The sequence below is a fragment of the Paramormyrops kingsleyae genome, chromosome 3, assembly GCF_048594095.1.
Source record: "Paramormyrops kingsleyae isolate MSU_618 chromosome 3, PKINGS_0.4, whole genome shotgun sequence".
NCBI lineage: Eukaryota > Metazoa > Chordata > Actinopteri > Osteoglossiformes > Mormyridae > Paramormyrops > Paramormyrops kingsleyae.
Window position 1 is genome coordinate 7,436,543 of NC_132799.1, and position 60,948 is coordinate 7,497,490.

The 60,948-nt window shown below is 46.3% G+C and overlaps 6 protein-coding genes across 16 annotated transcripts in view; 3 read left to right on the forward strand and 3 right to left on the reverse strand.

Moving 5' to 3' along the window:
• Window positions 1–3,670, forward strand: part of LOC111859274 (sprouty-related, EVH1 domain-containing protein 2-like) — a 24,706-nt gene extending 21,036 nt beyond the window's left edge. The window contains exons 5-6 of the mRNA XM_023841806.2: window positions 541–696; window positions 846–3,670. Coding sequence (XP_023697574.1) covers window positions 541–696; window positions 846–1,490 — 801 coding nt within the window. The 3' untranslated portion in view covers window positions 1,491–3,670. The remainder of the gene's footprint in view (window positions 1–540; window positions 697–845) is intronic.
• Window positions 3,671–9,753: 6,083 nt separating this feature from the next.
• On the reverse strand, window positions 9,754–21,611 carry LOC111859516 (actin-related protein 2-B). 2 transcript variants are annotated; one of them, XM_072709512.1, is made up of 10 exons: window positions 21,473–21,611; window positions 19,331–19,441; window positions 18,139–18,153; window positions 15,602–15,817; window positions 14,887–14,959; window positions 13,900–14,036; window positions 13,635–13,784; window positions 12,399–12,544; window positions 12,157–12,289; window positions 9,754–11,401 (listed from the first exon to the last, which is right to left on the reverse strand). In XM_072709512.1, the coding sequence occupies exons 1-10, from the start codon at window positions 21,518–21,520 to the stop codon at window positions 11,231–11,233; spliced, it is 1,200 nt and encodes a 399-aa protein (XP_072565613.1). In that variant the 5' UTR covers window positions 21,521–21,611; the 3' UTR covers window positions 9,754–11,230. The 2 variants fall into 2 exon arrangements, with proteins under 2 accessions (XP_072565613.1, XP_072565614.1); XM_072709513.1 differs by lacking the exon at window positions 18,139–18,153.
• Window positions 19,489–28,109, forward strand: LOC111858552 (N(4)-(Beta-N-acetylglucosaminyl)-L-asparaginase). Of its 4 annotated transcripts, XM_072709517.1 has the most exons (10): window positions 19,489–20,954; window positions 22,485–22,598; window positions 22,762–22,900; window positions 23,218–23,374; window positions 23,903–23,948; window positions 24,779–24,817; window positions 24,909–24,990; window positions 26,125–26,215; window positions 26,492–26,596; window positions 27,271–28,109. In XM_072709517.1, exons 1-10 carry the CDS (start codon window positions 20,840–20,842, stop codon window positions 27,397–27,399), a joined length of 1,017 nt encoding a protein of 338 aa, XP_072565618.1. In that variant the 5' UTR covers window positions 19,489–20,839; the 3' UTR covers window positions 27,400–28,109. The 4 variants fall into 4 exon arrangements, with proteins under 4 accessions (XP_072565618.1, XP_072565615.1, XP_072565617.1 ...); XM_072709514.1 differs by lacking the exon at window positions 26,125–26,215 and having other exon boundaries at window positions 20,501–20,954; window positions 24,909–24,997; XM_072709516.1 differs by lacking the exons at window positions 19,489–20,954; window positions 26,125–26,215 and adding an exon at window positions 21,527–21,613 and having other exon boundaries at window positions 22,488–22,598; window positions 24,909–24,997.
• A 2,028-nt stretch (window positions 28,110–30,137) lies between these two features.
• Window positions 30,138–40,489, forward strand: LOC111858539 (ras-related protein Rab-1A). The gene is made up of 6 exons (XM_023840405.2): window positions 30,138–30,344; window positions 37,544–37,616; window positions 38,080–38,175; window positions 38,566–38,661; window positions 38,790–38,921; window positions 39,287–40,489. The coding sequence occupies exons 1-6, from the start codon at window positions 30,322–30,324 to the stop codon at window positions 39,482–39,484; spliced, it is 618 nt and encodes a 205-aa protein (XP_023696173.1). The 5' UTR covers window positions 30,138–30,321; the 3' UTR covers window positions 39,485–40,489.
• A 471-nt stretch (window positions 40,490–40,960) lies between these two features.
• On the reverse strand, window positions 40,961–50,111 carry cep68 (centrosomal protein 68). Of its 5 annotated transcripts, none has more exons than XM_023840350.2 (8): window positions 49,439–49,570; window positions 48,480–48,570; window positions 45,862–46,251; window positions 44,353–45,780; window positions 43,970–44,092; window positions 43,743–43,839; window positions 42,663–42,804; window positions 40,961–42,208 (listed from the first exon to the last, which is right to left on the reverse strand). In XM_023840350.2, the coding sequence occupies exons 3-8, from the start codon at window positions 46,201–46,203 to the stop codon at window positions 42,196–42,198; spliced, it is 2,145 nt and encodes a 714-aa protein (XP_023696118.1). In that variant the 5' UTR covers window positions 46,204–46,251; window positions 48,480–48,570; window positions 49,439–49,570; the 3' UTR covers window positions 40,961–42,195. The 5 variants fall into 5 exon arrangements, with proteins under 5 accessions (XP_023696118.1, XP_023696107.1, XP_072565619.1 ...); XM_023840339.2 differs by having other exon boundaries at window positions 49,305–49,442; XM_072709518.1 differs by lacking the exons at window positions 48,480–48,570; window positions 49,439–49,570 and adding an exon at window positions 49,977–50,111.
• Window positions 50,112–51,517: 1,406 nt separating this feature from the next.
• On the reverse strand, window positions 51,518–60,440 carry slc1a4 (solute carrier family 1 member 4). 3 transcript variants are annotated; one of them, XM_023840376.2, is made up of 8 exons: window positions 59,774–60,440; window positions 58,435–58,477; window positions 56,589–56,654; window positions 55,194–55,360; window positions 54,531–54,764; window positions 53,573–53,767; window positions 52,591–52,725; window positions 51,518–52,079 (listed from the first exon to the last, which is right to left on the reverse strand). In XM_023840376.2, exons 1-8 carry the CDS (start codon window positions 60,289–60,291, stop codon window positions 51,812–51,814), a joined length of 1,626 nt encoding a protein of 541 aa, XP_023696144.1. In that variant the 5' UTR covers window positions 60,292–60,440; the 3' UTR covers window positions 51,518–51,811. The 3 variants fall into 3 exon arrangements, with proteins under 3 accessions (XP_023696144.1, XP_023696150.1, XP_023696158.1); XM_023840382.2 differs by lacking the exon at window positions 59,774–60,440 and adding an exon at window positions 58,682–58,724; XM_023840390.2 differs by lacking the exon at window positions 59,774–60,440 and adding an exon at window positions 58,578–58,602.
• Window positions 60,441–60,948: the final 508 nt, after the last annotated feature.

Here is a 60,948-nt window from a genome sequence, read left to right on the forward strand (position 1 = left end):
CCGGGGTACTCTGGGAGGTTGCCGGGGTACTCTGGGAGGTTGCCGGGGTACTCTGGGAGGTTGCCGGGGTACTCTGGGAGGTGTGAGGTTACCCAGCACACCTTCAGGGCCCCCTCCTTCCACGCAGTCCGCATCCTCATCGCCATGGATACACAGCAGGGAAACTTTTCTGATGATGTCATTGGGCTATTTTTTTTTTTTTTTTGGGGGGGGGGGGGTGGTGGTGTGTGATGTTGGAATGATTGTCCCTGTTGTGTATATATACGGCGGAGGGGTTGCGAATAGTTTGTTTCATTATTCTTTTTAGGAGTCTTTGACTTCTGTGAGTATGCAGCTTACCTCCAAAATATCATTCCATCATCCATCTACATTTTTGGAATCGTCCTAACAGTCCCCCCCCCCTTATGGTGGCCCCCTCACTGCACCAGTCTGCCCACTCCAGACTTTTCTGTACCAGTTAGTGTGCAGGTCACCTGGCAGTGCTGACGCGTGCCCTGTTCTCGCTCGCTCTCCTCATCCCCGCATCGCTGTGTCCGGCAGAACGCCACAGACAGCTCGTCCAACTCCTCCCAGCGCAAGGAGAGCTACACGCAGCCGCTGACGTCGTCCTACAGCTGCGAGCCGGGCCGGCACCGCTGCCTCCTGGGCCACCTGCACGAGCAGCACCGTCCCTCGGATCAGTACTTCCCCGATCAGGTGCGTACGGGGGGGGGAGGCAGATCAGTCTTTGGCCCCGAACTAAGCTGTTTGTAGCCGATTCCAGTGTTTTTCAAATGTCGTCGGAATGTGGGAATATTAGAGGTCTGGAAAAATATATATTTTTCCCTCTCTCTGCCCCCCATCAGCCCCTCCCGAGGTTCCCCCGGCGCGTCTGGATCCGGGACGACGACGACGAGGAAATCGTTCGCATCAACCCGCGGGAACGGCGCTGGCTGGCAACGGGCTACGAGGATTACCGGCACACGGCCCTCCCGCGGGACCGGCTCGGGCGAGCCGACGGCGGCGGCGGCGACGCCTATGTGCACTTCGACAAGGCCGACGGCCACAAGCACGACTACAGCTACCCCTATGCCCCCGGACCAGGCCGCAAGGGCGACGGGCACGCTGTGGTGGTGGGCACCCAGCCGTGCGCCAAGGCCGACGGCGAGCTGCTGCGCTGCGTGTACTGCCGCGAGGCCTTCGAGCGCGGGGAGAACCGGCGCGGACACTGCCCAGACGCCCCGGACCCCGTGCGGGCCTGCATCCGCCGGGCCAGCTGCCTATGGTGCGCTGACAGCCTCCTGTACCACTGCCTGTCAGACCCTGAGGGTGACTATTCGGACCCGTGCTCCTGCGAGCCCGGCGACGAGCGCTTCTGCCTGCGCTGGATGGCGCTGGCCGGCCTCTCGCTGCTGGTGCCCTGCATGTGCTGCTACGTGCCGCTGCGGGCGTGTCATCGAGCCGCCGTCGCATGCCACTGCTGCGGTGGAAAGCACAAGGCCGTCAGGTGAGCCGGCCACGGCGGGGGGGCAGCCCTCTGACTTTGACAGACCGACTTCCAGTGGGGGTCGAGTGGCTTGAAATTTATTCTTATTATTCTTATTATTTTATTATTATTATTATTATTATTATTATTGTTTATTATTATATATTTTTTACACTTTGGTCCCGCACGGCCTCTCCAGCCTCGTGTGCCTGCAGTCACGCTTTACACGGGTGTATCTGGTAGCTGTCCACATGCAGGGTCTGGGAATCCCCGCGGTTCTTGCCGGCGTCCCGGTTTTCAACCCGGTTCCTGTTTCCGAGGCCCCCCCCACCCCACGGCTTTGCCAAAGGAAGATTAAGCTGGATCCGTCTTGCCAGCAGAGGCACTTAAGTCAACTGGCAAATTCTCCTCTGCTCTTTAAACAAAAAAAAAATAAATAAATTTAAAATTCCACCCAAGACTCTCAACCTGCTAGGGTGTATATGTGTGTGTTGGACGTGTCCCCACGTGTGTGTGTGCGTGTGTGCACATGCGCGTGTGCACCAGCCCATGCATATGTCACCGTGGCCTGCACAAGGTGTGGAAAAGAGACGGCAACAACACGGTGGTGTTACCACGGTACCAACACTAAGTAACCGCGGCCATGGCTGCATGAGCTCGTAAAAGACAGATTTTATTTTTTTTGTGGTGAGGTTTGTGTTTTGATGTTTCGTATCCAAAGATTACTTTTTATTTATTTTCCAACTCTGTTGAATCACCGGCCAAAGGGATGTGGGGTTGTAAGAGGGGGGTGGGGGGGGGGGGGGGAATTGATAAAAAAGCACAGCCCTGGATCTCATTTGTGATCGGGATATAGGGGGGGGTCTTTGCTTTGCCCGCTCCAAAGTTTAAGGTGCTTTGTGTTTTTACCACGTATTTGTTTGAGTCGTGGACGGTGGGTGAGAATGCTGTAAAATTCTGTTTCATCCTTACAAACAGAACTTCTGTGTGAGATAATTATACAAACAAGTATTGAAAGAAAGAAAGAAAAAAAAAAGACGGATTATGGGAATTACGAAAATAGTATTGGGTCTTCAGCAGACAACCAGTTTGCCAAATGACTCGTCCGTTTCAATCCTCATTTTCAGTCCTTTGTTAAAAAAAAATAGGAAGCTGTGATTGGCAGCCATAAGCCTTACCGAGTGTCCTTTGCGGAATGCGCTTAGGGAATGGCTCCTTCAGTGGCCCCTAGGGGACACTGCGGTCCGAGCTCGGAATATAGGAGAGATTATGTATTTTTATAATGTACCAGTGTAACCGTTGGCTTGGTAATAACTTTCAACCCAGAAGCGGGAGAACACAAAAAACAAAAGCAATTACACTTAAAAGCATCGCACAATCGTTTGGGGCGGCATAGACAGCGCTCCCATTAGGGTTCAGGGCCTTTGTCTCCTAGCTGTTTGCTAAGCCCCGCCCACAGAATGCTGCAGCAGTTTGGCTCACGCCGTTTGTACGACGTCACCGGCCGTTAGGCGACAAGTACGTGCAAGGGATTGGCCAGCGTCGGCCAAGGTGGTCCAGTCGGAGCGCAGAGCCGGCTTGCGGTGCCGCAGACCGGCCGCGACGTCTGTGTCGTCCAGGTAATCTTATCGGTGAGATGGACCAACCAGAAACACGGTGGGACTGAAACTCGTGCTGTAAGAAGGGTCCCGTGCACCTGGCCGGGTTTGGCAGCACTCGCTGACACACGTGCGGGCCACACCAAGCTAGCTTCGCCCGTTGTTTCGTCATAAACCGAAGTTTTATTTTTCTATCTGTGGTAAGGAGCATCCAGCCAGAAGCCTTCCGTCCGTTTTGTACAGTTCAGCTACCGCATACGCGTAACTATCAAAGTGCCTGAGCACGAAAACCCCCAACAAAATAAATCCTGTTTTTTAATTAGTTTTGTTTTTTACAATCAGCATTTTTACCTCTGTAAAAAAGGCAAAAAATGATATATTACAAGTGTATGATGTACATTTTAGTTATTTTTTTTATTGTTTCTAATATGTATGAATAATGTAGCTCTTGCTTGGACAGATAAAAGGACTGTGTAAATAATACCGATATGTTGTTATTGTAAATGGGGGGGGGGGGCGTGTCCTTCCCCAGGAAGAGTTGCTTCACCTTTTCATGTTCTTCATGTTCCAGCAGCAAACAGGCTCCAATTAAAAAAGAGAAATCCACTGTGCACGTCTCCTGCTTGCCCCCCCCCCCCCCCCCCACAATGAGTAAAAAACAATGCCTGTTAGCTAGCTCAGTCTACCGCACCCCCCGTTCAATGACAGAAATCATCAACCGTTTGATTCACTGTCACACGCTCTCTGGCTTACTCAAATGTCTCCCCCCAGCTCCCGGCGACCTGACCGGGGCATGTGGAGGCCCCCCGCAGGCCTGTTTCGGTCCTAACCGTTGCAGGGAAACGTGCGGAAGATTGTCTGATTCGAAAAAATGAAGGTTCCCCTAAGCATTCGCAAGCTGTGCGGCTCGGTGGCTGCAAATAGTATCAAACTGCACATGTGCAAACATTTAAGGCGGTTTTAATGAGGTAACCACCCCCCCCCCCCCCCCACCGCCACCACCACCTTTGAAGGAGAGGAAACCAGCTAATGCCAGACAGCCCACACGTTTCCAGAATAGTCTGAGACTCTCCCCCTTGCTCTGGCCCGTTGCGGCACAAGACATACGCTCCACCGGAGATTAACTTTTCCCCATCAGTACGACCTGTGAAATCTGTGCTAAACAAATTATTTAGGACATTTTGACTGCAGTTTTACGACGAACAGAGGGGGAAAAAAGCCATTTCTCAAGATGCACGGTTGGCGAAGTTCTGTCAGGTTTCTGCCAGCGCTGTCATTTAGTATGGGGGGGGGGGGGGGGGTGTACCTGCTCCTCTCCCTCTCGAAACGACACAATTTAACACGCAGGACCCAGCGTTTCCAGTTCACCGGACGCTTCTGCTCCGCTCCACGGTAACATTTCACCTGGGGCCCGCAGGGAGATCCGTGTCGCTGGGAGCGGCATTGGCAGACAGGAAGATGGCGGCCGGCGTTTTAAATGTCATACTGGTGTTTTCAGCACGTCGATATTAGCGGCTGTATAAAATTACTGGAGTATAAAACCGGATGTGGGGGTGGGGGGGCCTTCAGCCACATCGGGGGCCCCCTCACCCCATCAGAGGTACCCGCTTGGCCAGCCACCGGCACCACCTCTGACCTTGCCGTGGGCGAAGGGCATCTGGCAGTGTCTGCTGTGTGCGGGCATCTGCCTGTCGCCGTGGCAGCGCCATCTGCCCGTCGCCATGGCAGCGCCAGGGGTGGCCCAAATACCAGCTTCCCTCAAAGATAGCAACCATCTCGAAAAAGGAAAAGGGGAAAAAAAAAGTCTGCACGTGACCTTAAAGTGCCGAAATGTCTCCTCCTCAGCTTTCATGCGTTTCCCAGGTTTGACTGGGTGTGGTTAGGAGTCATTAACTGCATTAAGAGACTCGGCCCCGGTGAAGAACCACTCTGCGTGTGTGTTGCACTGTGGGGACCAAATGTCCCCACAACGTGGTTAAAACCTGTTTGACGTCGTGGGACCATTTTTTTCGGCCCTCACAAGGGGAAACTCAATTTAATAAAAATCTGTGACTGCAAACAAATAAACTAAAAATGTCAAAAGTATTTCGTTTGGTTACTTACAGTTAGGGTTACTGCTGAGTAGGGGTTACGATTTTGGGATTGGGGTTTTTCCCCATAGAAATGAATGGACGGCCCTCACATAGATACGAAGACGAGTGTGTATGTGAGGCCTCGCTAACGCGCTCGCTGTTCTCGCATCACAGCAGCAGCGTTCCTAGACTCCGGACCTGGAAACACAAAGCCGGCACGTTCAGCTCGCATCCTTACGCGCGTTACGGGGAAGTGAGAACTGCCACCGTCATTCGGGATGCGTGTCAGAGGCAGTGAGTCTAATAAGAAGGTGGTCGGTTCAAATCCCTTCGGGCCCAAGCTAGGCATTTACCCCCGAATTTACCACCCTGCCTACTCATTTGTACGTCATTTTCGATAAAAGTGTCTGCTAAGGGAATATACTGTACTGTAATTAGTACACAAACACTAAATAATTATTCAGAGCATTCGATTAGGGCTTGATGTGATTGGTTGTTTGACTGTCAGGGCTGCCACTCATTGGACGACAGAGTCTCTTTCACACCCCTCCTCCAATCCCATGGGGAAAGCAAAGGTAACTGAGCCCATTTTTTCACGGTCTCCCTTTCTCGTTAATTGCTCTCTCCCTCTCTCAGTACTGCCGCTCTTGAAAACATAATGATCTGCTGTTGGCCAGACTGTCGCACGCCAACATGAGATGGCCTCTTTTTTTTTTTTTTTCTTTCCCACCCACCTCTAACCCTTCTGGGTTTTTTTAATTTTAATCTCCACGCCTGGCAGTTATATTTTATCAGCCCGGTCCCTCGACGGCCAGACGGCACTGTAAATGGGCGTCTGGTCTCTCTTTCGGGCCTTGGCAGGTAGCGAGGTTAGGGTTATGGTTAGGGGTTAGGGTTAGGGGTTAGGGGTTAACCCTAACCCTTCCAAAGTCTTCCTTTCACACATCCTGAGTCAGGTGACGGCTGCAGCACGGCGACTATTTTCAGTTCTGGGTCACATCAGATAAGATTCCTTCCTGAAGCAGATCCAGTGTTTCCACAATCTCTTCTTTTCCTCACTCTAGAACCATCTGCAGGAGTTTTTTTGTTTTCCACCTTCCCTCCCTCACTCACCCCCCCCCCCCCCCCGGTCTTCCCTGAGGCCGGCTGTTTATACTTCAAAATGACTTCCTTCCTTCCTTTACAACCAGACCCCCTAAGGTCGGCAGTGGGGGGAGGGGTGTGCGCTTAAAAGTCTCCTATGTAATTGCAGTCCTCCTCCAGGACTGTGTCTATGGTGGCTTCCTGGGTGGGGTAGTACCCACTGCGCCCCCCCCACCACACACACACACACACATGCAAGAAAACACAGAAAGACGTTTGTGTTTTTATCTGTAAGGACTTCCCAGTTTAACGTAATTAATGATCCTCAACCCTCATTCCTCTTCAAAATAAAGTTCAACGTTCATAAGAACAAAGTTTACAGCATTAAAGTGGTAAAAATGAAAAAAATCGTTTGTTCTGTGGCATTTTTTATTTATTTTTTTCGCTATTGTTGCTGGAGCATTCCCCTAAAACTTGTCCTTGTGAAGCTGGGCACGCACACACAGACCTGTACTCATATCTTTGTGGGGACTCTCCATTCATTTCTATGGGGAAAGCTCTAATCCCAACATGATGCCCTTAACCCCTACCCAGCCCTAACCTTAACTATAAGTAACCAAACTAAATATGAGACCTCTGGCATTTTTAGTTTTTTTTGATTGCAGTCACAGATTTTTATAAAATTGAGTTTCCCCTTTTGGGGACTGAAAAAATAGTCCCCCACAACATCACAATAGCAGGTTTTTTTTATCACATACCCCCCCCCCCACACACACACACACAACTCCCACACTGATAGTGATATTGGGGAAGTGGCCACGGTCCGACAGACCAGGCTGCTAAAAACACAGCCCCCATCGGGCCAAGAGCAACAGCAGCCTGGAAGCCGCAGGCTGCCTTGCGGACGGCTATTTTTAATCCACAGACATTCTCCGACGATACTTGGATGCGAGAGTCTCTGAGCTTTCCTCAGCTGTGGTTACTGTTTGACTAAGCCATGACGTCCAGCCCAAGGCCTGGCCCGTGCCCGATGTCTGCCCGGTGTCTCCCCGGCCCGTTATCCGGCCTGGTATGGGTCACCTCACCCACGTCTATACCAGACAGAAAAAGCATCGTGCTCGGCCCTGGATTAATGCAGTGAGAGCGGCGTTAACGCTGGAATTGGGGCCTCTCATGGAATCTCCCAGCACCCCATGGGCACGGGACATAGCCCAAGAACAACTGGAACGCAAGGCTGGTTTAGTGATAATGAGTGTGTCCAAGTGTGTCCGTTCTCTAAGCATTTTATGTGGTCCCAGTGGGGTTCAAAGATGCCCCCCCTCCCACTCCATCCCCACTCTGTCAACCACAACCTATACATCTGGACCAGGGTCACCCCTCTGCTTTCTGTCCCACCCAACTGATCACATGTCCTCCTTCCTCATAGGCTAAGGCAGGGGTGGCCGATCTTATCCAGAAAGGGCTGCTGTGTATGCGGGTTTTCACTGCAACTCCCTAATTAGATTACTCATTAGAGGACTGATTGGCTGAGGAGTCCTCACGCCTGGTTTTGTACAGCTGACTTACAGGTTATCCCAAAAACCTGCATACACGCCGGCCCTTTGTGGATAAGACTGGCCGCACGTGGCTCCACAAATTAGCAGCCGAACCTGTGGGCCGGTTTCCACCCAGGTGCATCAGCTCAGGAAGGGAAAGGCATCGCATCGACGTATATGTTCGACAATGTTTAAAAAAAAAAAAAAATTAAGACAGGCAGCTCAGGTGGGCAGCCTCAAGGGTCCTCGCAAGCAATGATTCCACTTGTGCTGTTGCTATGGAGACAGGGAGCAAGTCACAAAGGAATTTTCTTTTTTTTTTGGGCTCCACAGTGAAGGCCATGTTCAAGACACTGTTAGCATTGTGTCACTCAAGACTCCAAATCGCTCCTATAGACATCTCGCCTCGGCTTTCACAATCTACATTTTCACATTCTTACGCTGCCTTGCCTCATGCCACTTTGATGTAACACATGGGCATCATTATTTTCTTGTATTCCGTTAGCAGATTTTAATAATTTAAAGGTACATAGTATTAAGCTGTACCCATTTATATACCTGGATATTTTTATTAATGCAATTCAGGTCAAGGACCTTTCTCAAGGTCACATCAGCAGTCGGAGAGGGTGGTTCCTGAGCAGACCGCTGCGTGACGGCTTCCCTGCTCAGGCACCATTTACTGTGAGTTGCTGATAGCTGGCGCCTGACTATTGTGAGCTTTTGTTCAATACAATCAGAGCTGACCTTTTTTAGCCTGCATATACAAGTTTACGCAGCCTGAATACATTTTATCGGAGGACAGACGAGGTAAACAACTGACATTGCTTGTTGAGGCCAGTTTACTTTTAAAAACGATGTCTACGGTATTAAAACCTCTATTAAATACTACTTCAGTCATAATGACACATGGAAATTGATGTATCAATATTTCAAGTGTGGCACAATTTGTGCATTATCTTTGGCTCTGAGACAGACCTGAATGCAGTGCTTCCTTTAGCAAATAGATACGCATTAGCACCTGCGGATAAACTCAGAGGCTGGCCGAAACGGGCCTCCTGCTTCCTTCTACCACACGTTAAAGGTGCTTCTAGTACAATCCATCTTAAACGAGGACACCTGCATCTGAATGTTCTATCCACCACTTATCACCGTCTGACGGACTAGCGTGGCGACGATCCGGGGCTTATTTCAGGCAAAGACGATGTCAGTCCGCCACACACACTAAAGAACATGCCTTTGGATGGTGGGAGGGGGGGGGGGGGAGCCAGTGTAAGCAAGGAAAAACCAACAGAACCAGAGCTGGAGCCATTTTGAAAAAGCGATACATTACCAGCACTTCTATAGTAAACAAGTGAACTAACTTTGTTACTATGCTATATTCTAATTGCATTTTCTCTGTAGAATTATTATTAGTTGAGAGCATCTGGCAGGATACACATAAAAACAGCCTTTCACCCCCCCAGCATACAGGAATAAGGACCCAAAATCTGTGAAAAAGAAAAACATCCCTTTTCTCCATTTGGAATGGCCAATAATCCCACGCGAATTTGAAAGGGATGAAGTCCACTCCGCTTACGTACTGTCACACACCACGCTGGGAAGACAGTCTGTTCAGTTCCACGTGTGGTCCTGTAGGTGTCGCTGTACCACACTGAGGGGAGGGCATCTTACCCATACAACAGAAGGCTAGGCAAGTCAGCAGTCTGTGGACCACGTCGCCAGCGTTGCAGCGGTGGATCGATCCCAGATCCTCTCTGCAGGACACACCTGCTTTGACTGGTACATAACTACAAGGGCTATTGCAACTCTCAAGGTAAAAAAAATAAATAAAAATGTTTATATCACGTGGGACCATCAACGTTTGGAAAAGTTTCGCCCACTGTGGCTTGTGCTCACACTCGATATACAACCACGAGGAGATTCTACCTGTTCTCACCTGTAATCTCACGTGTAACACGAATCACAGCAAGGCCCAACCCACTCAATAATCAGACACAGCGTTATAAATCACTTTGCTTTATTTAAATCAGCGGTAGGGCAGTTATGGTATGACAGGGAAGAGGGGGGAAAATAAAAAGTCCAGTCAAAACAACTGCCCTTGGCACTGGATGAACATTTATGTTTAGGGGGGGGGGTAAGAGGAAAAAAAAAAAGATTATATATACCACACATGTGGGGCTCCTTAAGTATCAGAGCCACACAGTAAACTTAAATACCAGCTTACACAACCTCTCCATGTCCAATGGCCCTAAGCTCATTACACCCCCAAGGCCCTATGACTAACCTCCGAGGGGGCGGAGAATAAAGGCACAGTGCCCAGCCCCCTCCCCCCCTTTTTTTTCCCAAATCCTCGTTATTCTCATTTTGAAACGGTAGGGCGAACCTCCACGTGGAAATGGTGGTGACAGCACAATACAGACACGTCCTAGAGATCTACTCCAGATTATTCAAAATAATAACGATAAAAACTAGACCAAAAGAAAAAATCAACCCCCCACACCACCCATTAAAAAATAAACTATTCATGAAAAATGAACTGTCCTCACAGCAATTGATCAACATTTTTTTTTTTTAAACCTGAGTGGGAATTGGGATTTAAGAAAAAAAAAAACAGAAAGTTCCAGTTGATTCCAACGAGTGTTGACCTTAACCCTGACCAGAACCATCCAAACACAATCTACCTGATCCCCAGATCCCAACTGCCAAGTAAACCCAATCCCCAGCGAAGCCTTGCCCACCCACTCACTGATGACCATGTGGAGTGTGCTCACCTCCTGGCGTAGGAAGCAGGGGGGGGCAGGAGCGCATGTGTACCCCTACCATCATTTAAGTTGGCTTCATGCGTCCACACAAAAAAAAGGGACTTTTGGGTTTAAATTATTAAGTTGTGCCCCCCCCCCCATAACAAGCCCCCTCATACACTCTCAGCTGCCACAAACTCAGTGGGAAACTGATGACGACGATAAGAACAGCTAAAGAGAGCAGTGTGACAATCAAAATCTTAACTGGGACTTAAACACACGCGTGTGCGCACGCGCACACACACACACACACACACACACACACACACACACACACACACACACACACACACACACACACACAGCAGGGCGGGGCTGAATGATGAGCGTGCCCAGTTCAGACCAGGCCAGGCCAGGAATAATGATGGTGAAATGTTTGGCGGTCGAATTCAGAGATGGCTACGCAGCAGAAAATAGAAACTTTCCCAGGAAAACCTTCAGAAGGACTCCGCCCCTCCACCCCCACAGAACCAAACTCATCCAACCCCCCCCCCCCAGGCTTCGCTACCTCAAACTGACAGACGAGTGATTCTATAGGGGATAAAAAAAAAAAAAAGCAGTTTAAAAAAAAAAATAAAAAAATCACAGACACAGACAGACAGGTACACACCACTGGTGTTGTTCTGTGTGTGCATGTGTGTCTGTGTGGGGGGGGTGTGAAGGAGCAGGTCAGGGCTTATCTGACCGTGACCCCCAGCTTCTCCAGCACCCGCACGCCCTTCTCCTGGTACTCCTCACGCGTGAGCCAAAAGTTGTCCTTGTCCTTCATGATGTCAGCCAGCACTGCCCCGCCCAGGAACACCATGTGCTTGCGGCGAGGGGGGTCCTCGATTCGGATCTTGAATTTCTGTAAAGGGGGGGTGGGCACGCAAATACACAAGCGCACACGTGCCGAGTGCAGGGGTGGGGGGGGGGGGTTGGAGGTGCGGGGGTGGCATGAACACAAAGGGAAGAGATTTATCCATGTCCCACGATAACACCAGAGGAAAACGGCGATTAAAAGACAGTGTATTATTCTGTCAACAAAGGGGAGAATTCTGCAATTTTACAGTGTCTGATCTCAGAGAAGCTTTAAATACCCCTTAAGTTTGCCCAAATAAAAAGTCTGAAACAACTGGCCAAAAGGTTGGATTATCCAGTGCAAATATAGCGGACAGCCATGTCTGAAAAAGGCCTTTCAGCTCGACGCCCACAAGGCTTCTACTGGCTTAACCAAGGCTCCGATTAGCCACTTAGCTTTCAAGTTCCTCCACATTAATATGCGTTAATTTCCCATTAATACATCAGCTTGTAACAACTCACAGGACCCAGAGACCAAGGCTAATGTGAGGTCCCTCTGGCCAGATTTTGGGTGCATGGGACTGTCCTCCCCCCAGTCTCACAACACGTGTGTCCCAGCCCGCTTTAAATTCATGCCAGATCCAGATCCCTGAAAGCCTGCGGGGCACTTGTGTGTAAAGCAACAGGGCCATTGTTTTCTCTATACCAGGCTGCTGTTGAGTGAAGGGGCCAAAACTGGGATTCGTCTCCATCTGCTGGCCAGAGGTCCACACTGCAGCTTGCCGACACACTAAACGACACGAACCCAGAAGTCATACTCACCGACAGCTTGTCCACGTCACCCTTCAGCACACGCTCCAAGTAGAGCTGCTTCAGCTCACGCTCCAGCCGTGAAGGAAGTCCAGGATACATGGTGGACCCGCCTGACAGCACGATGTGTTTGTAGAACTCCGCCCTGCAAGTGGGAGAGGAGGTGTGAGGCTAGGTCACCCTCTTACATGTGATGTCGCTGATCATATGACCAGATCCACCCTATGGCAAGCGCTTGGAGGGGGTGAAATCACCTGGTGTCGATGTCTGCCGCCTGGATGGTGTTGAAGAGCAACTCGGCCACACCCACGCCCTCCACGTTGATCAGGTGGGGCTGGAAGAGGGCCTCGGGCGCCTCGAACCTCTCGCCGCCGACCTTGATGACCCTTCCGTCAGGGAGCTAGAGGGCAGCAGAGCAAGCGGAGGGGCTCACATGAAGGGTGCAGTGAGGTCAGTGTTGAGGTGCTCGTTATGCAACATGAATTCAACAACCGGGCTTACATGGCAGGGCCTCAGGGAACGGAAGTCATAGGCTCATTCCTCAACGAAACTGACCAACACAAGATAAACCCGCTGCACTGTCCTTATGTGCCCAGTTGGTGGCATAGTAATTAAGGGCCCAAATTTAGGTCCAAGCTAAAAAAAATATCAAATCCTACAAAAGACTACTGTTGCATTCTTTAGAGAGTTTATTAATCTGTATTCTTTCACCAATAACTCACTGTATGAACAGATAAACTGTGTAAGCCTTATAATCCCAACTTTGTAGCGTGAAACCACTGGGTCTTTTGGCCAGGAACGACGTTAATGACTGAACGCACACTGAAGAAAGTGCCGGAAACATGGCGTGGGAGGGCATAAAGAGCCCATTGACGGCTGGACGTCTGAAGTCCGGGGTAGGAAAGTGAAGTCGGGTCAGGGCGTGCGGGACTGCGACCATGCGGGAAATGATGCGACGTGCCGCTTAGCCTGCCTGCCTGCTATAGTGCTGCTCTTGTTGGACCTTTTTTTCCCCACCTTGGAAAGAAAAGCACACCGAGGAGGAGTCACGGGGGTCGCCGGCTGTCAAAGGTCAAGCCACACCCAATGGGAGGCGGGGATTCCGAGAGGGCGGGCATGAGAACTATTCTCATTGGTCAGCCAACTCACAGCCGTCCCTACAAACTGCGCACCACTGTGTCCCGATGATGCCTTGGGAAACCCTTTCTGAATCCACCCCACTCTCCAGTGTATTTTGATACAGGCTATAAACAAAAGAACAAGGGTCCCCTCCCCTCTCAACTTGCCATTAAATGTCAACTAACACGGTCATTTGCAGAATGCAGAAGCCACCCCTGAGCCCATGGATGCCTGCATAATCAGTTTAGAACTTTTTGGGGCAGATCATCAGAACTGTACACTACGCACAAGCTTAAGAAGGTTATGAAACTGATAATTTATTTAAAAGTTTGTCTGCATGCTGTTGGTGATGGAGGTTGTTCCAGACCAACCGTGTAGGACTCCACCAGCACTGTGGTCTCCAGGGCCAGCTTCTGCTCCTGCTCGATGTTGTAGCCCACGTAGCAGAGCTTCTCCTTCATCATGCGCACCGTCTCGAAGTCGGCCGAGTGGTTGAAGGCGTAGCCCCTCAGCAACAACAGCTATGAAGGAGAGAGGGGCAGCCTTCACACGACCGCTCTGGAGAGATTCCGCGCCGGACAAGAAGGCTGGCGGACAGGACGGACGAGTACAGGGGGAGGAGGAGAGAACGGGCACCTTGATCAAGTACCGGGTTATGTCCCTTCCAGCGATGTCCAGCCGCCGGGTCAGGTGAGGCAGGGAGAAGCCCTCGTAAACGGGGCAGATGTGAGTTACGCCATCGCCAGAGTCCACAACCACACCGGTCAGCAGACCTGGAAGTGGGACGACGGCACACTGAAGCACCGCAGGGCAGCCCCCGCTAGCCAGGCCTCCCCGCCAGCGCCCCCTGCTCCTCGACCATTACTGACCACATGGCAGGTCAGCATGGTCTCAAACACAGCTCACTTAGCCATCTGCACCAAATTATCAGCTTTTTGTGCTCGACAGATGAGCCAAAACCATGACAACAACACAGGGCATCTCAACCACCGCGTGTGTATGGAAGTGATGCTTCGGCCATGATGCATCTCGGTGACGCCGAGTGAGCTGAACCAAACCTGCCATGTTTGTGAACTACAATGAACCTGTCAGGGTTTGTCAAATGCAACCGTCCACACAAAAAGTACATTTGGCTACGTAGATAGATTTTGTGCTAGGTGAGCTTCACCTGCTCCTACGCTGACAAAACGTGCTGCAGTGACTTGTAAACACTGCAGTGCACTGCACTGCAGAAAACATAACACAAAATGAGAAATAATTAGAGCATTAACCTAACAGCACCTTTAAACTTATATAAAACATGAAATGCTGTAAGTGGGACGACGGCACACTGAAGCACCGCAGGGCAGCCCCCGCTAGCCAGGCCTCCCCGCCAGCGCCCCCTGCTCCTCGACCATTACTGACCACATGGCAGGTCAGCATGGTCTCAAACACAGCTCACATAACACAAAATGAGAAATAATTAGAGCATTAACCTAACAGCACCTTTAAACTTATATAAAACATGAAATGCTGTAAGTGAAATAAAATTTTATGAAATCACCGCAAGGAAAAAGTTTGTCAGCAGGAAATCAACAAGGTTGGCGAGGGTGGCGTATGGGGGGGGGGGGTCAGGTTACTTACCTTGCGCATAGAGTGTCAGCACTGCCTGGATTGCAATGTAAACCCCTGAGAACTGATAGGTCTCAAACATGACCTGGAGAAAAGTGGGGGGGGGGGGGGGTTAGACAGCTAAGCAAATGGCACATGAAAATGTGGAAAAAAATGTGCATGCAGAGTATCCTCTGTCTGTACTGTTCTTGTCAGACAGGGCCAGCAAAGCGTTAGGAGCAGTTTACTTCCATTTCCCATGATGCAATTTGGTCTCCGAGTTGCCCCTAACAAAGATGGCCGAGAAGGACACACCAGGAGTGCAAAGAGAGCCGCGCCCTTGTGGCTGCCCCCCACCCTCCCAAAACCATGGCTGTGTTTATCATTCATAAGTGCGTGTGGGGCATCAGTGAAAGACTGGCTTATCACGATTGATGGTGTGGTTTAGATGCAGAAACCCAACCAGGAGATAAATGAAAGGAAATTATGCCTCCCCATCAGACATGGCTGGAGTAAGGGAACGCAAAGACCAGGAGCAGCACATGGATGCAAATATTAGAATCCCCTGGCAGTCTTTCAACACTACTTACATACATCAACAAGCCAACTATTATTTAAAACTGACAACACATGGAAACATCGTAGCTCTCATTGCCTTTAACCATGTCGACCTCCAAGGTATTCAGCTGAACTCTGAGGATTCGTTTTGTAGCTCCGTAACAGCATTTTTCCTTCAGGTAGGACTCACCTCGATGATCTTCTCCCTGTTCTTGGTGGGGTTCATGGGTGGCTCTGTGAGGAGGATCTTGCAGTTGCGCGACTCGATGTTGAGCTTCTCGGGTCCGAAGGTGTAGTCCCACAGGTGCTTCATGTCGTCCCAGTTCCGCACGATGCCGTTCTCCATGGGGTAGTTCACCTCCAGCATGGACCGCAGCTCACTCGCCTCATCCCCCACCATCAAGTCCTGGGGGGCGTCACAGGTCAGATGTCACCTTGAGCAATCCACTTCACCCCAACTGCTCCAAGAGCACCAGACAAACGGTCTCAATATGCCACAGAAGAGCAAGATGGGAAATGCGAAGACTGAAATTTCATTGGACTTGCTCCTTGTAAAATGACAAAGACATTCTTGATCTCTGTTAAACGGCCATTTCACATGTTCACCCATCGTCATTAAAGAGCAAACGCCGGTCACTGTTTTCCTGTAACAGCCACAGCTTGGCTACTCTGGACGAGCTGTCAGGACTGTTAGAGGATGACAATGGAGGGGTGGAGTCATGCTTTCATTCGTAAGAACGGTTACCTTGTTGCCATGTTGTAGGCGACACTGGTGAGAAGTAAAGTGTCCAACCAGGAATGTTTGGATACTACAAATGGAGACGTGAGCAGTACGGCTACCATAGTATGCAGAAACTGTTGTTTTTCTCCTCTGAGGTCACGGCAGACACATATAGTCCACCCACATCAAATCTGGCAAACTTTTGCTCGACAGAGATGTAAACAGCGTAGCAGTCCACACTGCCAGTGGGCATCACTGTGCCAGATTGCCTGGTAATAGGACTGGCTGGCAGGACAGGTACTTCCCTGTGCCCAGTTACCCTCTTTGCCTTGCTCTCTGCTGAGGTGACAACAGGGCCATCCCAGGCCCCTGACGAGCGAACAAGAGCAGATCACACAGCCCAGCATGCGGCCCATGCACTGTTAGTAGTAGTTTCCAAAACGTCGTCACTCCTTTGCAGTTTTGGGATGCAGTTAATTCCCTCCCACACACCCACCCAGTTGCACCTCACTTACACATTTCACATCCAATCGTACCTTAAAAAGCACTCTGCGACCCCCCCCCCCCCTCGTGTCTGAAATGTATGACTAACTGTGTACACCTCATCAAGTGGTTCAGTAGTTCTCAAAGCCCTCAGCCCCCCCCCCAAAAGATATTCCACATTTTTGCTCTGTCCAAACATTTACACACTTGATCTGACTTGCTGACTGATTGCCAAGCTATTCCATGCTCAGGAATGCAGGGAATGGACTCAAACAAAAATGCAGACTGGCTGAGGACGGGGACTGAGGACAGGGACTGAGGACAGGGACTGAGGACAGGGACTGAGGACAGGGACTGAGGACAGGGACTGAGGACAGGGACTGAGGACCACTCATCTACTAAACTCCTGATGGTTACTTTCAAAGCTGAAGCTCTGCACCCTGAGCTGCATAGTGACTATGATACGGGAAATCCACACCTGGATGTCCATTTTCCAAGTTATAAATGTTTAACATCAGCAACTACTAACACAGAGTTAAAATAATCATCTTTTCACAATGAACATACTTCAAATTCCCGTTTCAGTGTGATAAAGATGAAAGGTAAAAATATCCATGTACTTTATCAAATTTAGCCTGGACTTAAGTTCCTATCTAGGCAAGGACACCAGATTATATTAACCAGATTGATTCAACTTGTTTAAAATGCAGTCAGTCATTGATAAAAAGAAATTAGAGGACATCGAACCAGCCTTACACTGGTTTCTGTCCAATTAACATTTCAGATTATTGCGTTATTGGTTTTTACTGCCCAGAGCACTAGTTCATCAGTTACCGAAGACATTTTATTTTTGAGTCCCCTTAAATTTAACTACTTCATTTTCCCTCAACTTACCAACCCTGTATTACTAACTCATTCACATCCAAAGAACATCTTTGTGTTTTTAATCAACCATGTGCCGCCGTTTCTGTTTTCCATTTGCTATAATGCCTCTGCAGCATCTGAAACTTTACAATCCCCTAAAATGCTACATAATTAACAATACCCTTAATAATCCATGCGTCTGCCGCAGTACTAGACACGAGGCAGATCTGCCACCGCTATTATTATTTGCATACCTTCCCTCGATCATCAACTTCCACACTCGTCTCGGCTTCCACAAAGCCAAATTAAGGCACCGAATAAGGGATCGTGTAACTCTGACATGTCTCTTCTCCCTGGATACAAGGCCTACGCCACTGCTGGCTGTGCCCCCCCACCCCCCCCAACAGAGTGTCAATCCTCCCACAAGTCCAGGGTTAAGTAAAGTTCAGCCAGGCCCAAAAAAATAACACTGCAAAACCCAAAATACAGTTTGACAGTTAGGGACAGATGGCATTCTCTAGTCAAGACAAATTTTGCACACAGTAAAATAAAGGCATCATTTTAATAAAAGGAAAACAGAAGAAGAGTCTTATTAAAGCCAGGCAGACAGGGGAGAGGGTGGAGGCCACACACACATTCACAGAACAATTCACACTTACCATCTTTTTGCTATTCTACCTCAAACAGAGACAGAGACAGAGACAGAGAAGGCAAACAGATGTCACGGACGAGGCAGGGAGTGGGAAACGAAGCAGTGACGTGACCCAGCACAGCCTGGGTTGGAATCCCACAACAGAAACTTCTGCTGTATCATTTAATATCAGTCACACAGCTGTACATATGGGTCTTTTTAAAAGCCGTGTAAGCAGTTTTGAGATAAAAGTGATTGGAACACAAATAGCACAAGTATGGGAATTCTGTATTCCTCTCCACTTAGCATTAAGGGCGAAACGGCATCACTGGAATTGCCTTGGAACTGCCCACATCTGGCGCAATGGGAGTATATTATTCCCCGAAGCACCATACTTGTCTGCCCAAGTCTCGTTACAATTGGAAGTACGACACCAAAAAAAAACAAGGGACGTTTAATAATCCAGAATGTTTCAGAAAGGCCAACCTGAGTCAGGGAAGCTATTAAGATGAAGAGCAGCAGACAGAATACGAGCACTACAATGATCTGAAATCACTAGGCAGGCGCCTCCCAATGCTGAACCTTACGGTTTGTTTGGTTTTGAGCGATTCCCTTTTTCCCTGGAGCCTGTCTGCTTGGTAACTGTTGCTGAGATGAGGAAGCGAAAGGAAGCTGAGCTCCTTGGCTTATTGGGCAGCCGGCTCTGTTTGAAGTGGAGACCTGGCAGTTACCTGATAATGTTGCTACACTACATGCTTTTTTCTGTTTGTTAACCCATTTCCTTCTCATTCTTCTTCCCACACACAGGTCAGCTTTGATATAATGAAGCTGGGTGTGAAAACCTGCCTGATCCAGTCAATTACCCATTTGTACACTATGGAGTTGCATACACACCTTCTGAATGACCTGCTTAGATTAGAGCCCTTCTTATAGGCTGCAGTCTTGGCTAACAAAGTGCAGATTCTCTGCTTTCATTTCTTAAACCCTACAGCCAAAAATGTACGGCACAGTAGTTATTTACAGTTGCATGAACGTGTCATTCACAGTCAAGGCACCAAAGTGAAGCTCTAATAATATCTGATGGCAATACTTGAGTTCTGGAGGAACATTCTGGAAGTCATGGATTTGCCACATCAAAGGGGAAAAAAAAACAAGAATACCAAAAAAAAATTAAGTAGCCAAGACAAGTAGCAGGCGACTACACGTAGGGGGCGCTGTACCTTGATCTCGATGTTGCCCACTTTGGCTGTAGAGCGGATGATGGGTCGTCCCACCAGGGCTGGGAAGATGTGCTCGGGGAAGTTGGAGCCAGCATAGCCACACTTCACAAACTGGGGGGGGGGGGGGGGGGCAGACGGGGGTGGGGGTGGGGAGCGATGGGCATTGGTGTTAACAGGAAATATTATAAACACCTGGACATGCATCTGGGAGGCCTTGGCATTAAGGATAACCACAGAAGAACGAACATAAGCCTCAGGAAAGGCCATAAACATATCACCTTTACGGACATCACTGTAACCTGTTTTAGCCTAAACACAGAAACATTTAAACTATGATAATGACCAGAAAGGTCTTACCTAGCTGCTGAAAGTTAAGGTTAAAGATAGTGATTCATCTCAGACATGACAAACAAGAACTCTACTGTCAGGCTGGATCAGTGTAGACGGCCAACACGGCAGCACCCCCATCCATTCATGCTGACACTTCAGTATATTCTAACAAGATTTTTTTAAAAAGTCAATAAGAAGCTCAGCTCCCACCCCAAGTAAGAAATCAGATACCCAACGTAGGACTGACCCCGGCATCAAGGAAAACTAGAAATATGTCTGTGTTAATACACTTCTCCTTGTTCTGAGTCAAAGACATAGAGTAAGAAGTTTTCAGTGGACTTGTCAAGAAACTCCTTTTACTGGAAGTACCTAGTTATTGTCTTACTGTCCCATTAGAGAGCCACTGATGCCAAAAATTCCAGGAATTGAGCTGATTATCCAAATCAATAACCAATGATAAGTAAAGTTTGAAGTAGCAACCGTTTTATATTATGGGCCAAAAAGGAAATGTTTTCATTTACCTTAATTTACAGTAGGAGAAATGCATCAACTGGAATCAGATCAGGACTAGGACCAATTTTTGTGGTAATTAGATAATTAATTATGAGCTTGTCTGGATTGAGAAACAGCATGCCTAGTGTCCCAGAATGGGGTTTGGGGATAGTCTTCAGCATCCCACCTCAACAAGGTAAGAAAGTCTCCAACCAAATTGCTCAGGTTCTTTTATACGGAAAGGCAAACTTTCATAGTCAATAACCAGGACAAGCACTTGGGGACCTGCGGGCGGAAGCTACCAGTATATTCAGCGGAAGGGGTAAAAAAAAAAAAAAGAAAAGTAGTGACTCCATGATTTTAAAAATTAAACAATAATCATCACATTTTAAACATAAGTGTTGATTGTTTTCTAGCAACGTTTTAACGTGTGCATTTAGTTAAAGGGTAGTCTCGGGTCTAACCATGTGACATTCTTACTTATGTCAATGCCGGAAGCAGTCGGTAAAATAGTATATGCACTTTAATGCAATACCGTAATACGGTCCACCGGTACGATCACTATATCTTTAAATATTAAAACCATTTTAAACATCGGAAGATAATAATAGACTATAGCAGCAAAAAGAAAATAACCCACTGGCCAGCCAGTGTCGTAGCAAGATTTTAAACTGAGCGCCTGCACAGATGCTGACGGCAGCGGAGGGACGTCCTGTCGAGTTCAAGCAGGACGCAGCAAGCATAGCAGCTGGGCGGATCCTTACTACCATCCGATGCACTGTCCTGATCGACAAGCTATTTGGTAGGTATTACTTCTTTCCCCCATTCAGCCGAGTAAAGTTTTTCAGTTGTAGAATATGTCTAGTAATGAAAGAAGCACGCTAGGTGTTGCAAGGATACTGATCATTCTGAGGCACTAAAATTTCTTTTGTTTCCTTTTACCTGCTAACATGGAGCTCTGTGAGAAGCTGTTGGCTGAGCAGAGCTTTGCAAGCAATGACTACACTAGAAGAGAATGCAGAGTGCGAGAGCGAACTAGTGCTGCAAGAAGGCAGTGGATTCACTGCATTGCCGCGCGATGGAAATTATATTATGGGTTTCCTAAATATCATACATTGTGTGCTCCCATCTAGAGCCACGTAATGTACTTAATGGCTTTGGAGAATATGACAAGCTGACAGAGACACATTCCTTTGCCTACCCACCCATTTAGGCACTTTCTACTTCCTGTTTCAGGCTAATCTATCCTCGCAATATATATTATTTACAACTCCGATAAACAAAACTTTACGACAAAATGCAATTTGGCCTTAGACATACCCCGGTTCCATTGTCACAAACCACCACTTTCCTTCCTTTATTGTCCATTTTTCAGAACCCAGAACCAGCAGACCACTCCTGCTTAACTTTCTTCTGCAAGCCGGAAATCGCCGCTCCAGCACCCGCAAAGGGTTTCTTCCGGTATATCTGACACGTGATCTCACCTCCCACCTATACGGCGGCGCACGGAAGTAATGCATCCCCCAATTAGACGCCACGCACACAGGTCACGTTTATAGCGGCGCCTTCCATTTGACACGCGATTTGAATGACAGCCAGAATAATCCAATCATAACGTGGGCCTCATGTTATCCTACGTGCTTCTTTGAATGAGCAAAAAAAAAATATATATAGGTAGGTGTCTGGTCGGGGAAGCTTGGGTTGTGCTAGATATTATTTGGGCTTTTAAAGAATTACGTTGTCTGTTTTGCCCCACTTGTTCTTTAAACGGTGCTGCTTATTGCAGTTTGACGTGATTTACAGTATTCGTTTTCAGTCTTGGTGCAAATTGTAAATTATGATTTTCGTCCAGGTCAGGCCAGGACATAATTTACAATTATGCTTCATCGAATAGCTGCTTTAAATGTGAATCAGTTATCCACAACAGCTTAAAAACAATTTAAGTGCATTAGTCGAGGTGCTTCAATACCAAGATTATTCACAAAGCATTATAAATACTCCCTGACTGACTCATTTGTGTTATTTCATACACGTTATATATAGGCCCTGCAGATAAGGCTGTTTCAGTCAGCTAGCAATATGCAATGTCTTCAACACACGTGACGCCCCCAAGTTTAGAAATGCACGTATATATTTATTTGGAAATTTGCTTTGAAATCAGATTTTATAAATATGAACTGTACACATTTAATTAAAATTTAAAAGTCCAAATGAGTTTAATGTATTTTAAAGTAATTGCCTTGCCATAGCCAAACATGATTCTTTAACTTAAACCCATACCGTTGCATAAATATTTCTGCACAGTAGTTAATGGACTTTTAACGATATACAGAAGGGATGGCAGCGATAGGTACGTGGCCTTTCTCTCAGTCTGCGGTGGAGAAGATGCAGCGGATGATATCGGCCGGAGAGCATGCCACCGACGCTGTAGAAGAGGCTATGGCAGGTGGGTCGAAGCCCTCCCTTCGTAGGGGTAAAGCTACGTTTCTGGGGTTTCGTATCGCAAACTTTTAAGCCTGGGAACGGGCGGGACCCTGACCACGTCAGCAACCACATGGGTAAAGTAATATAGCAAATAGTCTTGATATAGCAAAAACGCTTTCGGCCAGAGGTGGAGGATAACCTGGAGACCGGGCGCTTCGTCGTGGGACGAGGCGGTTTCCCGAACAGTGCCGGTGTGTTGGAGTGCGACGCAGCAATCATGGAGGGCCAGCCTGGGCGTTTTGGTGCAGTCGCGGCTTTGCGAGGGTAAAACACCATGCATATGCATTATGTCTAGACTCATTAACATTCTTATATTTCTTGTTAATTGCTTCACACTATAGTAGAAAAGATTTTTGTCAGATGATTATTATGAAAACTGATTGAGCTATTATATGTAATGTTCATGTATGTCAATGAATTAAATAGTTCACGAGTTAACACCTGGCCCATTTATGCAGCTAGCAGTTTTTAAAAGCAAATTATGTTAAATACTTTGCCAAAGGGTTCTTTAGCAGTAATCTCCAGGGATGTGAACGGGCGTCTGCAATTGGTGACGATCGTGTGGTGTGTGCGCGCGCCAGAGTGGGGACCCCCATCCGCGTGGCACGCCGGGTGTTGGATGGCAGCCCACACAGCATGCTGGTCGGGGAGGGAGCCTCAGCATTCGCCCAGGACCAAGGATTTTCCCTGGACCCCGACAGTCGCATGCTGAGCGCGCCCACAGCCGCCGCCTACCTGGTGCGTTAGTGTTTGCACTTAAGTGCAGACCAAGTTTTACACACCATCCTAACATAATTAATAATGACACAAAAGCAACAGCAAGACGTCTCCTGATAACAGCACGCATGAACCCACTTGCATTCAAGTGTTCTTCAAACACATTCAATGGGGTGACGCTAATTTGTATAAAATTTCTCAGGTTGAACGATGCCGTGTATCTGATGCAGTAAAATTCCCTGCGTGCTTTTGTTTGTAACCTGGTGTTTTGCTCGTTTCCACATGAGGAAATAAAGGATAAAAATAGGTTATGAGACGGTGGAATATTTTGGGACATCATTAAATGTGCTTTTAATAGGCACTAATAGAGAAATTAGTTTTCACACAGCAGCATTTAATAAAGTATTTTCTTCCGAATACAGTTTATGCGGTGAGAGAAAGGTAATAAACACTCGGACAGAGGGTTGTCAGTTTGCAGAGAATAAAGAAGTATATCTTGTATAGTTGTATGAAACAGAGCCTCTGATCCATTATTTTTATTGCTTCTAGGAATTTCTTCAAAAGCAGAAAAGCGTCCCTGGACATGACACTCTGGGTGAGAACGTAATCAGTATAATTGCATCTGTTCCTTCTTGTCCTGGAGGTGCTTGTCGCAGTTTTTCCACAGCTGGACTTAACTGAATAAGAGCTCACGTGCGGTAAAGCCTGTTTTTCACACGAGGGCGCTGCATGCATTTCTGACGCAGAAAAGCCGTCTTCTGCTTGCTCGCCTTCGTTGTAGTGATGTGTGAATCACAGGCCGGCGGCGCCGTAAGGCGGGGAAAAGTTAGAACGATTCCGAGCCCCCCTGGGTGATAGGGGGCCTAGAAAATTTAGAAAATAACTGGATTGGTCTGGACTGTGGAGCCCAATATGTCTAGCAACGCTCCTGATCACAGGTACATTAACATCCGGATTCTTATTGAGATGCTTTAGTTTCCCAAGGCTAATTAAGGCTTTTATAAGTGCAATAGTATTAATTAAATTAGTTAATTAATTAGTTAAATGACCTGGCAGCTTTTCTGCAAGAGTTTCATATTTGATCCTCTTTTCACAGGTTTTTTTTGTTTTGTTTTGTTTTTTTCTGAACCACAGGAAACAGAATTTTAGAACGTACTGTGGTTTCTAACCTCCTGGCTAAGTCATAGCTATAGTTCATTTCAGTAGTTCCTTTTGGAGTTTCGGTCAGTGCATTTGTCCTGAACCTCACTACAGTAAAGCTCTCGGGACTGTTCTCTTCCAGTCAGGGTATGTGCCGGAATGTTCCATGCGGTTCTGTCAGACGGTATTCACTGTCCTGCACAGGACCCTTGTTTTGGTTCATTTGATGAAAGTGCTTTTTTAACACCTCCCCCTCCCCCCCCCCCTTTATTGCATCCTTGCTAGGGCTCATTGCACTAGATCTGAAGGGAAACATCACTGTGGGTGAGTTAGCCCCCCCCCCCCCCCCTAAGCTACCTGTCATTTCTTTTTGACACATCCCCCTTGATCTCACATCCCTCATCTTGCTCTACAGGTGTGTCCAGTTCCGGGATCCCCTTCAAGGCCCCTGGGAGGGTGGGCGACTCTCCACTGCCAGGCTGTGGTCTATATGCAGACCAAAGGGCAAGTGAACACACACCCCCAAATTATCCCCCCATTTCTTTTTTTTCTTCTTAACCTTCCATGAACTGTGAAGATAACTTCATAGGATGACAGTATGTGATTAAAATACACATATGTACGATAAACATGATAAATAATTTATGCTGTTGTGTATTTACCATGATACTTGCATGCATGGTGTAAAAATAGCATCTGAGGGGTAATTGGTTTCTACTCTTAAATACATAATGAGAGATAAGTGTGAAAAGCTGCAGAGAGACAGAACAAATGCATATGAAGACTGATAAGACCTGAATTAGCACCGTACTGGCAAAACAACCCATTTCAGCTTTTCAGATCCATTCACATGTAATTGCTTACAAAATTTTTAAAAAAGTGCAGTCTTAGTGGAGCTGTTCCTGTAACCTAGAAACAATCCACAGCTGATTTGAATTCACAGCCTCGTAACTTGGAAGCAAATTAAAAATGCAAGGAAGAAAAAGACAGCCCCTTCTCCCCCCAACACAAATGGTATGTCTATCTCCCACCCCTACCCCCCTGCCAACAAAGAAAAGCACTATTCAGCCCTGTCATTTTTATTAAGACATTTGGAACAATACAAATGTAAACCTAATTTTACTAATTGCACTGATACTGTACAGAGTTAGAGGTGCGCTGTTTAATTAATTCCTCCCGCTCCCCCTACCTCGGGATTCCAATGGGGCGACCCGAGGTCAATCTAACCCCGCCCCCCTGCCTATATCATACTTCTGAGTGGTTAACAGCCTAGCTCAGGAACTAGAGGCAGGGGGGTCACTGCCATAAGGTTCATTGACCCACACGGTGACATCATACCATTGACGTGACGTGCAAATGAGAGAAAACGATTGCGTAAATGTCACCATTTTTATTTTATTATTTTTTTTTTTAAATGCGCCCACTCCATGCAGCCGCTGGAAAGGTGGCGTCCTGCGCGGCTGCCCGTGTCGCTCGTACCTAAATCAGCCAGTGAGCAGTGGGGAGGATTCTCTCAGTCCCTGTATTGGATTCCTTAACCAGTTGATCCCAGTTGATCCTAGCTCACTTATTGGTTTATGTTTGTTAGGTAAAAGACAAGACTGAGCAGGCCTCTGTTTGTTTAACTGCTCCCATATTACTCCTTCACAATTAGCCACAGGTGACGGGGATAAAATCATGTCCTACTGCCCGAGTTACCATGCTGTGCAGCTGATGAAGCAGGTAACGCCCCTACTGGTGTGTGACAATCTCGATAAGTGCACCCCAGCGTTGCTAAGAGATAGAAAGGTACTATTGACCAGCTGGTAGGATAGGATAAACTAGGCTTCTAAAATTTTGAGGTTATATTTGACCTCCCAAGTTGACATTTCTACTCTAATGGATCTGCATGGAGGGGGGTGTTGCGGGGATGCTGGTAAATCAACTTGACAGAAGCCGGCAGACGCTGAAAGGCACCATTACTGCGGCCAGGTGCTTACGTGCTCTCTGTGCCCACAGGGCCGGGCTCCAGCAGAGGCCTGTGAGGCTGTCCTGCAGGACATTGCTGAGAGACTCGGCACAGACGAGGGCTTCGAGATTGGCCTGGTGGCCATGAACATCAAGGTACTCACTCTGCTCCTTCATCACCTAAAACTGGCTATTGGCTTGTATTTTCATTGAAGTGAGTTCAGGATTGGGCCCTTTTTGGGTCCGTAGCCCTTGGGGAACAGTTTCTTGATACCAGTTGGTTAGGTTTTAGCTGGTGTTAGGGCAGAAGTTCTCTCCCTTTGTCGCTCAGTGACAGGCACACCATGAGGCTATTAGGCAATTGAGTTTAGAATCACCCAGTTCCTGGCCGTCTGTGGCTACTTGGCTTGGGGAAGCCGTGCAGATGGTGGGCGACGGCAAGCCTGCTGGGGGTCCTCCGGGGCTACCAGCCGGCTGGGGGCCTGGATTGACCCAGAGGGGAGCTGGGGGAGGGGGGGAATCCTGAGGAGGAGAGGGCTAACAGATGGTGTATGTGTACGGTAGGACTCACTGCCAAGGTCTTTGGATAGACCCATTTCATTCTCAAACTAACGTAGATTTTTGGTTGTTTTATATACTTGAACACTGAGACCAATTTACAAAGATGACTTTGTAATGTTTGACGTTCATCACATGCCCACATGCAGCACACTACCCTCCTTCAGATGTTTCCTTGTTCCATTGTTGGGTGTCCTCCGGATGGAGCTGAGAGGTGGGGGGAAAAAGTGTCCCCAGCCTTGACCCAGGGTGCACGTTTTGCCTTTTTGCAGGGAGAAATGGGAGCAGCCTCCTCTTTGAAATTCCCATACACATTCTGGAACTTTGGGATGGCTTCCGTAGAGAAATGCATTCAGAATCCAGTCACCTGGGTCAATCTTTCCGCAAATCAACAACAATGACTGGTCTAGCTTTGCACATTCGTACATTTAACACTGTGTGATTATACGTCTATAAATGATAATTTATAAGGAAACTAACCCAATACTCTTCTGTTTAGTTTCACTTTCCTTTATGCGAAAGGGGTTCTATTCTCAGAACTGTGATGACAAGCCTTAAGTGAAACTTAAAAATTTAAGCTTTGTAACGGATTAGGTAATTAATCTTATTACATGCAAGTCTCCTGCCAGACATTGATGAGTTGGTCCAAAACACTGACTGAAACAATTTTATCTTGATTTAAACTGGGGGTGTGACTGTCCTGGTTCAACCACCCTGTGCTGTTCATTCATGGCCCCTTTCCCTTATTTCCAGTCATATGAGATTGAGCTGTGCTTTCTCTCATAAAGAGGAACTCTGCCTAAGACAAAGCCTCATTGTAGCACTTAAAGTATTGATTCTCCTGGTATTAATTCTGAAACAGCTGTCTGTTGTTTTTCTCCCTTACCACCATTTTTCTTGAGCCTCAGATAAAGTCCCTGATTCTTCTTCCCAACTCCTTACCGTGCGTTTCTCTTCTTGGAATTCTTGGAGTGCCGGAAATATGATCCTATTGACCAATGAAATGTTACACAGCTTCTATTACACTCCTGCTCTATGTGCATATAAACATGTTTAATCTTCGAATTCAAATTAAGCATATATTTGTCATAAAACAATAAAATTTCTCAGTTTCGACAGCTGATGTGTTGTCTTTGTTCTATTTTCAATTAAATATGGGTTGATATGATTTGCAAATCATTGCTCTTTTTATTTGCATTTTATACAGTGTCCCAACTCTTTTGGAAACGGGGTAGTATTTGATCCACATAATATTCATAATGCAGAAAAACTGTCTGGTATGGTTGTACACTATTACCATTTACACTGTCATATAGCACTGCCTCTTTTGAGCATTACACAAAACATTGCAAAATATCCCGTGCATGTCTGCCGTAAACTTTTAATATTCTTTTTATAGTATATATTTATTTTATTTCATACATTATGTACCTTTTCCCTTACTGAATCTTTTTTTTTATCGTCTTTATGTCTGTATACCTGCTGCTGGAACAAATTAAGCCTAATAGCTGATCTGTCCTTGATCACTCCGGATGGGATGTACCGAGGCGAGTTGCATCACCCCTTTGGTGTGCTAACTCACCAATACCATGTAGGAGTGATATCAACACTTTTTGGTGACACTCTGTTGGGAGTTACATTTTGACTTGACACTGGTTGTTTACATTATACGTCTGCACAATGTCCCTTTAAGTTTGCGAATATCATTTGGCAACCATGGTACCTTTTAATGCCTACAGTTTTAGGCTACATTCATTGCATGGTCCGACTTCAGTTCCATATGCCTGAATGGCTATGAGTACTTTGGCCTCATTTTAGAAGTAAATTTCATTTATGTATTATCTAAAGCTGTTACGAACAAAGCTCGACTCTTCATTATGGATGCTAGGAGGGGGTTGGACCTTGAGACCAATTAGGGAGTTCGCAGATATGAGAAATATGTGAATTGCTGATATTGCTTTGGGCTCTGAATACTTTATTTTCAGCTTCAGCATTCCATGGATAACAGGGGAGTCGACCAATGGCAGCAGTTCATATTTATTTTGATTACACTATTAATTATGATAAAAGCGGGGTTTCACGTGATAACATCAGGGTGTAAATGAGAAATAGTGCAAATTTCACTACCAGAAATTAACTATTGCAGTGCTCAATTCCTTTGTGTCCTCCACAAGTAACTCGGAACTCTGACTTCTGCAGTCAGTCATATGCTTTAAAGTTATATTTATGCATCTTTAAAATGGCAGACCCACCATGAATATGTAACTGGAAGCTCATAATATAGGATGTGCTGGTCCATTACTGTTTCTACATTGCAACAATATGATGCCACGTTTGTATCTAACATTGTGTATGACACCCTGTTGATGTCGTGCATAAATTACATGGATGATTTACTCTCAGAGGCTTCCTGTGCTGAACCACCTATACAGATCGTGTGAAAAAATACCCAGGGAAGTAATATATGGAAGCTGACTGCTATAACTGACACCGCGTCATAAGTGATAGACTGTACGTTGGCCATTTTTAACTGAATGGACCTGTAAAAACGGATGTGATTTCATTTTCTAAGTCAACCCAATTATTAAATCTGGATCATTCAGTCAACAAAATTTAATTTCAAATTTGATTTCAGTTTTCCATTAAAAAAATAAAGAAGTGTGATTTACGAATGGACTGTTTTATTACTGAGCCAACAGAAAACAATGACTATTCAATTCAGACACCACCTTCGAAAACTACACAAAATCTGTGAGAACAATGGCACCATAACCTTCCTCAGAAAGGAGAATTTTGAAGGTGAACATTTTTATTATCAAATAAATTCCTTCCACTTATCTATCACTTAAACCTCGTACCGTTGCTTCGCTCCAATCGTGCCCGATGTTGTGCCACGTTTCATTGATGACGTAATCCTTTATTTTTTTGACGTTAAGCAAAAAGGTTGCGCTAGTGGTCGCCACCTAGTATAGCGAAATGTTTTCTTATACGCATGCGTCAAGCGCGCAGTGTTACTTGGGTGTCGTAGTTAATAGTACTTCTTTGGAGCCCACAGAGCCATACCGGTACTTTTTGAGTCAAACTACAACTTCCGAGAAGCCGGTGAAGCTATACCTACGCGCGTGTAGACCCCATCTGTTTGAGGAGTAGCTATTTCCTGGTTAGACTGGCAGCCATTTTGGGTTCAAGTCGAAAAGCCTCTGGGTCTGTGGGGGAAGTAGCTAGCCTGCTAGTTACTTTTTATTTGACAAAACGGTGACTGTGTCCATTTCTCCAACGCGAAGGGGGACGCATTTTTATACGAAGAAGGGGTTTGCTGTGAAATGTCAACAATGAATCCCGAGTAGTAAGTAAAAAAAACACTGTCTCTCTTTGACACAATGGCGAGTGCTCGGATCTTAGCTGTTGATAGTTTAGCTAGCTAGCAAATAAGAAGTTGGTAGCAAAATGGCTAAACAAAAGAACACCGGGTACAAAGTGGCTGCCTTTTAGCAGCGAAGGTAACGGCTAGTTATCACCGAATGCTTTTCTGCCGTGACAGTTGGAAGCCCACTGAGACGGTTAGTTTACAGTCTCAAAACGAAAATCCTTGACTGGTATTAGTTAGGTACGTGAAGTCACAGGGTGTGAAAGTAACCGGTGTCCCGACTGGCCGTCCATCCATTCATCCATCCATCGGTATCAGGCTGCCCACCGCTGCGAACTTGCTCTCCTGTTGTGTTAGCTAACGCCGTGCTCTATATAATTCCTCAAATCGTTCGACCGGTTAATACGTTTAGTATGAAGTTAATGCGGACGACAGTAACAGAATAACCATTGTGTGCTGTTTTGGTAATCGGTGCTATGAGGTTTGAAGGTCCCGATAAAGGTGAAAATGAGATGTCTCGCTTATCCAGATATGCAGATGATGGACCCAGGCTGCGTTAATTCGGGCTGATGGCGAGGTCTGGTATTATATCGGCCATCTGGGTTTTCAGTTGGTCTGACTGGGAACTTTGTTTCAGGGACAGTGTTTTTGATACATCTTACATCTGTCCTTGATAGGGGAACATTGGCTAAAAGTTCTCGGTTTATTTTGCCGTTGTAAAAAACAAACACAATTGCTCTTATGGTAAAGGTGGCAGGGTAGCTAAGGAAGTATAAATTATTCAGGACGCGTGTCTGTGAAATCGAATAGGCAAACATGGAGTACCGGGACTCGTTATGTTGGAAATTCAAGTCCGATTTTATAAGCTGTACACGTTTGAGATGAGCAAGTATCTAGTGTGAATGCGGTCAAAAGGACCTAAACTATCTACATACGGTTGTAGTGTAAATCTTGCATCGGTGTTGATCTTGTCAGCTGTTGAGCTTCATTTCTATGAATCAACAAGTGAGAGCTCAGCTTGGGAGACACCCATCCTGTCCGTACATTAGTCATGTGCGCGTCACATGTCCTCCCGCCGCCTGCCCTGGTGTTGGGCAACCGGCGCCCCCTTTCCAAGCGTGCCGCCTTTCCTGCAAGCCAGCCCGGCATCACCGGAGCCGGGGGTGGGGCGCATTTTGCAGGCGTGCCGAGAAGGTTGGTCCTCCCGTCGGCCTTGTTCATATCGCACAGCGGGCCCGATTCAAGTGTTTTTTTCTCCAGCCTATTGTAATTTGCAGGGATAGTGAAGACGACGTTGCCTCGTTGGCAGTATTTGTCTCAAAAGTACTTCAGAGCTTCAGCCTGGCTCATTGCTTCTTAGGAGATTAGGGTGGGTGTATTTGTTGACGGGCATACCAGCACCCTGCAGTGTTTGTATGAATGTTAGATTCAATTTTGATTAATCATCCGATACCCTGTTACAAACTTGTAAGCAGTCGGTATAATTTCCTGTGGTTTGTCTATATCAATTAAAAACAGTGATATTTCAGTGCTGGCAAACGTTTTTGTTGCTGCACTTTTATCGAAATACATTGGTGTCATTTACTTTCACACTGTCTATGTTTGCAGCTCTGTCAAAATACACATAAATGATTCCTTTTAGAGCTTTGAGTTTTCCGGATTCTCAGTGACTTTCCCTGCTACTCTCCTGTCTGGGAACCAAGCCGTGCTCTCTCATCCTTGTAAGCTGGTGCTTGAATGGTATGAACAGACACCCTGTGTTTTTTTTCTCATCTCGTGAGACACACAGCAATTGATGTTCTGATTCTGTTAGCCTGTGACCCCCCCCCCCCCCCCCAACACCTTTGGTTATGACTTTAAGTAATTTCATCTAACACTTGTATATCTTTATCTTCGTTTTACTTTATTTTTGCAGTACTGCAGTCTCGCAATGTCGACAGCCTATGTTGCCAAGGAGTCCATCCATGCTTATATCCTGAAGGAGTAAATATCTTCCTTTTCTGAGCGAGAACATTTGTATGTAGGTAGCCAAGCTCATCTCCCAGCCGACCACCACAGCAGCATGAGGTCTGCGGTGAACTTTGAGGAGAAATAAAAATCGCATTACTGCTCAGTGAGCGCTGGTGTGTAGTTAGCGGTGGGCCTGCATAGCTATGTTTGACCCTTGGGTTTTGAACTTAGATTTGGAGGAGGGCTTTGGAATATGCTTTAAGGAAAGCTTATTGTAGAATTATTCCTTGTGAGTGAGAATGGTCAATGGACAGGCCTTGAAACACTTCCAGCAGGTCAAAATGCTTTTTCGTTTATAGAATTGCTAGAGTTTGTGGCAACACATAGAATGGAGTCAGTGCTCCAGCCATCTGAATGAAGATGAACCACCTCCTACCTTCCTGTGGAAGCAGTGGAGGAAGGGTAGGAGGCTGGTGGGGATTAGGCAGTTTCCTTCCTAGGTCGGCTCAGTTGGCCAAGTTTCGGTTCTGGCAGTATGTCATGCATGTGTCCCCTCATGCCAGGACGTTTGTGCGTGGTGTCAGATGATGCTTCACGTGCAGATCAGGACAATGAGGTATATCAGCGCACTACATTATTTCCAGCATTATTTGGAGAGTGACAGATTCACATTTGTCTGAGGATCCATGTTGAAAGAGCTGTTTAGAGATTGACTTTTTTTTTTTTTTATTTTTTTTTTTACCTGGCCTCAATCATTGCTCTGTTGGTTAAACAAATGATTTAAAAATAAATGCTTTTCCCTTTTCCCTAAAAAAACATAATAAAAATTGAATATAGTTTACTGTTGATAAATGCATCCAAGCGATGCACTGAGACATCATCAGTGATGTTTACTAAATGTATGTTGAATTTGTTTTGTGCTACTGGCATATCCTCAGTCTTTGTTTCTGGTAATAATACTATTAGGTAGCAAAGTCTTTTTTAAAGTTCTCTTTGTGAAATGGATTTTGTGTTGCTGGGTTCTGGTCCACCTTGAGGCTTTTTCATTAAGGCAGAATGGGCTAGTGTGTACACACACACACACACACACACACACACACGCAAGGAGCCAGGGGACTTTCGGAGTACAGAAAGCCTAATCTGCAAGGCTGATTTGTGTATCTGCGTGCACTCACACAAACATACACTCACACAAACACACACACACTCTGAAGCATTATCTGAAGCTTGGCGTAAAATGGCAAATTTCTTTGAAGGGAAACCACAGAGGCAAAAGCCTTATGATTCTTCTGTTATCTGATTGCTGCATAGTGTTATTTTAAACTTTAAACTCTTAGGGGAAAAACGCATAAATCATAACGTTTCAGATTTGTTGCTTATGTTCCGGTCCCCATCCCCTGCTGTCCGTTTGGCTTGCGGCGTGTGTTTGAGGCTCAGAAAGCTTTCTTGCTGCTTCCCTGCCAGCTTGTATATTTACTCTTGTTTGGTAGCTATTTTTTTTAAATGCACTGAGTTACTAGGTTGCCTACCCCCTACAGCAAGTGTGTCGATTGGAGCACTTTTAATACTACTCGGCCTACGCGTGGTGTAATTTAACATTGCGCTGACGTATCAATGGTTAGCTCTCTTCTTACAGCGTGCCTCTTTGTCTGAGTTATTTCTCTCCTCTTGGTTGGCAACTGGTATGACTGTGGTGGAGCTTGTGTGATAGGCAGCTGGAGCTGTTTACCATTGCTTTGTTTGGAAAGATGATGTGAAGAGTAAGTGCAGCCGTAAGCCTTTCTTAGACGCTGCATGCTTCATGGCATCGCTAGGTTCGTGTCTGTCAGCTCCGACGTTGGCCTTTTCAGCGTTCCCAAGACAACCTGTGGCATGAATTGGACCCTTTCAGGATCCTCGCCCAGGTGGGTCTTGAAGAACCCCCCTGACTGTTATTTGGGGGTACGAGAGTGAAAACGCAATCCACCTTGTTCTGAGTCAGTGTTGTTTTTACAGTGTTGTATGATTTTAGAAATATGAGTTGCATTTCAGTTACCTGCATTTCACTGTGTCTATACATACCCGCGTAACAGCATCTGGTGTGTATAGTTAATCTCGCTGTCAGTTTACCCCAGCGTTAATGTCTGACTTTGGGTGCACTCTGTAAGCTTGTTGCAACTTGTAAATCAGCATCTTGCAGCCTTGTCTGATGTGTGTTTCAGTGTTTGCCTGATAAGGGACCATCCTCCACTAAGGTTGTGTCCCTGGGTCAATTGTTTAGAGCATTCTCAGCCAGAATTGTGGGAAAAAATTACAGAATTACCATGTCTATTTGTTTTTGTCATTCTCTAGTCGCTAAGGTGTCTTTTTTTTTTTGCTAGCCTGTAAAAATTCTATAAATCTTTCTAAGCTGGACAGGGGGAGAGTATCTGATCGTTGTTACGAAATGTCTTGATGATCCAGGTACCTTAAAATGTTGTTAACCCTAATCTCAGTATCTAAAATGGCCTTACAGTATTCCCTTAGCTGTGAATTGTCGTACTTGGAGATTAAGATATAAATATTCATAATTCCTGGAATAAATCATAAAGGTAACAGATTAATTTGTGCTTGTTGAACACAGCTGTGAAATGCACCTTGCCCCAACCTCAATGCTTAGTGCTTCCTCAGGTAGTATGAATGTTCATCGTCGAATCTGGGGGTGGAGTTACTGACTCATCGCTAGTGAAGGGTCTTGTGATCTGCAGTTTCTGAAGGTGTGTCATCAGGCCTGAAGCGTGTGTTGTGTGTCAAAGTGGGACGTCATGTTTTTCTGTGGAGCCAGCTGTCAGTCGTTTTTTGTCATGGGTGGGACCTCCTCTGGGGGAGAAACGTCTCTGCAATGCCCGTGCAAATGGTGCGTTTGATTATTTCTCTCCAAGTCGGAACTCGGATGAAAACGTCACAAAAAACGTCACTTCCCGTCGGAAACACACCTCTTTTATGACGTTGAAGTTGGACAAGATTTTGTTGTCCGAGTTGCCCCTGTGACATAATTTCAACATGGTGACTTGATTTGTTTGTAGTTTGTTTACCGTTCGAAAAAAGAATATCGCTATGAATGTACTAAAATATCTTAAAGCTTTTAATGTGGTTTTACTAGTTCGTGTTTCTTGTTTGTCTCTCGGAAAAATCTCCATTTCTCCATTTTCTCCATTTGGAAAACTCCAAATCTGCTAAAATATAAAGCAACAACACACAGCAACGTGTTCATGGAGGCAGCCATGTTTGTTCCGAGATGTGGATAGCTCGAACGGGAGATTGTCGGACGTGATGTCACTCAACTCGGAATTTCCGAGTTCCGAGAGATAAACAAACGCACCATTAGTGTCTCATGTACTTCCAATTAAAGCCGTTGACTAGGGTGACATTCGTTAGTTTACCCTGCATGTTTATTACTGCATATCTCATTCATTATGAAAAATGTTTGTAATAATGCTTTAGATATTTCGGATTATGTAAAAAAAATAAAAAATGGATTGCCTAGCTTACTCTTATGTAAAACCAGTGTTTTTTTCCTTGTAAATGGGATTATTTTAACATCTGTATACTTCTACAGAACATGCATTGAAAGTGTCTAAGCTGAAATTTAATTGCATGATGAACTACTTATTTGCTAAATGAATTGTTTTAAAATAAAAACTTTCCTAACCTTTATCAGGCATATGTGAACAGGCTTGCTCTTCATTCAGTGAATTCACAGATTTTGCACCTGAAAACAGCCAGTGTCTCAGGTCACCCATTCTGCTTTGGAAACTTGTGTGTGTCAGTGAAAATTGCTAGGTAGCAGTGAAAGCTACAGACTATCACCGGTCTCCCACTCTCCCAATATAGTCCACTGTTCCTCATGACAAGCTGTACATTGTGCATGCAAGTCAGATTGATATCCCCTCTGTTCATTTCATGAAGCAGTCTCAATAGCCTGTACTATCGGGATAGAGTTAGGTATATGAATTTTCACCTGATTGGCCACATTCTCAATCATTTGGCCTGTTCACTATTGCTGGCAGGGAAGTTTGATAGATCAGCATCTCTTGGGACAATAAAACCTATTGAGAAGCTTTGAGTCTCGTTTTTAAATTCCTTGTGACAGGGGGGTTCCTCTGAACACTTCCTCTTAGGCTAGAAAACGGCTACGGTCTTACTTTTGATACCACTGGTGCCCAAGTGAAATGGTTGCATCAATGAGAAAAGCCTTAACTGCTGGCACTTTTAATATTTTAGTGTTTGATTTCTGCAGCACTTTTTCAAAATAAAGTATGCCAGTTCATAAGGGGCCTGAGAGACCTTTAGAAACTCAAGCCTGCTGCCCACTGCATGAGTCGTTTGCAGGACTGTGCCTTTGGCTGGGAATATTTTTCTTGCTGTTGTCCTGTTTAATTTTGCACCGAGTTGTATTGTCTTGTTCTTGGGCAAACGGACTCCTGCCTGTGGTTGTGTGTCAGGGTGGTATTCCTTTGTTCCTCCTCTTGAGGGCTGGACAGTGGACTCTTGTGTGCATCTGAAATATCAGTCGGGAGAATTTTTAAGGAAGGCCCCCAGTTATTCCTCCTGTCGTGCTGAGCACCTGCTAAGTCAAAGTATCCTCAGAAAGGGGAGAAAAGCACGTTCTGTATTAAACATGGAAGACATTTTGGGAGCCAGTATTAATAAGTCTTACATACAGACACAGTAAATGCCTATTCTCAAGAATCAACAATCATAGAACAATTTGAGTTATTGGTTGGTTTCTGAACCAATGGCATGACTGCTACTTCTATATTTTAAACAATAGTAATTTAAATAGTTAACATTTTAAAAGTACCATTGGTCAAGCATTATTTAGAAAATTGCCCATCAATTGTGAGACACTTATAGTAATTAATATAATTTAGATTAATGAATAAAGCTTGCTGACCATGTGACCTAGATCTGGGTGCATATTACATCATACTTGCACTGGCAAGTTTCAGTTTATGTATGTTAATGTCTGCTTAACTTTTGATGGGGTGGGGGGCACAAGTCATTCAAACTGCATAATTTGATGCTAAATATATATCAGTCTGCTAGCTTAGTATTCATTGGAGGCTCTGGATGTTTGCTCATATGGATTTGTGTTGCTTAGGAACCCCCCAAATCTGACTGAAGAAGATAAGGAAGCAGATTATTATTTTTTTTTTTTTAAACAAAGTTTTAAAAATTAACAATTTTCTCCTTTCTCTCCCTGTCAGTGATTATTTATTCAAGCTCCTTCTGATCGGTGATTCCGGGGTTGGAAAGTCTTGCCTTCTCCTCCGATTTGCAGTGAGTGTTTCCTGTCTCCCAGTACCTGCTGGGGTCTCATTAATGGCAGCCCCCTTGAAAGATGACGACTTCTCCTTTCTGTCTCCTCTGGCAGAAGGGCTATAGTCTGCCAGCTCCCCTGTCACTGAAAGGAAGCTAGAACTTTTAAAGCCTTGTGTGTTTCAGGGGTTTCTTTATTTGTGTATTAGTGGGGGGGGGGGGGGGGGGTTATGTCTTGTGTATATAGACTTATGAATGCATTTTGTATGTTCATGTTGCATGGATTTTTGAATGATGCTTCTTGAATAAGACTACTGTCAAGATGTAGCTTGCTTAACTGTGTGTGCGTGTGCGTGTGTGTGCGTGTGCGCGTGTGCGTGTGTGTGTGTGTGTCTTCTTTCGTTTGCGTTGCACTTTGAACAGGATGTGACCGCAAGCCCCAGGATGTCTGTAAAAATGTTCTTGCCTTGTTCTCCCCCTTCAGGACGACACATACACAGAAAGCTACATTAGCACTATTGGCGTGGACTTCAAAATACGAACTATCGAATTAGATGGGAAAACGATCAAACTTCAGATTGTGAGTATCTCCTCCTCACTTGGGAATGTGTGGCTTTTATTTATTTATTTTTTAGTGGTTCCTGTACTGTTGTTTCACTTGGCGTATATGGTTTGGAGCTCTGTGTGTGTGTGTGCACACTTTAACAAAGGCACTGTTCTTTTGTGACAAAGGCAGAAGTTAATTCATACAGTTCACACTGGGTTTCCCACCCCCTCACCCTGGTAGTCAAGGGGTTGCTAACGGTTATAAGCATTTCACACAATATCTGGGGTTTTAGTCTAATCTCTCTCCTGCAGTCACAGGTTTTTTTTTAATGTTCCAAGTGAATCTATTGCTTATTGGACATGGGTGCCTGACCTTTGTCCATTCTGAGCCTGACGTCCAATGGGAAATGTTCTTGTTTCACAGTGGGACACAGCGGGACAGGAGCGGTTTCGCACAATCACGTCCAGTTACTACAGGGGAGCCCATGGCATTATTGTAGTTTATGATGTTACAGACCAAGTGAGTAGCTTGCCTCGCTGTTTTCACAAATTTAAAATTAAATTTAAAGTTATTTACACGTCAACATTTATCTGCCCTGTTGCTTTTCCACATTTTTCATACATTTTATTGGTCCTTTTCCCCTACAGGAGTCTTTCAACAACGTCAAACAGTGGCTACAGGAGATCGACCGCTACGCCAGTGAAAATGTGAACAAGTTGTTGGTCGGGAACAAGTGTGATCTGACAACGAAGAAGGTTGTGGACTACACAACGGCAAAGGTAAGGAGACCAGTGTTCACAAGAATTTGGGCTTTGCAGCGCTGGGTCATGCAGGGGGTGGGGTTTGAATAGCACACGCCCCTTCAGGTGTTCCGGCAGCTGGAATGTGTAAAGCGAGCAGCCCACCTGGCAGAGCGTGTATCAAAAGCGCACATATCCTGCCTTGGGCATTCAGGAAGCTGTGGGACATCGGAGCTCCACGCAGGGTACAAAAGTAATCTGAGCTTAGCATCAGAAGTCTGAAAGATTTCTGACAGGCGTAGGAAGGGCCTCTCGCGAGTATTTCCTCTCGGCAGTGTTTACCTGGTCATCCCAAGCATCGGGAAAGTCGCCACGCAGTCCTGACGCGTCGCTCGCTTTTCCAGGAATTCGCAGACTCCCTGGGCATTCCCTTCCTGGAGACCAGCGCCAAGAATGCTACCAACGTGGAGCAGGCCTTCATGACTATGGCGGCTGAGATCAAGAAGAGAATGGGCCCCGGAGCCACCGCCGGCGGTGCCGAGAAGTCCAACGTGAAGATCCAGAGCACTCCGGTCAAGCCCTCCTCTGGGGGCTGCTGCTGAGGCCTTCTCACTCACCCCCCCCCACCCCAAACACACACCAAACCTTCCCCCAGTCTGTAATGTAACATGCCTGACAGTCAGGGAGGGCCACACCGAGAGCCAGAGAAATTATTATAAACAGTTTCCTGAGATGTTCTGTATATAGCTGCACTTTCCAGAAAGAAAAAAAGTCAAAAGTCCATGCAAACAGAAAATGGCATGAAACTAAGAAACGGTCCGCCCCTCCCCCCCACAACACCACCCCCCCCAGATTCCAATCCCAAAGGCAGGTTACGTCCTCCCACTTGCCGTTCCCAACCTCTCTGTGTGCAGGTTTATAAATAAGAATAATGTGTGCAAATCTCACTGCATTCCTACTGCAGGGCTGGTCTGTGGTCAGAGTAATTTTCTTCCCCCCCCCCCCCCCAATCCCCCTTTACCAGGATTTTGATTACTTTGCTACTTACATGAGCATGTGTAGGAGTTCTGTTTGTCTCTGACACAGCTGTCAGCAGCACATACCAGCTCGGAGCGCAACGGTCCCACTGTCCTGTGTCAAATGTCTAGTTCAAGCAAGGTATATATGTAATATATATGTAACATTATATATATTATGTATATATAAGACCTGATTGGCAAGTCCTGTAGAGTAAAAGAATTACATTATCTGATGAATAGTTACTTGATCATCTCTGGATATAATTTGTGGCTGCAGACTATTGTAATTTTGTTGCATAATATGTAACAAACCAGAGGAAATGTTCAATAAATATTGTACCACCAGACTGTACGATATAAAAACTGTCTGCAATTCTTAGTGGCATATGTAGAATCATTTTGTGCGTGTTTTAATTATTTATTCTACATTTATATGGCAGATGCATTGTACCAGTACTTTAGAATCTGTTTGGAACTTGGCCATTACCTGTGGAATACCTGATTTGGAAGTGGCAGTGTTAGAGTTGCATAAATGAAACACTATGTTCTTTTTCATAATAAAGGCAACTGGATTCAGTTTTAAAATTAGCTGGGTAAGTCTGTTTTTCAATAGACGTGACTCTAGATTCTCATCATGCAGTAGATTACTGTTCAGCTCAAGCTCCTTGGCTTGTATAACGGTGTTAGTGTGGTTTTGTGATTCAGAATGGACATTTTATGTTGCTTTACAAATGGGTAAAACCGAGAGCAAAGCATCTGTATAATGTGTTTAATCTGCTCCGTGAAGATGGTGTCTTCAAGGACATCCCAGCAGTCTAGGAACTGGGTCATCTAACCTCCTCGCAAACGGAAACCCAGTTGTAGGTTCAGCTGTGTCATACACCTATGGAATTAGCAGCGACATGTCAGAACTTCAGGTTACTTTGAATTGTATCGTTTGTGCTATTTCTGCTTTGTGTGACTCAGCTACAAGTTTCCAAATGCATCATTATTCCACGTTTTGTACAAGTTGCCTGCCAAAGGTGACTCGGCACTGCGAGTGACACAATACAAACCAGCTGTGTTTTCATACAGTTTATTCACGCTGTGGGACGATCACAATCGCAGTGCTGTGATAAGCATTTCATCTGGGTTGGGCATAATGCATTTCCTGGTTCATGCAGGCTGGTAAAATGTGTTAACCAATCATGACTGATGCCTGGCTTTGCCTACTGCTGCAGCACCACAGTGGGGAAAATGAGCAATGACATCGCCTTCCGTGTTTGGCTGAGGGTCTGAAAGTTCAAATCTCTGGGTACATAACTGCCGTTCCCCTAGCAGTGGGCTTGGAAGTTGTCACTGTGCTCTTTACAAGCTCTGCCATTGTTATATTGCTTCCTAAAAATACCTGCAAAATACCTCTTTGCTCTTCACAGCCAGTAATCCACTGCAGACGTAAAGATGTGTCTTCAGGACGCCTGTGGACTCCTCCTAACCCTGCTCCATTTATACGGAGCTGTCTGTATCAACATGGGAGCGCTTTAACCGCTGACACGACTCGTGTGATGAGTGGGAATCCGATATGCCACGGCAGTGCGGCTTTCGAAATGCCTGCTTTGGAAACGTTAATAAAAATGTGCTTATCCAGTTTGGACAGCTGAGCCCAAATTGTGCCGTTAGTCATGTACTTATGTTTGTTCAGCAGGGTGACAGCAGTGAGGATATAGGGTACAAAGTACATAGTTTCGTGGTGCAAGAGAAGATTTGTGCTTGTCCATCAAATGAGGATTTCTATACGGAGATATCTATGGGGGCCTTTGTCTCAAAGGTTTCTAGATGTTTTTTTCGTTTGTTTGTTGTTGTTTTAGGCTGTGGAATGTGAGTAAGATATTGGAGGGTCACCCTGGAATAGGAATGAAATACGCAGTAATGGTGGTGATCTTTCTCAGATGAGAGGCTGTGAGCTTTATCATGCTGCATTTATGAAAACAGATCAGTGTCGCTGTGTTCATATATCCAGCAGTGCCTTACTGCATAGGAAGGACGTCGGGTTGTTTTGAAGTTCAGGTGAGAAAACCACATGTTTTGATGGGTTACAGGAAACCAAAAAAAAAAAATCTGCAGCACACACACAGGTCAAAAAGTGTCAGTATCAAAATAGACACGGAGCCTGTCATTGGGGTCGGGCCTCCAGTGGCACCCGGGATAAAAGCGGCTTTGCTCAGAGCGCCAAGGCGAAAATCCACCTGCCCGCTGGAGACGCCAGGCACGTTCCCGCAAAGCATATGTGGGTCTGGGCGCTTCCTCTCCGCCGGTCAGGTCTTGGTACTGAAAGACAAAGAAAGTTATTTTGCGCTTCTCGGCACGAATCCACATTCAGCGATTCAATGAAAACTAGAGCATTTCTGATACAGATCTTCTATATGCCTTCCAAATAGGCCAGAGAAACCCCTTCTGACATTCTCTTTGCCTCCAGGGAGAACTGAATCCACAGTTTTGGTGCAAGGCATATTTAAACCACTAGAGGGAGCACTTTGAAATCCAAAGATCACCGATCTCCCCTCCCAGCCTGGATGCGAAAATGCCCTCTGGAAACAATCTTAATAGGACCTGTTTACCCAAGCTCCTTTCTAATTAAAGAACTAACCGTATGTCTAAAAAAGGACTAATGACTCTTACTTTTTTTGGTGTGGAAAATTTAACTTAAAAGTTTATCCCAAACCCCTGGTTTTGTCAGGTACAGATTGAACCTTGTTGTCACCTCAACCGCCATTTAGCTCACCTTTGGACAGCAGCCCCAGCCTTTGAGTCTTGTGGATCGATCAGACTGTCCATTGCCAACAATATGGAAGAGAAGAAGCGATCTGTGTGGGTCTCAAGGGCTTCCGACTGCTTCTCGATCAGTGCCAGGGTGTCTCTTAAAACTGTGGGTGGATCAGCACAGAGCACAGGTCATCCGGTGCTGCAAGCTAGCTAATGCCACAGATGCTGGGAGAAGCAGCGTTTGGATAACCTCTCTCTGACCCCCATTACAACATGACTATTTTTAAATGTAAGCTCATTTATACTTGTTGACTTACAAACCGTAAGGAATAATCTAAACTAAATGAATTACTCCCACCAATCACCAAACAGCACGTTAATCTCCAGCCTTTACGTGTAAAATTAACATCATAAGTGACCCTTTAAGGGCACCCGAAGAGGTTCATTTAGTGTTACATGGACGTTCAGCTCATCAATAGGAGTCACTAATAATTAAGATTACAAAAAAGCTAGGCTCTCCGAATCTGGGAAGATGATCCCCTTGCCCCCAATCGCTCATGCCTGACTGCATTGTCCAATCCGTCATCTCCTGTTACCAGAAGGGGGGGGGGGGGGGCAGGCGGGCGCGTGTACAGTTACACAGGTTTACAGGAGCTTCTAAAATGCTGATATTTGACACAGAAGTCATGTGTGTCAGGACAGTGTGATTTCAACCACTTCAGGACCATGCAGAAAGAAGGCCATTCCATGCACAAACTTGACACTTTGGTGTGTGAAGGCAGACACGGGTGAAGCATTTGTTCCCAGGATCCTGTGAGCTGATAGATTGTATGTTTATGGATAGACCCAGACTTTGGAATGTGCCGCAACACTACCCTTGAGCCACTTTGGCCTACAACTCCAGTAGGAAGAGTCAAACGGGGAGATTTGGTGGGATGTCCAGCGACCACATGGGCTTGCTAAGCTCTCCAACAAACATCTCCTGAACTAGTGTTTCCCAACCAGCCCCCTCATGAAACCTTCAGGTCATTCAGCCCCCAACATTGTGTACCCTCTTCATGAACCCTTGTTGGTCAAACACAGGAGAGGGTGTCACTACCGGGAGAGGTGGAGTTCAAATAGCTCAGTAGGGAGTCTCCGGTCTTCAATACTGCTGTGGTGAGGGGCTGCCGTGCACTAATATCCTTCTGGAAACTCTGGCAGAAAGAAAAAGTGGCAGGTAAGATAGCAAGCTGAAATGGTTGCAAGTGCGTTCTCTCAACTTTCAAGTAATTTCTCTAAACACAAGCTCCCTCTCCCCACAGAGTCTTGGATGTGATAGCAAACCTTGTAACTGGCAAGGCAGCACCTGACGCTACTGATGTCTGGCGTGGCTGGCGTCAGACTCTGTATCCTATCTACTACCCGGTACAGCCACAAAATGAGCTCCTCGAGGTTGGAGCAGAACACCTGTAGGTGAAGGAATGGAGTTAACCAAATATGGAGAGTCTCCAAAAGATGCATTAGAACTGTTGAACACATTCCATCAACAGTTAAGATCAAGGTCAATTAAGATCTCAGAACTGCATATACCAAGGTCACCATGACCAGGGTTAGAAAAACCTGCCTTTGTCCAAAATAATTGCACCTTACTGTATTTCTCTCTGACGATGCCTTCTGAAATTTTAATATCTCTGGTCATTTATAGCAACCCTATTGACACCAATTACCTGGATGTGCTGTACTAGGGATTCTTTGGTCTGTGCCTCCCCCGGGCCTGTTTTGGTTCTCCTGTGGAACTCTGGGAGCTTAGCCTCACTTGGGTGATCCATGTAAGAAGCTGCAGCTTTCAGGCTCTCCCTGCCCACCTCCCTGCTAAGGTTCTCCAAACTGGTTGCCAGGCCCACAGCCCTCGCTGCCAAAACCTCTGGGCTACAGGAGGCTCTGGAGACAGACTCTTCTCCAGCAATAACACTTGGTCCAGAGGCGCACTCTTCCCTCACTGGCACTTGCCTCCTGTCCTCCACAGGTGGTGTTGCTCTTGCTTTTGCATGGGATTGGTCCTCCAGCAGAGACTCTGAGCTAGCCTGTAGGGAGAGCTCACGAAGATGCTGCGAGAGCACCTCCAACTCCCTCAGCCGGCCAGGCAAGGGGTGAAACTCCTCTTCCCCATCCCAAGGTGCCCCAGCAGGGGGCAAGATACAAGCACTCCGATTGAAGGTGGCAGCTGTGCTGAAGGAGGAATAGACACCCGGCTTGCTATTGTGCATCCAGTGGGAGGGCCGTGACCCATCGCTGTCCAGCAGGCTGTCTGCTGAGAACCCAACTTGGTCCACCAAGGACTGCCAACTACTGGACAGTTTAGAATCTGGGGACTTGGGCTGCAAGTTGTCTCTAAGGGGCTGGTTCTGGAGCTCCTGGTCTTTCAGCACTGTGCTCAAGCCATCCCTGCTCCCACCTGCAGGAGGAAGCTCACCGTATGATAGAGTAGTGGAGCTACAGAAACGGTCCATCTCGATGCCAGAGTCCTCTACCAGTGGGTCGGTCCACAACAGTGACCCAGGCTCCATGGAGTCTTGAGAAGATGGCAGGTTAGGCCGTAGGGGGTAGGTGTAATCCAGGAGAGCCTGATACTCTTTATTGGGGTCCCAGCTAGATGATGTCCTGTCTGGGCACGGTGGCTTTGTGCTGGGGATGGCACACGCCCAGTACCTAGCCTGATGAGGGGACATCTGGTGGAGGGGGGGTGGCCGGCACTGGCTACTGACTAGCAAAGACCCAGGGTCTGAGGCAGCACCCCTCCAGGAGGGCCGTGATGACAGACCAAAGGCATCCAGAGAATGGGACCTCTGAGCAGAAGACCATTTGGAGTGAAGGGGCACCGTTAGGCTGCGGATGTCCAACGGTGGGCTAGAGAGGCTGCGGTAGTGGGAGCCTCCAGCGCTAAAGTCAGAACCCGTGCCGGGCTCCTCATTGGAAGACCAGTCACATAGCTCTGCCACAGTCAGTGGATGGGAACAATCCTCCCCACCAGCAGGGGGAGCAGAAGCATCCGATCTCAAGAGGGTGCTGATACCCAAGGTCTCCTCTTCTTGAGGGCTGGATGGTGGCTCCACTTCCTCAGAAGGGAGCTCACATGGTCTGTTGGGTTGCTCTACCTAAGAGACGGAGACAGCAGCTGAACATTTTCCATCAAGCCTAATTCAAAGCTGGAGTCTGTTTTCCACGTGTCATCTTACCTGCTCGGATTGCTCAGGGAGGCCGGGCTTCTTCAGGATTGAAACATGACACTCGGTGACAAACAGCGGCTTCCTGACGCAGTATTGGCTCTGACTTGTGAGATACCTCGATCTTGGTGCCATAGTGACGGTCTTCTTGTGGCTGCTCTTCTCTTGGTCCAGATCTTTAGCCGGTGGGAACCGGGTTGTTATTGACCTCTGTCTGGGGGCCCAGGGACGGGAAGTTGGTCTGGTGGCCCCGCTGCGTATAGCTCCCAAGATCCCCCTCTGTTGCCTTCCATAAGCCTGGAGTTCCATGTGGGGGGTCAGGTCTGGAAGCTTCCCATCAACATCCAGAGCCATAGCAACCCGGTCAGGAGCCACCACACATCACCAGCCCAAAAGTCGTCACTGCAAACCAAGGATGTCAAACATTCATCTCCACATATCCGGATTGTTCCAGTTGAATCCTGCTTATAATCATGAACTGTTACTCTTACACCCCAATGGATCACAATTTAAAAAAACCCACAAGTGAACCACAAAACATTGTTCCTAAGTGTTGAAGTTTGTCATCAAAGGCATGCAGCCAGAAAGCCATGGAGTAGTGTAGACAATAACAAATTATACGTGTTTTCTGGGAAAAGCCATTTAAAAAAAATAATGTTCTTCCTAGTTAAACTACTTCTATGGTGAACAACAAAACCAAAACTGCTACCCAACAGAGTAAGATCAGATTTAGGGACAAAAAGATAGCACATTCACTCCATGACTGTGATGACACATCCATTTAAATACTGTAATGTCACTAATTGGGCTTGTTCAGGCTTGTTCACAGACCTAGAGAACACAGTCTTTTGTCCAATAACGAGCACAGGAACCACATCCTCCTACAATCCCCCCCATTGCACCAGAGATTTCACCCATTCCTAGCCCCCTCCCCCCATATACCCCATTCCCTGACATTAGTATCCCAGAGAACCTGCAGCAGCTTCCACATGTTGACAGCACAGCCTCTACTGTTTCCCCTGGAGAGAACAAAAACCTTCCTTCAAAAGGGCACCAGAGAGGACTGTTTGGAACAACAATGACCACGATACACCATGAATCTCCAGAAGGGATCAGCAAGAAAAGCAAAAACAAAAAGACAGACAAAGTCATTGGGTTTTGCTTTAAATTGTAGGTTTGGAGTCATGTTTAATCATCATATTTCATCTGGATAGCGTGAGCTTTAATAATAGCACTGAGAAGCATTTTAATCCTCAATGTAAGTGAAAGTCTGCCCTCTATTGGTGATATATGTCTTTACACATTTTTTTTAACTATTTCTAATCCATATAGCCACATAGATGCACATCAGATGTAACTAACGCTATTCACCAGTTGGCCATCAGTTCTCTGTGTCCACGTACAAACACTGCTGACCCACAATGTGTGCGACTCTCCTTCTATAAGGGCTTCCCACCACAGCACTTCTATTATATTATGATGGGCTATTTTAACCATCCTCTGTTTCCATGACAACAGAGGAAGGTGCCTTCAGAATACTCATAACATGGAGCCTGATAAACATGGACTCCCAGAGAAGGGCTTTGTTTTGGTGGCTGATGCATGGTTTCTGGCAGGAAGGAAAAATAAACCAGATATTACGAAAGTAATTCTAAGTGTGTAAAATTAGAAAGCGCCGCGTCATGCTGTAAAACTACACCCTACCTCCTTGCCATTTTGCCCCAACTTGAACCCAAGTTTTACACAAAAAAATTCAGCTTGTACTTTCCTATAAAGACACCAACTTCAGCTCTCGAAGCTTCCTGGCAATACCAGAGCACAAGCGTTACAGGGGAGTGCCGAGTCCTGTCTTCTTTGTGGCACCGAAAGACTCCTTTCCGAGCAGGACTGCACGCCGGACACCCAAGGAGGGGACGTGGTGGTAGCGAAATGCTAAGTAGCTAAGCTAAGAAACACCGGAAGACGCTACTTGTGTCTAGTTGTGACAATCTGGCTTTTGAGTGCAGCTCTATCCCAGGGTAAGCCGACCACTGCATTACACAGAGCATTACAACCCCCACAGGCTACAAACATGTCAGTCAGGTATAGCCAGAACCATACAGACCCGTCCTATTAAACATCTGTATAATGTAGACTAAGGCAAGGCCATCAGCCATGGCCATGAAATGGGGGGAGCGAAGGCGAGTCAAGCGGGTGAATGCTCCATAAATCGTTAAATGCCATGATAATCGGTCTCATGAACCCAATAAAAAGCTACGTCTGGTTCATTGTTTTCAAAGTTACTATGATGTCTCGTAAATATCAGCAACTATGGCAACAGGTGGGCAGGGTATCACGGGCATAATATCGGAAAAACTGAGGTCATAATCTTCTTGAAAGAAGTTAGTATTGTGTCACCAAACATTTATAAAGACTAATGTGCTATAAATGACCACACAGTTAATATATTACCATATATACGAACCCTGTCTTGGTGAAAAAAATCCTAGAATGTACACCAATATCAAAAAGGACATTTACACTCGAAAGTAAATATATTATATGACGAAGTAGGCAGGTATTGCCGATACACTTTGTCTTATGTGAACAGATCCGCTTAAACAATAAGAAACACAGGCGGACCTACTTACCCGCGCCCACTTTGTCGTACTTCTAAAAGGGGGATTTAACTCAAGCCGCGTTGGAGCAGTTTTCGCGGTAAAAACCGCATTCAAAAATAAACTGTAACAGAAAATTAATAACTGGTAAGGGCCGATCTTCATAAATACTGCATAGTGTGCGGCGGCTGAAGGGCGCCTAAGTCCCGCTGCACACAGCAATGCAGTGATGTTACAGGAACTGGGTGCTACCGAAACATCACAAGGGCGCCACTTGTTGCATAGCCCTGCACACATGTACAGATGATGAGGAAGCATCTTATAACACAGATACCGCGATTGGACCCCTCCCAACCTCCAATTAACCACATAAATCAGCTTTTACCAGTCCGGTCCGTTACATTTCGCAGATGTTGAATCGAGGAATCCGATGTTTATCTAATAGGTCTGTGTAGCATTTTCCATAGAAAACAAAAAACACCATGTAGCATTTCCCTTAGAAATTAAAAAATCAGGGCGATTTAACTAAAGTTTAACGTCATTCGTACTAAATTAAAAACTGAATTAGAAAGTCCTCATGCAGATGCATGTTTTTGTTCGTATAAACCAGCACACTGCGGAAGTGGAAGTATTATTAAATGTGGCGTCCAGATGCATCGACTAGCTTAGCTAAACAAGAAATCTTTACAGTATAGCATAGAATAATATAAAATTCAGCATCAGCGAAAAACACGAACCTTAATCGCGATATCGGGCTAACAGCCTACGCTAGTTTTTAAGTGAGATTTTAAACAAAGTAAATCATAACGATTGTTACTTTGCATCGTGTTTTTTCCGCCTTCCCAGGGAAACTAATACCTCCGTCCTTTCAGTTCTGTTCTGGGACTGAAAGCCCGCTTCTTTCCCCGACCATGCACGATCTCAGGGCGGATCGATGAGACACGAAGCCGAGTCTGCACCCGCCAGCGCCGGATAGGAGGAACCCGCCTTACCGACACACTGAAGCGGCCGGAAAAGCCTCCGAGCTCCAGCCCCCGATCCCCTCTGGCGACGCCGCTGTGTAACTGCCAACTGCGGGAGGCCCGTTTTGGAGACGCCTGTCTCCCCCCCCGGAAGAAGTGATGGAGACCCTTAACACCTCAAACCCGCGACTGCCTGCACATAACGCCGCTTGCTGTACGCCGTTAACTCAGATCCCGTATCTGATTGAGGTCCACATGGAGCTGTATGGCTCACCGGGATGCGTGGCTGTTTCACACCGATACTGACTCTGAAAAGCGCCTTAGCGCTGCACCTCAGTTGCTACAGTAAAACATACAGCTGTCAACAGCGTACAAATATTTACAATTTAGTTACTAAGGTGCGGATCATCCTTAGGTCTGGCATATTTGATTGTACCATGCCTGGCGCTGACGCTTATATCAAGTAATAAAATTAATTAGACGGAAAATAAAAATGCGTAAAATGATTATTCAGAAGGAAGACAAGCATTCTTCACATACATGAACAATCGCCGGAAATATTACACACCTTTGAGACTGGGTCCTCAAATCCTGCTTTTTATATGATCTCTGTGTTGTCTCTGTGGTAGGAAGGTCCACTGACTCAAACAAATATGTATTTGGCACACATCAGATTCCTTTTAAACGTGCAATTAAAATATTGTCGAATTGACATGTAGTCTACTGACTACAACAATCAATGTCAATTCATTCCAGCTACAACTGCTGCTGCAACTTAATATTACCGTCATACTTCTTTAGCACTCATGAAGAGAGCCTATAGCATCCATGTTCAGGGGATATTATGGTATGTAATTATACAACAGAGAGATTGTCATGAACAATGTCATGCACTTATAATGTATATTTCACCACAGAATAACTCCACCACACGTAGGAAAAGGTTTGCAGATAGCAGACATTTTTAATTTCATAATATCTAAAAGGACTTTTTGTGAGAGGACTGTGTCTAAAGACTAAAAAAATTCTCATATTAAAATCTGAACATCCATCCTTCCATTCCATATTTTGAGACTTTCTGGTGGAGAATTCTAGATATTCTTTTAAAAAAAGAATGAGATGAAATGTATACTGACAATAAGCCACCAAACGTATATGCAAAATAGAACAGGTGAAGCTTTAACTTCTTTTTAAAATTTAAGCTTGGAATAACTTTAAATTTAAACACTTGTAATAAATTTTAAAAACTTAAACATAGAAATAACTTTTTCCATAGTCAACAATCATCTCAGGTCAGTCAATCAGAAGTGATTTTGGCCAATTCTGATAGCCCTGTGCTGTCTGATTTGTCAATTTGCACCTGTTTTTCTCAGTATAATACAAGTTTTGTGTACATTCAAAGTGAACTAAAGATCACAGGTTCTTTTTTATCTGGGAAAGGGTAAAACAAAAATAAAGATTTAGTTTTTTTAATTGCTATGGAAAAAACAGATGTAAATCTTGGCATGGCTTAGATAAAGTGATTTAAAACGTGCACAGTAACTATAAAATTATTTATAAAACACATTGTTTGGCAGTCACTGAACTACACATAGTGAGTAAGTAATAAAAATGGTAACATGTAAATATGTCAAAGTTAAGAATGAATGCAATAGGTTTAATCTGGGCCAGACATTCACACTTTGGACCACCTGACATTCTATTAAAAAATAAAGTTCACGGCTGTTATTAGCAGACCAACATGGCTGCTGTGTTCTCGCTGTAGTTTGGCACGAGAAAGGTGGAGCCGGCTCTGGCACGCCGCACGTTCCAGCCATCAGGGGAAAGCGGCGTCAACACGCCCTGGCCTCTCTTCTTGGTTTTGGGAACATCGCTCCAATGTGACTTGGGGGGGTGGGGAGACTCTCTAGTCCAGCTGCTAAAATCCCACGGCCGACATGAAACCGGCAGGGTACCTCCTCTCCCAAAGAGTTAATACTTAATAAGCACAGACCAACAGGAGCAAGGAGGGAGCCTGTTAATAATTTAAGCCTGTGTGCCCCCCCCCCCCCCAACAGGAGCAAGGAGGGAGCCTGTTAATAATTTAAGCCTGTGTGCCCCCCCCCCCCCCCCCCCCCCCCCCCCACAGCCTCATGGCTATTGGCTAACGGCAATCCTCTTATTAAAAAAAAAGAATCATTCACTACTTGAAGGTGAAAGGGACCATTTTGGATGCAGACAACGTTAAAAGAATCAGCCTCCGCTACAGAAATGACTTACTTTGTGTGTTCCTAAGGACAATACAAATCTATGACAAATGTCACCTTCCCAACGACTGCTTTAGCAGGGCAGCCTCTCCTGTCAGAGGTAAGTCTTTTATTTTGAAATCGACTACCCCCCATAAGTGCCTTTTCCGGTTGCAGTTCAGAAAACTGACTCAATGTCCTCCTTCTCCGCCGAACGGCCCGGCAAGGCCACCTGCCCCCTGCCCTGGTTGGTGACGAGTGGGGACATCTCCTCCTCAGCCTGCACGTGGGCTGCAGCCTCCACCTGTACCTCCGCCAGCTCCTCCTCCCGCCTCCCTTCCGACCGACCCTGTTTCCTCTTCTTCATGTCCTCCTGGTTGATGTGGTGCAGGATTCCCGCCCCCAGGGCATCCCCCTCCACATTCACCACAGTGGTTGTGCGGTCCCTGCGAACCAAACAGGCACCTTACAGTGTAAGAGTCCCTCGCGGTAGCGGGTAGTACATTAGACATAGTTTATAACCATCCACATAAACATCAGACCTTTGCAAGGAAAATCAGTGTCAAGGATCACTCACCACATGGCTGTAATTGGCATTTGTTGTTTTTAACTGTTGTTTGTCAAGAAGGATCCTATCATCTCACTTTACAATGGCCATTAACCCAAACACAAACCGCAATCATTCACTTTTATGAGCTTATTATTAATTATGATGACTAACATGAGTAATTTCAAACTAAACTCTGCTGCTCGAATCTCAGAAGAAACGACAAAGTTGCCGTTTGTGTTTGCTGAGTGCTTTCAAATGATTAATTGTTTGAATTGTTTATTCCCGATTTACTATTTGCTTACACTGCAGAGTGAAAGACACCTGATCCATAATTGGGTCCATTCATAAGCTCTGTGTGTGTGTGTGTGTGTGTGTGTGTTTGTGCGTGTGCACTTGAGGTCACTTACACGATCCAATCAACGGCGAGCATGAGCGACAGATCATTGGTGGGCAGCCCTATGGCTTCCAGGATGATGGCGATGGTGATGATGCCCCCGGCGGGGATGCCGGCCGCCCCCACACTGGATGCAGTGGCTGTCACCCTGTGAGCACAGTGCCAGGGTGGCACGAGGCAGCACTCAGTGGGACGCTGGCCTCATCCTCACATTCTACCAGCAAGCTTTTCAGCAAAGCGTACATTTTACACAACTGCACTTTTACTGAGGCAATTCCATGACTTGATTATCCTTGGATTTGAACTTGGCAGTGCTGCTCTGTAATTAATATGCCACCTGCTGCCTCAGTGTTTGGAGTGGGGGGGGGGGGGGGGGGTAGGGTGGAGGAACGTGCATTCAGGCTGCGTTTAATTGCATGATTGTGGGTGGTCGTGAGTTTTGTGTGTGGGTGGTGGTGAGTATTGTGTGTGGGTGGTGGTGAGTATTATGTGTGGGTGGTGGTGAGTATTGTGTGTGGGTGGTGTCTATTCTTAACAGGAAACCAGAGAGACTGGTATCTAAGTTTAGTTACAGAACTTACTGGTACTGAGACTTACGAGATTAAACCAGGTAGCAGCTGGACTGTTTCTGCACAAAGGTATTTAAGGCTCTTTTCTCCTGATAACACCAGTGTACCAAACATGCACGCACTGAGGTCCTCCAAACTGTAACCTCATGAAAAACTTTAGTTACACAGCAGATGGCGCCATAGTTTAGAAAAAACTTTTATGACTTGAAGGTTGGTAGTTAATGTCCAGCAAGGATCCATAAGTTATTTTGAGCAATATATTTAACCTGAATTACCTCAGTAAAATATCTGGCTGTGTAAACAGTGTAAAAGCTTTAATTTTGCGTCAACTAGGTTGCTAAACACAATGTAATGAGTCCTGGATCACCTTATCACGAACGGCCACTAGGGGGAGCCTACGCTCCAGCTGCAGTTCAACTCACGTACAGGATGGTGAATATCTGTCCCGCGTTGAGCTCCGAATTGTTCAGCTGCGCGATAAAGACGGCTGCGACGCACTGGAAGATGGCCGCCCCATCCATGTTGACGGTGGCCCCAATGGGCAGGATAAAGCGGCTGATATGCTTGTCCACGCCGTTGTTCTCCTCCACGCACTTCATCATGGACGGCAGCGTGGCTGAACTGCAGGGGCGGGAAAAGAAAACCCAACTCTAACGAGAGCCGTGAACCTTCAGCAGGAGCCCAGGATCTCCAAAGCCACACTGAGCCCCGAGACAAGCTGTCTCATCAGAATCCCTCAGCATTGTTCCTCTACCGCATCTCTGTGGGTATTCTGCACTCTCTTTCCACCGCTGTAAGGATGTCAGGTGCTGTCAGCACAAGACTGGCTTAATTAATGTCAGGGGAGCTGGAAAGGACGAAGACAAGACTCTTGTCTACCGTATTGTTGGTTTCTGGGTTTCAAAAAATGTGACCCCAAGGAACTGGTAAATATCGGCAATGTGGATCATGTTGAATTATTTGTTTTAATTTAATACAAATTAAATTAGAAGTCATTGGGTGTTTTTCAATATATGTACTTGCCTGTTCTTGGGTTCTCTTCTCTCATACCTGTTTGACATCACTTACTGAAGTACAGCTCCAATACTCAAGAACCGAAATATGGAGGAGGGGTAAGACCCCAGAATGCCGTTCTTGCGCCGCACCAAATACCAAGGATGCATCGGCTGCATCCTTGCCAATGAGAACAATCCCATGATTCACTGCGTCCCAAGTTCATTCTTGGGAGGCAAGTTAGCAAGATCGCTCTTACCAAAAACAGTCTTCGCGTTCTTGGTAGTATTGCCAAACACCCACTGTCTCCTGAGCTAATAGCACCCCGTCATTACCCAGCATCCCTCAGGGAAGTGGGGGCTCTATTGTTGCCCAGATACAATGGCCCCACCTGGAGCAGGTGGCAAAGGCGGTGGTGAAGGGGGTGATCAGGCCCGACAGGAAGCTGTAGGGGTTCTTGCGGGTGAAGGCGAAGTAGATGAGGGGAAGCACAAGGCTCCCGTGGATGATGTGGCCCAGGATGGAGGCAAAGATGTACTTCCCCAAGCTGGTGACCAGGAGCACCACGTCCTCCATCTCCACCATCTTGCTGCCCACCAGGAACATGATGCCCACAGGCACGTACCTGCCGGACGACAGCAATGCAGCGACGACATGGATATATAATGCTTTACAAGGGGTCAAAGGTCAATGCAAAGAGAGACCAGCTCAGTGAATGGCTTACATCTAAGTGCCACTGGGGGGAAACGGCCAACACAGGAGTGTTTTTGATGCGGCAGTGAGTGTTGTGAGTGCATTCGTTTGCAACAATAGATTGGTGCGTTGGCTTTGGAGCACAAGATCACTTAGGTACACAGGATCACTCCCAGTATCACCAACAGACTTAAAAACATACTGCCATCTTTGAGGTGACTGTCACATGACCTGCACGCCTTTTATAAGTAGGAGTACAGTCTGATGAATCCAGAAGAGAAGGTGAACACTGTTAGAGGCTGCAATGTGTCGCACTGAAGGAGAATGACAGAAAAGCTCGACGTGAACCTGCTGAACTCACCACATGATCCAGGAGACCAACACCATGGTGGCTTCGTTGAAGGCGTTAAAGAATCGGATGAGCTCTTCGCCCTCGGCCCCCAGCTTCTTCAGCGCCACCCCGAACACCATGGCAAAGAGAACCAGGCCTAGGATGTTCATGCCGTCCGACTCCATGCCAAACGGTACCTGTGCTCCGCCAGGACGGGGCAGAGCAGCGGGCGAGAGGTCATTGTGAAGACGATGGTGAGATCACTTCCATGACCATCGTAGCAGCTCTTTGAGGTGAGGGGCGGGTAGCTATTTTAAGAAGAGTCCTAAACCAGTCAAACCCAGCCAGCACTCGCACACTAATACGTCTATAAAGACGATCTGGACGATGATTATGAAAACATAATTTTTCCAGAGTGTCAGTTTCATTGCCTGTACTTTATAGAGCTCCAACAATTTCTATATTCAGTATTGAAAGTCAGTGATGCACAGTGAGCGTACTGGCCACCCCCCCCCCCCCCCCCCCATACATTACTCTGTGGAGTCTGGGTCAGTCACCCATGAAAGACCCAGGCAGGGGACTTAGCCTCAGCTATTGGTGCGTATCAAGGTGCCGAGCGCAACAGGCGTGATGAAAACTGTAGGGGCCAGTGCTGTTTTACAGTGAAATCCCTCGGTTATTCAGGGCTCCACTGTGATGGGAGCTCTCTGCACCTCCTGGACTCGTTCCATGAGCGGCATTCAGCCGAGAAACACAGCGGACTCTAGAGGTCTGTTTGGAAACAGCGGGAGTTCCGAAAAGGCGCAGTGAGAACGCCACTGTGGTCCTGCGTCACTGCCAGCAGCCCGATTGTTCCAGAACATGCTGACCTGCCAACACAGTCCCAATACAAACGGACAGAACGCCTGTTTGACAATGGCGACAACCTGGGACAAAACGCAGGAACACTTTGTAAGCCTGAGAAAACAGGCCCTACACTCGCTGTGGAAACATACGGAACTGAACAAAAACCCTTGAGCTCATTGTCGCTCTCAGCATGGTAGGTTGCGTGATCATATGCTGTCAAAGTCGATAAACAAAAGATTCGGCCATCACAGCTGGACAGAGATGTTAGGGTTCATTCGCAATCAGTAATGACAGCGATATTGCAACACCCAACCTGATACGGACCCGAGAAGCTCTGCAACAGGACCTCCACCCTTGAACCTTGCTGACAGCCCCTTCCTGTTATCTCCTTGACCCCAAGTGACCCATCCCACTCTGTTATCCAGCTCCACATGCCTCATTCCTGCATCTCTCATATCCACCCCAGAAGGCTTGTAGGCTTCATCAACCCAACTCTTCTATTTTCATATCCTTGAATGCAATGGGGAGTTTGTAGCGCCGGGGGTGTGGGTGCGGATGCACACTGTGTGCTCTTCTCACCTTCTGGTAGATAACCGTTCCGTTGGTGTCGTTTCCCACAGCAACCATCTTGTAATCAGTCGCATACTGCAGGCGAGCGACAGAGAGGGGAAGAAGGGTTAGGGGGAGTGAAATTCAAATCCAGCCATTTGTTAAGATTTTTCCTTTGTTTACTTGTGGTTTTCTCAATCCTGGCTTCGTATATTCCACATTTTTTAACTGAGTTTGGAATCTCCGGTGCTCCTCTCTTCTTTCGTTTCGTTTCCTTTCAAGTGAGGTCTTTCCTCTAGTGGCTACAGGCCAGACTGGGAACAGAGACCCATTTGTGACTGGACTTATTGGAAGCGGGTTGAGGGAATGGTGTGGAAGACCCATTGGATGAGGGCAGTCCGATTCCAGTTTCTCCCTCTGAAGGCTGAACTCTCTTGTCACCCTCCCTGCAGTGTAACACCCAGCCTCTGCAGCAGAGATCTGCTCTAGTGTCCCTGTGTTTGTTTGACTTACCAACCAATATGGGCCGTGCTGACTGTGGAACTAGAGATGGTTCAACCCTAAAGCTACACTGGTTCTGTTTTCTTTTGACTCAGAGGGAAAGGTGAGATCTTTGGGCGCTTAAACCAACATGGACTTTAATGTTAGCCCAACATTGGCTGGATATTAGCTAAAACTTCAGCACAGCATGTGCAACTAAACGCTGTTCTACTAACGCCTGGGAAACTCTTCCATAGAAAAGAATTTAAAATGACCTGGAACACCTTCGATACGGCATTTGCTACCACTCAAACCTTGCATTTGTGTGGGGCCCCTGAGAATTTGGGGGGGGGGGGCTGTTGGCCACAGATATTCGCTGCACTGGGAGGAGGGCTCTGGAGTGACTCTTTTTAGCCGGGCCCCGGAAATTCACCCATAGAGGCAAAGTAAGTTGCAAGAAACAAAAACATCCTACAAGCCCTCCAAAGAGACTTGGGTGGCTGTAGCAGCTCTATTAATAACCCAAGCAGGAGAGCTACAACTAGCAGATGATCAGTCTTTTTTTTGCACCTTTCATAAACAATGTAGTATCTCTTGTTGAGCTGTTCCTCTTACTACTGCCGTCCCAGGATCGGACGTGACTCCCCAGATTTACGCTTGTGATTATGCCGGGACTCTGCTGTTCTCAGCAAGATTTAAAAAACTACGGTCACTTGTCCTGTTAATGTATCATCGTTGGGTCAGCTTTCTGCGGAAATCCAAGAGCTCCGGAATCCCGTGGGGGGGGGGGTGGGGGCAAGATTGGTCATTAACATTCTGGTATTGCTGCAAGATCTCTGAAGAGAGGCCGCTTGAAGCCCTAAGACCCTTTTTCACTATTCTCCGATTGTCAGACACATCTCTAGGACAGACCTCACGCTGTTTTTCAGTCTTTCCTCCCTCACACATTAAAATACCTGACAGTGACTGTCAAACACAGAGGGGCTGAAATGCTGAGGCTTGTCACTGCCCGGTTAGATATTAGCAGTGAGGCAAGCTTCCTGCCGGAGGGCATCTATCGGCAGACAGGGTGCAGACACATGCTGGTCACATGGTAGACCCTCTGGTCCACTCACAACTCTTTAACCAAGCTCATACTGTCAGAGGCGCTGAGGGAGGGCAGCGAGCACGGACATCAAAGGCCAGACAAAGAGCACAGTGGAATCAGATTGCCAGGGCAACAGAATACCTCCCTAGCGGCGCACGGCAGGTAAAGAGAAGCCAGAATCGAAGGGGGGCTGATTTAACTGACAGGCAGTGAATGAGGCAGCAAACGGTGCAAAGGACCACCTAGGTCAGCAACCCATTTCGGGCCGACCGTCCGCGGTGCGGAAGAATCAGAAAGTCAGTGTCTTACCGTGCGGAAGGCAGCAGCCACGAGATTGGCTGGAAACAGGTTCCTAAGGCAGGAGACAAATATGCAAATAAAGAAGTGCATTTTCATTATACTCAAGAGGTTATGAGAACACCCACATTCTTAGTGTTACTGAAGCCTCTAACCCTTAAAGTCGCGTGTTCGCTGGCACCAAACGAATTCTGGATGCCCCAGCGAATAGGCAGACAGAAACCACGTGAGGCAGAGCTAACAGGTCACACTCACACACCCGTGGGATGGAAGACAGCCGTGCTCGTATTTCCATCACTCTAACGTCGGAGTACACCCCCCTTCCCCATACCCACTGGTTAACTACCCGATATCCACTCACATCACATGACAAAGAAACGGAATTCCTTTCAGCTCCTCACACATGGTTGGTCCAGGAAGCATTTTTTTCCAAAAGGTCCATACTAAGCAGTTACTAATGTAAAACTTTTGTAATTAATTTACCCAATTTAAAGCTGTTTAAAGGGGACATTACGTGGCTTAGCCGTTAAAATGCAGAAAGTGATTCACGGTGTATTGTTCAATAACATGATTATCAACTGATTATAAAATTTCCCACAAAACTGTAGTTCACAGCATTTGTTGTTGAGAGACTGGGTACCGTGTGCACGTGCTTATTTCTGTCTCGCGCCTGTCCGGACCACGAGGCGATGCCCCCGCCGCGCCCCGCCCCCTGGCCTCCTGTTCGCTATCTTGGGTCGTGGCTCCAACGTATCACAGCGGCTCCGTGTTTTAACAGCTGCTCGGCTTCCCTCAGCTGGGAAGGACGCGCCAGGTCCCAGTCTGTTTAAATATATATTTTCTCCCACGGTTATAATAAATATCCTATTTTAAGTGTAGGAAACTACCGGCACAATTATTATAATAATAATAATTATTATTATTATTATTATTATTAATACATAGCCTATTAATGCTGCAACCACACACGTCCTTATATGGGTACAAATAATCGGAACTTCCTTCCTTCCTAAAATTTAAGAAGTCACAATACACTTTCTCCTGTTTAATTAAGATATTTTGCATGCATGAAACCGTAATATTGGCGTTATTTTGCTATACAAATATTAATGACTGTTATTGGAACTGAAAAAGTATAAAATCTGATTTTTTTCCTGCAGAAAACAAATACATATATAGTTACAGTAATATATAGGTTTTTGAATAGTCATTCACAGTAGCCTACAAACAAAACGTTTCACGAAGTCTACTTTAGCCGGTAAAAGCGGCTTATCATTTCACTCTTGTTCCTCCTGATTATCATAAATATATTCAGCTCTCTAACCGACGGTACTTTGTCAGCGTTTGTTACCTGGCAAGATCTAAAAAGGAGTCGGTGGTCTCCTTGCTGGTAGAGACGCTTTGGAGTCCCAAGCTGTTGGTGTTGAGGGCACTGGCGCCGACGCCGGGTTTGATGATGAAGGCCAGGGCCACGCCGATCGCAGAAGCGATGAGAGTGGTCACAAAAAAGTACCCGACCGCAATTCCGCCCAGTTTGCCCAGGGACCGGGTGTCCAGGCTGGCCGCGCCTGAGATTAGACTGCACACCACCAATGGAAGGATGATCATCTTCAGCATCCGCAGCAACATTTCCCCGGGGAAGGCGAAGTAAGTCATCTCTGCCCGAGTGAGCTCCATGCTTCGGACCATCATGCCCAGCCCAACACCCACCAGCACGCCAGACACCGTAAGTATTACCAACAGATTCCTCTTCAAAAATACTGCAAACTTGTCTTTAAAAGACTTTGAATCACCCTTGGCTGCAGCCGTGATGACCGGTACGGCGCATTCGGATATGGCATGGCCATTGATTTCGTTCTTCTTCTCCATTTTACTCGCGAAAGCAATGTGTAAAAAAAAAATACTGAAATGGGAGCGAGGAGCGTGTTTCCGTATCTCTGACAGATTTCCTCTGTCAAAAGCCAAATGTTCCACAGACGACGGCGAGTGGTGGATGTAGTGCTCCACGCATGCGTACACTTCTGGGTATAGTTCTCAACGCTCTGATGCAACAGGACGAAAAATTGCCCCCCTTAGATCCCTTTTCCTTGATACGGTAAATCAGCAGTGCTTCAAAACTTTCAAAACTTGTTTCCCATATCCGACCACATCAAATGGCATTTTGTGCAACCAGAAATATACGTCGAAGTGGTTGAGTACCAGTGTATCTACAGACTGTAGACATTTTTTATAGATGCAGTATCTTTACATTGTGTAAAGTTATTGCTCAGGAGTCCTTTGTGTGAAATCTAAGTATTACAGACTTTTTTTATTTGATCGACAGTGCTGCGAATGGCTTTGGTAACAATGGTTTGGTGTTTCTTTAAAAATTAAAATATGAGATTTAAACACATTCATTTAACACATTTATTAGATGTTGTATTTACATTACAGTAAAATTGCTTATATAAATCGACATCTCCTGACTTGGCTACATTCACAATTTATTTAACGAAAAAGAAGAATTCTTCCATTTGAACTTTCTGG

Coding starts and splice junctions, on each gene's coding strand:
- LOC111858552 (XM_072709517.1), top strand. CDS start 20,840: ATGCTGACGGCAGCGGAGGGACGTCCTGTCGAGTTCAAGCAGGACGCA. Junction 23,949..24,778: donor CCCTGGACATGACACTCTGG/GTGAGAACGTAA, acceptor CATCCTTGCTAG/GGCTCATTGCACTAGATCTG. Junction 26,216..26,491: donor CTGTGCAGCTGATGAAGCAG/GTAACGCCCCTA, acceptor CTGTGCCCACAG/GGCCGGGCTCCAGCAGAGGC.
- LOC111859516 (XM_072709512.1), bottom strand. CDS start 21,520: ATGGACAATAAAGGAAGGAAAGTGGTGGTTTGTGACAATGGAACCGGG. Junction 14,037..14,886: donor GCTGACACTCTATGCGCAAG/GTAAGTAACCTG, acceptor TCCCACTTCCAG/GTCTGCTGACCGGTGTGGTT. Junction 12,545..13,634: donor TGCTGGTGGAGTCCTACACG/GTTGGTCTGGAA, acceptor GCTGCCCTCTAG/CTCCCTGACGGAAGGGTCAT.
- LOC111858539 (XM_023840405.2), top strand. CDS start 30,322: ATGTCAACAATGAATCCCGAGTA. Junction 37,617..38,079: donor GCCTTCTCCTCCGATTTGCA/GTGAGTGTTTCC, acceptor CTCCCCCTTCAG/GACGACACATACACAGAAAG. Junction 38,176..38,565: donor AAACGATCAAACTTCAGATT/GTGAGTATCTCC, acceptor CTTGTTTCACAG/TGGGACACAGCGGGACAGGA.
- cep68 (XM_072709518.1), bottom strand. CDS start 46,203: ATGGCTCTGGATGTTGATGGGAAGCTTCCAGACCTGACCCCCCACATG. Junction 45,781..45,861: donor TCCCTGAGCAATCCGAGCAG/GTAAGATGACAC, acceptor TCCGTCTCTTAG/GTAGAGCAACCCAACAGACC. Junction 43,840..43,969: donor GCTGCCTTGCCAGTTACAAG/GTTTGCTATCAC, acceptor TCTTTCTGCCAG/AGTTTCCAGAAGGATATTAG.
- slc1a4 (XM_023840376.2), bottom strand. CDS start 60,291: ATGGAGAAGAAGAACGAAATCAATGGCCATGCCATATCCGAATGCGCC. Junction 53,768..54,530: donor GCCTTTGCCACCTGCTCCAG/GTGGGGCCATTG, acceptor CCGCCCCTGCAG/TTCAGCCACGCTGCCGTCCA. Junction 52,080..52,590: donor CTCGCCGTTGATTGGATCGT/GTAAGTGACCTC, acceptor TTTGGTTCGCAG/GGACCGCACAACCACTGTGG.